We start from the raw sequence: 70,702 nt of genomic DNA, 5'->3' as shown, positions 1-70,702 counted from the left end.
ATCAGCCGAGTGCCTTGTTTTTATAATCTCGGGCAGCTGGACTACAGGAGTCCAGTAATCGTATGTACCAGTGGTGTGGCTGTTCAGTAGTGCAGTTGTTCAGTGGTGAGGCGTCAGCCCTGAAGCATTCTGAAAATGCCACAGCACTCGTCCGATGTTTATGGCCTAGCGCCAGCGTGTGAAACACGCTGAGATCCAGGCTTCTGTTTCCAGAGCATGTGATGAGCACGGTGTTGAATGCTTGTTCTTTGAGCAAATAAAGTTGATTTCTACTATGAATTTAATAAAGGACCACCATGTTAATGTAGTTCACAGAGTTGGATACGAACACATTTATTTACATGTTTGTGGATTTCTGTTTGTACCTCCTTCCACTGTTAGCAGCAGTGTAAATGTCGGCTCATGCATGAAACAACAGAGTTGTCAAATAACACGTGTGATGAGTTTGACAGACTGGTGATAATGAAAACAGCAGGAATTTCAAATTAGTCATACTGTAGAATGCCTTAAATTTCAAGGCATGTGATTTTAGCTAAAGTCCTCCAGTCAATGATGCTTAAAGCAAGTGCTTCACCAGTCACGTTCACTCTCATTTTAAAGAAGTTCAGTCACTCCATTGACACACAGTTGTGCAATTCATTTCAGTGAAGTTCAGTCAGTCACTGTATTAATGAAGTTCAGTCACTTTATTCATAAAGTTCAGTTACTGCATTAATGAAGTTCAGTCAGTCACTGTATTCATGAAGTTCATACAGCCACTGTATTAATGAAGTGCAGTCACTGTATTAATGAAGTTCAGTCATTATTAATGAAGTTCGTACAGTCACTGTATTGAAGTTTAGACACTGTATTCATGAAATTCATACAGTCACTGTATTCATGAAGTTCAGTCACTGTATTAATGAAGTTCAGTCATTATTAATGAAGTTTGTACAGTCACTGTATTGAAGTTTAGACACTGTATTCATGAAATTCATACAGTCACTGTATTCATGAAGTTCAGTCACTGTATTAATGAAGTTCAGTCACTGTATTAATGAAGTTCTTGCAGTCACTGTATTAATGAAGTTCAGTCACTGTATTAATGAAGTTCATACAGTCACTGTATTAATGAAGTTCAGTCACTATTACTGAAGTTCAGTCAGTCACTGTATTAATGAAGTTCAGTCACTGTATTAATGAAGTTCATACAGTCACTGTATTAATGAAGTTCAGTCACTATTAATGAAGTTCAGTCACTGTATTACTGAAGTTCAGTCAGTCACTGTATTAATGAAGTTTAGTCACTGTATTAATGAAGTTCAGTTACTGTATTAATGAAGTTCAGTCAGTCACTGTATTAATAAAGCTCAGACAGTCACTGTATTAATGAAGTTCAGTCACTGTATTTATTTTTTGTATGTTCAATCGGTCCATTATCAAGGTGCAGTGGATTTTTCACTTGTTTCTGCCTTTTTTATTCATCTTACAGTTGATTCATAAAGGCTCTGTATGAATTTGACTAATAATAATAACATTGATAATAATAATACTGTCATACCAGTGTTATTAAACACAACTACTCATCACTTAGTCCTAGTTATCACTGTCATTACTAAACACAATTACTTTTGTTGACGTGTCTCTCAGTTTAAATATAACACAAAGTCTACAAAGATGATCTCTGTTGTGCAGTAGCGTGAGGTGTCAGAATGATGATGAGAGAGAGAGTCATTGACCATGTCATTCACACTGCTAAATTTACCCTGTGAGAGATTATGGATGTATGAAAGTTGTCATGGAGACAGTGGAGCGATGTTCTTCTCTCTGGTGTGTGTTACTGCAGGGCCTTGTCCAGGTTCTGTATCAGACACCAGGAAAACAAGGCTGCATCTGTGACTTGGATGTACTGGTCATCCGGCCGCCAGGTCAGATGAGCTCTGAAATGGGACTCCAACATGAGGTACTAGGTCATTAATTAAATAAAGCAAAATGAGAAAATAAGGCCATTGTTTTACTGGAAAAACATAATTGCTTTGTAAGGTACGTTTTCTTTCAACATCGGAAGGAGTCACACTCAAAATGAACAGAAACAATTACAAGTTTGTCATAAGGACGGTTCCTCTGTGAAATGGGGAGGAGTTTAACAGAGGAGGAGGAGCATAACAAAGAAGGTGGAGCTTAACCGAGCTTTGACCTTGCATCTCCCCTACCGTCTCTCTTATCTTACCACATTTCACTTCAGGCTCTTTTCAGATGGTGACGTCTGTCCTTAAATCATAAATGACTGTTACTGGTGTGAGGAGCATCGGTTACACACCCCTGTCATAAAGTCACATAAACAAGCAGCATTTACATTAACCATCAAATGCCAGTAGAAATGTCACACACACACACAGAGAATCAAAAATGGCTACAAAATTTTGTCTCAGAATTACATGCATGAAGAGTTATAGTACTGTGGTGTTTAGAGTTCACTACGCTGCTGCAGAGTTTAGGGTTCACTACACTACTGTGTTGTATGGGTTTATCCTGCTGTCAAAGTGGGTGGAGACATCTTCATACATGGACTTTGTGTGAGTGTGTGTGTGTGTGTGTGTGTGTGTGTGTGTGTGTACGTGTGTGTATGCCTCCATGGTTGTTTAGTGTATGTGTAGTGTGTAGTGCATATGTGTACTGATATTTGTGCATAAGTGAGAGTCAGACAGTCAGAGATGCAAATCAAGGTGAGTTATTTACATATGGTAATGTTTTTTTACATATAGTAATTTTACATTCAAGACAACTGACCCTGCAGAACATGTTTTCAGTAGTTTTTTTCTCATGCTTTATCATCTGTGCTCTCTGACCACACCTATGCTCTGTGACTGGGTGTTAGTGTGGAAAACTCATCTATTCACTGAGTCAATAAGCACTTATACACTGATGAATTTTAAAAAGTCAAAACATTTGACATTTTTTGGTGTTTTCTTGCCACGCTGGCCAGGGCTTTAGTCTGTCTGTGGTCACAGTAAGTTGTGTATCTGTCACTCTAGACAATGATAATGACTTCATAATAATAGCACAAGCCCTTCAAACCTCTGTGGTGCTAGGGTTGGCAGAAGGGTTAGTTATTTATGCACTTATTAAGGATTCATTTTCATATCCATTGGGCTCTTGGGAAGCAATAAAGGTGTGTAGCAGAAGAGGAAAGTGTGTGTTAACACTACAGAAAGTTGAAGCGTGGGCTGGTGAGAGGTCAAGACCTCTGCTGAGGAGATCAGAGGTCTTGAGGAAGATGAGGAAGAAGAAGGGGTACGTGCTAGCCTTCTTTAGGAATCCTTTCAATTATGTGAAGACCTTATTTAGGAAGGAGACATCTGGCATCTTAAAAGTTGGCAAAAAGGATTTAGAAGAATATTTTGTGGGTGTTCATACAGATAAGGACACAGAGATGGAGTTGCCACTAGAGACTCCACCAGTGGGTGTCGTAGATTGTCAGATGGATGTCAGCCCACCAGGGTGGAGTTAGGTAAGGAATGTGGTGTACAGGGGCAGCTTCTGCACCAGGGCTTAATGGAGTGATGTATCATTTAAAAACGTACCTGAGGTTTTGAAGTTTTTTTGGAAAGATGGTGGTTGTAATCTGGAAGAAAAGGATTATTCCTTAAGAAAGGGATTATTCCTAAAGAGAAAAGCAAGGGGTGCAGAACAGGTTCGGCCCGTATGTCGTCTTAATGCAGAGGGGAAGAGCTTTTTTCTTTTTTAGCGCAGCATACTTCAAAGCGTGTAGACTAGCTGAGAGGTCAGTAGAACAGGCATCAGGTTCACACAGCAAAGAAAGAGGGTCGCTACCTACGCATGGGTTTCTTAGATTTAGCTAACCAATAACCTCTTCTGGGAAGCATCTGGAGTCTTCCAGGTACCAGCTAAGATTAGTAGGCTGATTGAAGCTTATTTTCAGGACGTTCAGCTCTGGAATAACAGTTTGTTACGTGCTGGCAGAGACTGGCAGTGGCTATAATGGTGATGATGGAGGTAATGACTAAGGCCTGGACATGGGTTGTAGGTCAGGAGAGACTACAGGTTGGTCTCCAGCATGACGACATAACGATACAACTATGGTGGCCCGGCGGTTGTTAGGGAAGATAAATGATCATCTTGGGTATGCAGGAATGAAGGATAAACCTCGCAGGTTAGGACATCTGTCCACCGTTAAAGGAAAACTTGAGCAGAAAAATTCAGAATGGAAGCCAAAGTGATTCTGTTCATACTGGAGAAGCCAGCTAGTGTTTAGTACAGTGGTGCAGTGCAGCATTAAATGATTAATAGTATTTATCCAGGACCAGGAAAACTGAAATCTCCAATTTGGTTTACTACCTCATAGATGGACATTAGACATTGGTGGTGTATGAGGCCCTGTTACAGACGTACAGAGGCTGGAGAGGATTGTACATGTATAAGGACGTGATTGTGCTGCCGCTGTGTTTGAATAGTACAGCGTGATACAGGAGGGGACTGCTGCACTTACCGCTGACAAGCTTAGTTGAGGAATTTAAATCTGCTAAGGTGAGACACCAGATGATTTTATTAGGACCAAAGGATGTGGTGATAAAACAGTGACAAAATCAGGGAGGACAGGAAGTCCCGAACGGCCATGCAGGCACAGCATCGGACAGGTGCAATGTGGGTAGTCAGGTCTGGGGGTCAGGTGATTCTTGAAAACCATGTAATAAAACCACGCTGCCAGAGAAAGAGTGAATGATGGTGAGATTTATCTGTGAGCAGGACCCTCATGTGCCTCGTGCAGCAGTAGCATCGCGAGACAAGCTGTGCAGGTCGCATCGTGTTTTTACTCAGAGTAACTGACATTGTCCTTCCAACTCCACAAAACCCTGGATTGAAATTATGTGCATATCTTGATTTTATCTCACGCTGTTGTTGCTAATGTGTGTGTGTGTGTGTGTGTGTGTGTGTATGTGTATACAGTGGTGTGAAAAAGTGATTGCCCCCTTCTGATCTTTTTTTGCATGTTTGTCACACTTAATGTTTCCGATCATCAAACAAATTTAAATATTAGACAAAGATAACACAAGTAAACACAAAATGCAGTTTTTAAATGAAGGTTTTTATTATTAAGGGAAAAAAATCCAAACCTACATGGCCCTGTGTGAAAAACTGATTGCCCCCCAAACTAATAACTTGTTGGGCCACCCTTAGCAGCAACAACTGCAATCAAGCGTTTGCGATAACTGGCAATGAGTCTTTTACAGCACTGTAGAGGAATTTTGGCACACTCATCTTTACAGAATTGTTGTAATTTGGCCACATTGGAGGGTTTACGAGCATGAACCGCCTTTTTTAAGGTCACGCCACAGCATCTCAGTCGGATTCAGGTCAGAACTTTGACTAGGCCACTCCAAAGTCTTCATTTTGTTTTTCTTAAGCCATTCAGAGGTGGACTTGCTGGTGTGTTTTGGTTCATTGTCCTGCTGCAGAACCCAAGAGCGCTTCAGCTTGAGGTCACGAACAGATAGCCGGACATTCTCCTTCAGGATTTTTTGGTAGACAGCAGAATTCATAGTTCCATTTACCTCAGCAAGTCTTCCAGGTCCTGAAGTAGCAAAATGTCATTGCCAGTTATCGCAAACGCTTGATTGCAGTTGTTGCTGCTAAGGGTGGCCCAACAAGTTATTAGTTTGGGGGGCAATCAGTTTTTCACACAGGGCCATGTAGGTTTGGATTTTTTTCCCTTAATAATAAAAACCTTCATTTAAAAACTGCATTTTGTGTTTACTTGTGTTATCTTTGTCTAATATTTAAATTTGTTTGATGATCTGAAACATTAAGTGTGACAAACATGCAAAAAAAAAGATATCAGGAAGGGAGCAATCACTTTTTCACACCACTGTGTGTGTGTGTGTGTGTGTGTGTGTGTGTGTGTGTGTGTGTGTGTGTGTGTGTGTGTGTGTATATAATCAGTAAAGACTTTATTGAAAGACATGAAGGTTCTTGTTCCTTGCCAAAAAACCGAGAACACATCATTTAATACCACACTACGCCACGAGAGGGTGCCATTGTCTTTTGCTTTTTTTCTTTTCTTTTCTTTTTTGCTTTTTTTTTTTTGCTTTTTTTTTTGGCAAATGGAACGGTGTAAATGTAAAATGGCTTTTTTGCGCCATCGGTGTTCACTGAGGATGTGACGTAGTTTACACCATGCTCCATATCCTCATTTAGATGTATGTATGTACTCAAAATTAACTACAGCTACACTACTAACTACACTCCACTGACTTTGTGTAGTCCTTTCCAAATGCATTAAAACAGTGGATTAAAAAATAACCACGTTCCAGTTTTTTAGTGTTATCTTACAGACACCTCTGAGGTTTGTAGAGTCATTATGTTGACATGTGTATCACCTCCTGAGCTGAGTCCAGAGACTCCACATGACTCAGAACTGCACAATCTTGGGGGGGGGGGGGGGGGGGGGGGGGGGTGCAGTGTGATCATTTTACTGCGTGTGCAAGCTTTCTCTGGGTCAGTAATGCTGACACACTCCCTGTGGTAAAGAGCAGGACAGGTAGCTTGGAGTGTCCCGCTTCTGAATGTGAGGATGTGGGTCTGATGTTTTTATAGGTGCTGGTCACATTCAGCACCTCAGAGCTGACGCGGTGGATAATTCCCTCTCTGGACAAGAGCCTTGTGGGTTCATGCTGAGGTTTAGTTAAGTTGAGTGAGTAATAGCGGGGGTTGCATCTCACCTTTCATCAGCACTTTAAGTAGAAGAGAGTAAAAGTTGAGAGCAGCAGAGACAGAGAGACACAGAGACACTGGGACACAAACACAGAGACACAGAGACACAGGGACAGAGACACAGAGACACAGAGACACGGGGACACAGACACAGAGACACAGGGACACAGGGACAGAGACACAGGGACACAGAGACACAGAGACACGGGGACACAGGGACAGAGGCACAGGGACACAGAGACACAGAGACACGGGGACACAGGGACAGAGGCACAGGGACACAGAGACACAGAGACACGGGGACACAGGGACAGAGACACAGAGACACGGGGACACGGGGACACAGACGCAGAGACACAGGGACACAGAGACACGGAGACACGGGGACACGGGGACACAGACACAGAGACACAGGGACACAGGGACAGAGACACAGGGACACAGAGACACAGAGACACGGGGACACGGGGACACAGACACAGAGACACGGGGACACAGAGACAGAGAGACACAGAGACACGGGGACACAAGGACACGCAACATTCTATGGACAGATGAGAGCACGTTTGTTCTTATTGGGTCTAAAGGCCATAGACAGTTTGTGAGACGACCCATAAACACTGAATTCAAGCCACAGTACACTGTGAAGACTGTAAAACATGGAGCTGCAAGCATAATGGTTTGGGGATGTTTCTCATACTTTGGAGTCAGACCCATTTAGCGCATACCAGGCACCAAAGACCAGTTTGAATATATCAAAATACTGGAAGAGGTCATGTTGCTTTATGCTGAAGAAGAAATGCCCTTGAAATGGATGTTTCAGCAGGACAACGACCCCAACACACCAGCAAGCAGGCAACATCCTGGTTCCAGACCAACAAGATTGATGTTATGAAGTGGCCAGCCCAATCCCCAGACCTCAAGCCAATTGAGAATTTGTGGAGTGACATCAAAAATGCTGTTTTTGATGCAAAACCCAAGAATGCAGAAGAACTGTGGAATGTAGTCCAGTCATCTTGGGCTGGAATATCTGTTCGCAGGTGTTGGATGTTGGTTGACTCCATGCCACACAGATGTAAAGCAGTTATCAGAAATAAAGGTTATACAACTAAATATTAGTTCGGTGATCAACAGAAAAGCTAAATCTTTAAACAACTTTCATCTTATACTGTAAATATTCGAGTTTGTGAATTAAAATGAAGACACTGCTGTTATGTTGAACAACCCATTATTCCTTTTTCTTCATTTTCAGTTTAAAAATTAATATTTTGTTCATGTTTCCATTTGGAATTGAATGTGCAGTGCCCCCAGTGCCTTTGTGTATATGGAAATAAATGCTATTATGAGGATTGAGCTTTTTCTCAGTTGTTTTACACAAGGCCACAGGGACAGGGACATGGGGACACAGGGACACAGGGACACAGAGACACAGGGACACAGGGACAGAGACACAGGGACACAGGGACACAGAGACAGAGACAGAGACAGAGACACAGGGACACAGAGACACAGAGACACAGGGACACAGGGACACAAGGACACAGGGACACAGGGACACAGGGACACAGAGACAGAGACAGAGACAGAGACACAGAGACACAGAGACACAGGGACACAGAGACACAGAGACACAGGGACACAGAGACACAGGGACACAGGGACACAGGGACACAGAGACATGCGGAGAGAGACACGGGGACACAGGGACACAGAGACACAGGGATGGGTGGAGTTGATCTGAATACATTATTGAGCACTAGCAATCTATTAGGCACCAGCTAGATGGTCAGGGTCTGTCACCAGCATAGAGTCTCCACACACACACACCAGCAAGGAGTCTCTGCACACACACACACACACACACACACACACACACACAAACACACACACACACACACACACACTAGCAGTGAGTCTCCACACAAACTCCACACACACACACACACCATCACCAGCAGTGAGTCTCCACACACACCAGCAGGAAGTTTCCACACAGCAACAACCGCGGAGGAATTCCTACAGGTGTGTAACAGCAGCCATAAGGAACAAGTGACCAAATGTGTGTGTATGCAAATGAGCCAGAGACTTATCAGCCAGGCTGATCTGATCTGGGTGGGGGGACATGAAGAAAGTCCAACATACCCCGAGTGCAGAGGAGAGAGGGCAGCTCTGATTGGACAGAAAGCAGTCATGGAGGCGGAGCTTCTGCAGCTCAACACACTTCCTTCGGGAAGGAGTGGTCTTGAAAACCCAAGTGTAAACAGGTGTACACAGCTAGTGTACATACACTTCAACGTAGCACAAATGTTTCCACATAGCATGTTAAAATATAAGACAACATCATTTACATCATTTATGTTGAGTGCATGCTTATATCTTTATGACACAAGGCCCCAGAGTAAAAGATTGTGGCCTAATCTAAGTATAGATCTGTTTTTCATGTCATAACTCCATTTGTCAGACTCATATCACACAGTTGGCACTCTACTCTACAAGAAGCGTAAGATGATGAGATGACAAGTCCCCTTTCTCTGAACATTCTTGTCTTGACATGTTTAGCTGTTTCTTAATCACACACCTAATCGCACGCGCTCGCGCGCGCGTTCGCTCACCTGGCAGGTTCTTCTGGTTTTCGCGTCACAGTTCCGTCGTGAACGCCAGGTGCAGACGGGCTTGTTTTTCAGGTGCCATTGAGAAACACGCTCCGTCATACCTCACACCTCCTATACATTTTTTGCATTTCTATATAGCTTAGAAGAATTCAGTTGCACAACATGACATCATGATGAAAGTATTCGTATTCATATACATTATTCTGGAGGCATCATAAAGAGTTTATTTTATCCATGAAGAAGTATCAGAGTTCACCTCTGGCGTGTCGGTCTGCCTGATTTATTGGAGCTATAATCCCCCTTAAATGTTCTTCATTCCCTTCAAATAAGAATGCCTTATAAGCTCAAATCGCCAGTTTCTTAGTAAACTGTGCCATCCTGTCCCCAAATTGACAATGTATTGCGAAAAGGCGGCACTAGGACCTGGGCGGGGGGTCTGGCGTACAGCAGCGCTGAAATCATGAATCACATTTAGACTGAAATACTCGATGACTGGGCGATGTGTGACAGTACCAGTGGCTCTGCACATCTTTACTAGAGCCTGCACCATTGTCTGCGTCGCTGTGTGTGTGCGTCAGACAGTGTTGCTGAAGACTGTGTAACTTCAACATAAAAGTAAGGGCAGGTGTTAAGGGGGGGGAACTCCCGTTCATATATTTCTAGTGTCGGCCCTGGTATACCGTGCCCTGCTACAGTCGTTGACTTTGGTGTACAAAGTTCATTTTTAAATTAGTGGGAATTTGTTTTTTGGAGTTTCTATTTGTATTAGAGATGCACTACGTTAGTATACATCAGCGACGTCTTAATAACTCGGGATATCCTAAACACTGCTGTAGATTGTAATGAGTTATGATATCAAATACCATACAGGCCGGATGGTTGCGGATTAAAGGCAGAACGGCGCTTTACTGCATCTGAAACCTTGCACTTAAGTCACTGACACGTCGTGCATTCTCTCCATAGTCTCCTAATTGGGCGCTTCTGTGCCTCCCTCTCTCTCTCCGCCCTCTCTTCCGTTTGATTGACAGCAGCTCGCCCACCCATTCCCAACTTCACCGACTCCTCCCAAACCCGCGCGGACTCCGTGCAGCAAGCGCATTTCTTCCACAAACCCCACCGCGTGTGAATGACCAAGTCCGCGCGCGTCTTTATTCCCAACCTATCCCAAGTCCAGGGCTGAACCGGTCGAGATCGCGCGAAGGTAATTACGAGCAGAACCAGCGATCATTCCACTGTCATGCGCAATGCTCGCGCTTTGCGCCTGCCATGTTGGCTCGGGACGTGTGTGGACGGAGTTTGGAGGAGTTTAGAGTCCTGAAGCACGCGTGGGCCTGTCGCAGCGCTCCCGAGCAACCCTGCAGCGTCGGGACGCGAGCCCGGAAGACTAGCGAGCTTTCACCCGTCCTTGGCCGAACCAGTTTTCAGCATGATTGGCGACTTCGGGCTGCGGTGATCGGAGGTCAATGATCGCACATTTTCCGACTGCTGTTCCCGTTCGTGATTCCGGAGCGTCCTGTCCCCGCAGTGCCGGGAGATGAGTGGCCAGGCGCCGCAGAGGAGGCCAAACGTGGGCTCGATGCTTCTCTCCCAGCACGAGAACGACGTCCTCTCCACGCAGCTGGGGAGAAAATGCAGCGTAAGTGTCTCCCGCGTTATAGCGCGTTATGAGCCATCCGTGCCCGTGGCGCGGGGAGGTCCCGAGGCCTAGGAAGATCGCGACTTTCCTGGACTGATTTATCAAACTGTTGAAACGTTAGGGGGGGCTAGGTGGCTAACACTCGCGCACTCTTGCGTTGCATTTATCTCTGATGTGTTCCTCAACATTCCCCGTGTTGTAATTCCTCTGGATTTGGGAGAGTTTGTGCTTTCACGTTTACGTTCCTCGCGCACGCACGCACGGTACCCAGAGCCGCTGGAGTGCGTCCCTCCGAGCAGGTCGCTGTCCTGGCGTGAGACGGGCGGCGTTTTCTGGGACACGGTGCTGCTTGTGGACGTTCCTGGGACAGGCGTTATGGACAAGCGGAACCAGGTGCTAGTAGAAGACCGGTCCGTGTGAAATGGGCCGTGTGTCAGTCGGCAGCAGTTGTTGCCAAGATTGTTGGCGTCTGTAGCGAATTTTCAGTTAAAGTGGATTTTCCGCAGTTGTCCGGGAAAACCTATCACCTGACCTATCAACTGACGTCACCGAGCGCTTCCCTAACTGTCCGGTTAGCTGCCACAGGCGCAGCTCACGGCGGTGGCGCGATTCTCGTCTTCCGTAGTGTTTGATAGAGAAACGCAGGTGAGGGTGCGCGGTATCAAGTGTCGCGTACATTGTGTCAGGAGTCACGACGAAGCTCGCGCAGTTTTGCGTGTCTTGATTAAGATCATAGCAGGTGATTAAAATGAAGCTCCTCGAGGAATGAATTATTACAACAGACACAAACAGAAAGATGTGTGTTTCTTAAAGCCAGATAGTTTAGGCTGTGCAAAACGACTCTGTTTTGCTTTTGAACATTTTGTTTGTAATCTTTAACCCAAATGCAAAGGTACGTCACCTGTCTTAGACCTGTGTCAGACTGCACTGCACCTGTGGGCCATGCACCTTCTAGTATTCTAGCATGTGCATTCTCACACGATTCTGTCTTTAGCGTTTTTTATCATATTTCCCCTTACGTGAAGCAGGGGTGGGGTGGGGTGGGGTCGCGTCTCTGGCGTCCTCCCCCACAGCAGTGACCTGTAGCTCATGTTTGATTAGAAATGGTCCAGATCAGGTTGTACTTCCTCATTCCACACAACTACCTGCGTTTCAGCAAAGAAGGTTTGCCACACTCGAGAACGTCCTCCCTGTTTAAGGGTGGAACTGAGTGGCTCCGGGGGCCGTTTCTGAGCATGTGCAGAAGCCTGGCCTGTACTCATGAAGATCTCCAGCAGCAGACAGTACACGACCCTGTCAGATTATACAGTCAAGACGCGAGCAGCCACTTGTTGAAACGCCATGACTGAGGAGTTGTGCTCCCTGTCTGTGCTCCTGCAGCTAGTGAGGCACTGATGTGGCGTCTCTCCATCACCACCGATACAAACAACTAGAAATCCTGTTTTTGTCCTTTGTCTTTCAGTGTGTCTCTCTCACGCTTCTCACTCTTCTCACACACGCTTGTCTTCCTGAACTAACCCCTTATTGCTTGTTGCTACACGATCCAGAAGGGCGTGTCGAGAGCCGCGTGCTCGGTTAGGGGGCCCGGTTGGGCCCGTTCGACGCGGGACCGGCTGATCAGCAAAGTAAGTGGCTTCTAGGCAGAGCCCCGCCCACAGTCCCACCCCCGCCCCGCCCACCGGTCCCCACTGGGCATGCTCACTGAAATGTCCTGCCATGCGCTCACAAATGCACCCACATTAAGTATGAATACAAGAACTGATGATTTAAAAACTAAAACAAACAAAGTGTGGAGATTTGAGTGTAATGTTCCTAAATGATACAAGATCCAAAATGAGGGAATTTCAAATTATTGCTTGACATTATTAGTAGTAGTAGTAGTAGTATTTTTATTGCTATTAGAGTATTAGTGTGCTTGTTCTAAATATGAATGTGTTCATGTAAGGATTAGTACTAGAGAAGTTGAGGTCTAGTCTGGTGTGTGCTTGTGTCCAGAGTGTGTGTGTCAGCTCTGTTCGCGGTGGTATTCCCATAATGACCCAGAGAGAGGCCTATGACTGGCCAGCCTTCCTGTCTCCGCGTCCAGCCCAGGACCTGCTGACATCTGGGGCTAGAGAGGTTTTAGGAATGGATATGAGGGCAGTGTTTTTAGCATTGTGAGTGAGGAGTGATGAACTGGGGGGGGTAAAGGTCACCATGGAGTTCTGAAAACAGTGCGGTGAGCCACCTTTAACCAGGAGGTAGCGCTTCGTAATGAAACGCATCTGATTGGATATTGTAGTGTTGTAGTGCAATATAAGTAATGTGTGATATTATGACTGTCTGTCTGTTGGTACGTATTGATGGTGTACTGACGCAAACCGCCTAATGTTTTATCTTTGTTCAGTTTTAGATGTTGATTATGAAGCAAAGATCATGTCTCAAAGATAAAGTGAAGATAATGGGAAGTAGTTTCTCTTTCTCTTCTAACCTGCTGTGGTACATGACACTCGTTGCTGGCTTGGAAGAGAATTACAGACTTGAGGCTGTTTCTGAGCGCAGATCAGTGGGGGAGGAACCTAACCGGCTCTCCTGGGTGGACATTACTGAGTAGCAGGCAGATGTGGAAGGAGAGCCAGAGACCCTGTCTCATGCTCTCTCCCTCTACCTGTCTGTCTCACTCTGTGCTTCCAGACGGTCATCTGTGAGCCTCTTATCTTCACGCTGGTAGGGGCTTTGGCAGAGTAGCTCTTTTGGGGCCCCATCCCATGCTCTCAGCATGCCAGCCTACCCCATGAGCTCTGGTGCTCAGAGGTACTGAGTCCAACCCCAAGGCCTCTCCTGACATTAGACGTTCTCAAGTGTGGGTTAAAGCTTGATCACAGTTGGGTGTTTTGGCAGGCCAGGTTTGTGAGTGTTGGATAAAGGCGTGTTTATGCTAAGCACCTTAGTAGCCAAAAGGCATGACATAGCACATCAAACCCTGCCCCCTCGTTCTGTCCATGGCCTCCTCTCCTTGTGCTTGGTCAGAGAGTGTCTGTGAGCGGACAGGCTGCATTCTGGAGTAATGACTTGTTTTGATTTCTCCTGTACGACACTGACGCTGCACCGTGGACCACTGGTCAGTGTTCACCCTCTAAACTCCATTCCATTATTTTGCAGATAGAAAAACTAGTAATGGCAGTAGTAATAATAATACATTTAGTGTTAGTTATAATGCTGCACCAAGGATCTCTTGGATGAGTGTTTGTAAACTCTCACTCTTCGTGTGTAACTTGCTCTCTCTCTCGCTCTCCCTCCCTCTCTCTCTCTCTCTCTCTCTCTCTCTCTCTCTCTCTCTCTCTCTCTCTCTCTCCCCCCCCCCCAGGCCCTGTGTTCAGCAGTGGTCCAGGTCTATGCTGCAGACAGAGCCCTGTCCTGGGTGAAGCGCTGCTGTGGTGTGGCCTGTTTGGTGAAAGACAACCCCCTGCGTTCCTACTTCATCAGGGTGTTTGACATCAAAGTGCGCAGACACCACCTCTCTCACACACACACACACACACACACACACACACTCACTCAATCACTCTCCTACCTCACATAGTTTCCAATATACTCTTTACCAGTGGCAGAGTCAAAGCTTTCCTGGGGCCAGGGGGCCACGTTTTCCTTTTTATTGTACATCGTGGAGTTTCCCCCCCCCCCCAAGATCAACAAACGTTTGTGTCTGTCTCTCTTATCTGCCCTTTAGCTATTAGTAGTTTAAATGCAAATGTCAGTGCGGTGTGTCAGTTTTGAGGCAGTGCAGCACTGCTGAGCTCAGTTGTTTTCTGTAATGTGTTTTAATGTGAAGTGTGTTGTCTGTGTTTTAGTCTGTGCTGTGTATTTGCACTGTTTTATTCTGTGTTGTCTGTGTATTAGTCTGTGCTGTGAAATGCTCTGTGACTGTCCTGTTCTGTACTGGGAGCGTGTCTGTTGTGTTTACTAACAGCTTTATTGGACAGTAAATCCCGTCCTCTCTCCTTGACTGTTCTTTGATTTATTTACCTTTGCTGTTTTCCGCAGGAGGGCCGAATGTTGTTCGAGCAGGAGTTGTACAACAACATTCCCATCACCTACCCCAGGTCATACTTCATGACGTTTGCTGGAGACGTAAGTACAGTTGCTCCGGCCTGTGGAAGTCGTGTGTCCACATGGGTGCGATTCAGACTGGGGTCCGGGTCTGCGGTAGAGAACAGTACATACTGGCTGGGATATGTTCTGTCACAAACCAGTTTTATCAGTCGCTCTGGATAAGAGCGTCTGCCAAATGCCATAGATGTAGGTGAAGATGTAGATGGGTGTAGATAACGACTGCAGATCACTTCACTTCTGCTGCTGGTTTAAGTATTGCCCTCTGCAGAAGGTTTGAGATTTCTTCTGAGCGAGGGTTTGAGTGGCGTGCAGGTCTTTGCGTGGGGACAGGCGGCGTGGCCCTGCCCTGTTTCTTCCCTTTGTTACTGCGCCAGACACCAGCGGGTTTACCGGAGCGTGTTGGTCTGTTTCTCTATTCAGACGTGTCAGATCGGCCTCAACTTTGCAAACGAGGAAGAGGCCAAGCACTTCCGCGCTGCTGTCAGCGACCTGCTCAGCAAGCGGCCAAGGAAAACTGGTAAGCTCTGCCCATTTCCCACCCACACTCCGCCCGCTGTCTCCTGTGTTTGTTACTCAGCTCTGTTCTCTGAATCAGAGCCATGTTCTGAGGAAGAGGTTTGCTGTGTAAACATCATCTCCGCCACCCTGCACACTTGCCCTGATGGAACTGCTTGGACGTTGGTGTTATTCTTTCAGTATGGCGTGTCTAATTTGGAATAACCTCTACAACGGGTTTAGTGTGTGCTACGGCTGCCTCGCTTAAAGAAGATTAAATAAACCAGATTTTATTTCCCTTAAGTCTTAGACCTGTTTCTTGAGCCGCCTTTAGCAGTCTTGGGCAGCCCTTACTGACCCTGCTCTGACCCCAGTGCTGTTTTAACACATTATTTACACACTATGCATTCGTCTCCAGATTAATGCTTCTGCTTAACTGACTACTGTGTTGCCATTTGTAACCGGTGTAAACATTATCAGTGTAAACTGGTATTGGCATGTTGTCCATATTCTGCGTGTCATGCATAAACGCAGGTCTCTCTCTCTTCTGCTGTTCAGTGGAATGGGTCTCTCTCTCTCTCTGGAAGCTTTTGAAGTTGTGCCACTCCCTCAAGATCTCCTGACTCAGGCCGGGGGGGGGGGTGTCTGTAGGGGTCGGAGGGTTTCCTGTCCTCACCCTTTCTAACTCCTCACCACCTCCCTCTGTTCTCCTCACCTCTCTGTCGTTCAGATGTGTGCTGTTGTCTTGCCAGTCTGACTGATTCCCGATACCTTCATTTTGTTTTCCAGAAAAAAGACGTGAGCCAACAAATGGTAGGTTTGTCCTCAGTCACGCAGTCACGTTTACACATCTCTTTAAAAGATTGAGGAGGGCACCTCTCTCTCTCATACACACACTTGCTCACACTCTCGCTCTCTCACTCACTCAATCACACACTCTGTCTCTCACACACACACACACAGGATTCATTCACAAAGTCCGCCTTTCCTCAGATGTTTTTTTTCCACACTGTCTCATTAGTCAACGGAAGTCTTGCCACCACATCTAACCTGCATGAAGTGTCCCAAGGCTGTGCTGTTTGAAGCAGCCATCTTATTGTGTGGAGCAGTTCCCACAGGGACAGGGGGAGTTTCCAGACATAACGCCCTGCTGTGTGTTGTGCCCGTGGCTGTACCTGCTGTGTAGGGCGGAGCATCTGTAACCATAAACATTAGGACTCCTGGGTTTTCTGGAACTTTGCTGTTGGTCTGAATGGCCTGTTGTGGAGCTGAAGGGTGGAGAGGCTTCCCCATCTCCTCCACATCTGAGTTCCTCCCCAGACCTCTGTGGGGAGTGTTCATTGCTGAAGATGGAGGCTTAACCTTACTCTCACCTGGTCTGTTCCTGTCTGTGGCTATGTTTAGCCAGCGTTTCCGTGAAGTCGTGGATAATTTGATCAAATTAGAAAATAAAATCCACAAATAAAATAAAATCCACAAACATTTGCATTAATTAGTACTCAGCAGTGTTGATTTACACTGATAGTCAACATTACATTACGTCTCTTGAAGACAAAAGCTTGTGATAAATGTTAGAGGATTTGAGGGGTTTGTGTGTTTTTGTTTAGCAAGCTTGGAAACAGGCTGCGTGAATCCTTTATCGAACAGTTTGACTGTTAACTTCATTTGGATTATTGTGGATTCCCTTTTAAAAAGCAGTGTTTAGCTGTGCAACAGAACATGATCTCACTTTACCTCTCGTTATGTCATCCGGGAGGTTTGGTGTTTGGGAAGCAGGAAGGTGGCTTTTTTGCCGACTTGATCTGAAGTGTTCACTCGGCTGGAGAACTGGGTCAGGGTACCGAGCGCTGGCGAGACCGCAGACATGTCTGGAGGACGAGTGTGTTTGTGGGACAAAGTAAAGAGGAGGCACGCTTCTCTGTGACAGGACATCCATTTAAAAATGAGCCTCCTTCCTTATTTACTCCCCTACGCCCTTTACACAGCGTGTGTGGGTGGAGGTGAGGGTGGGGTTTAGCCTTAGATGGGCGGTTCGGTGCCCTGTGTTCAGCCCTCTCTCGCTCACACACCTCCCGAGGAAGAGATTTGGCCTGCGATTCCACGTAGATTTGGTCCACTTATTCTGGTGGGACTAGACAAACCAGGATTATTTGAGGCGCCGGGCTTGCGGGCATCGCGGAAATGATGACGGGTGGATCGTCTGAAATTGGTTTCAGTCTGTGTTTGTTTTTACAGGACCTACGTTACCAATGGCGACGGTGGACATCAAGAACCCAGAGATTCATAACGTTCGATATAGTAACAGTTCTCAAATCAACAGCAGCTTCCCGAGTCACAGCAATCTCCGAAAGGACAAAGGAAAAGGCAAAAACAAGAAGAAGAAAATATCCAAGGCTGAAATCGGCACGCCAAGCAACTTCCGGTGAGTCTGTTCTGCAGAGTCTGTGATGTGAAGGGAGGATGTTGAACAGTCGAGTTTCTAATGCCGGTTTTATGTTGATGGTTCGCCTCCTGGGGTTTGTCAAACCTGAATATTTATTATTATTTCCTCCTAATTCCACAGAATATGTTTATCACATGAGTGCCTGCTGTGCTTAATCTGGAATAATCATTTAGTTATCATAATTTATAAGGTTTTTACTGTCTGGAGCTTGCACCGTAATGCCACAGTCTGATCTCTGTTTCCCCGGTAGGCACATTGGGCACGTTGGCTGGGATCCAAACACGGGCTTTGATGTGAGCGTGCACACACACACACACACACACACACACACACACACACACACACACAAACAGCCTCATACATCCACATGCACATTACATATGCCTGGATCCACATATGTGCGTATTGCCTGTCTTGTAATACATATATATACTTAGACCTGGATATACACGCCTGTATCGGCATAAATGCGACATGTGCCTGGATCTTAATTTACATACCGCTCACATGTCATGTAAAACCAAAGTCCTTGTTCCTCCACAAGATGGCAGTAGTGAAACTGCAGTGGTCATGAAAGCCCAGACAAACTGTGACACGGAGGGGACGGAGACCAGCCACACCCAAAATCACACAAACTTGTGGTTGCTATAACAACCAGTTCAGAAGAGGAGGAGGATGCAAACCGCGTTATTCTGAATGTTTGTTTTGGTTTGCTTGCCTGCATGACTGATCTGGCACCGTGCGTGCGTGTGTGTGAACAGCTCAATAACTTGGACCCCGACCTGAAGAGTCTGTTCGACATGTGCGGGATTTCGGAAGCCCAGCTGAAGGACAAGGAGACATCGAAGGTCATCTATGAGTTCATCGAGGGGAAGGGAGGTGTGGAGGCTGTGAAGAATGAGTTCCGCAGACAAGGTGAGAAGTGTGTGTGTGTGTGTGTGTGTGTAGATGAGCGTGCCTCTCTGTACTTTTGCTTCTATGTGTTGCTGTACAGAGGATCGTTTGCATGTTTTATCGTATTTTTTCTTTTGTTTTTCTTACTTCGTGCTGTTTCTTTTTCTAGCTCCTCCCCCTCCCCCTCCACCCTCCAGAGGAGGGCCGCCTCCTCCACCACCTCCACCACATAGCTCAGGGCCCCCTCCACCACCTCCAGCCCGGGGCAGAGGAGCTCCACCCCCACCGCCCCCCTCGAGAGTGCCAACCTCTGCCCCACCGCCTCCTCCGCCCTCCAGGCCAGGAATGGGAGTGCCTCCACCCCCACCCAACAGAGGCCCCCTGCCAGCCCCTCCCACACCTGTGCCCTCCTCCATCACCCCACCAGCTCCACCTCCTCCACCTCCGCTGCCCTTTGCTGGGGGGGTTCCTCCAACTCCTCCTCCACCCCCACCCCCAGGGCCTCCACCCCCTGGTCCTCCTCTCCCGGGTATGGAGACAGGGGAGCCCCTGCCCCCACCCTCTGGGAAGTCTGCTCTCCTGGAGCAGATCCGTGAAGGGGCGATGCTGAAGAAGGTGGAGCAAGGCGGCAAACTAACAGCAGGGGGTGGTAGTGGGCGGGACTCCCTGCTGGACCAAATCCGCCAAGGCATCCAGCTGAAAACTGTAAGTGTTGGAAACTGGTGCTTTTATTCTTCTGAAGTTTGTAGTCTGTAAAATGTCTGCATGCGTGACTCGTAGACTTAGCCAGTCCTCGAGGCAGATCAGCGCAACCCCAGCCCTCCACTACCTGCCGGAGGTGTTCTGGGCACTGGACCCGAGGCTGCTTTCCCAAGGTCAACCCTATTCGCTGACCGCATCCTGGTTTTGTAGGTTTCCGAAGGGTCGGACTTGGCCCCGCCCACCCAGGTGCCGTCAGCAGGTATCGTGGGAGCTTTAATGGAGGTGATGCAGAAGAGAAGCAAAGCCATCCACTCATCAGGTAACGTCTGCTTCACCTCGTTTTACACGAAGGGCGTGAGGTCAGTCCACATTTAGGTTGTTGCACGTGACACTGTTACATTTCAGTCCCTCGGTTTTCTGATTGTGTTAAAACTTTGTTCATGTTTTGGTTTTTTTTGTTTGTTTGTTTTTTTCAATAGATAAAATGAACCGTGTAACCGAACCTCACCTGATTTTAGTTTTAGTGTGAAACCATGAATATCTTCACTCTGATTGGACCACTCTCATCTCTCGCCTCTCTCTGATTGGACCTCTCTTGTCTCTCTGTAGATGATGATGATGATGATGATGAGGCCGAAGACTTTGAGGAAGAGGATGAATGGGATGACTAGTGAACCATCCTCTTCCTCTGTGACCACAGTGGTCCAAATTAAGACACTAACATAATTCCTCTATAAATCTTCCCTGGATTATGATGTAAATGGTAATCTGATTTGCTGTATATTTTTGTTGCCTTCAAGCTTTTTTTATTAATCTGTGCAATACCTCATTTCATCTGATATAAAGGTTTTTGTTTTTTGTTTTCCTGTGTTTTTTTCTTTTGGATTAATGTGCAATTGTATGTGAAGTATTCTTACTCTGTCAAGTCAAGGGTTTGTTTTTTTTTTTCCCCAACATTCATTGAAGGGAGGATTTAAGGAAGAGTTCAGTTTGTGATAATAGTTATTAAAAATGACAAACACTATTTTCATACCCCACTGTTCAGTCTTACAGTCCTAGCTTAGTCGTTTATTTTCTTAAAGAAGATGCTTTTTTTGGACATATTTACTCAGAATTTGAGTATGTTTATATTTTTGCTCAAATGAGACTAGAACTCTGGCATTTGCACGTGCTCAGAAGTGCTTGAGGACTCGCCACAGAAGCACTGAGCTGTTCAGTGATTGGCTGCCCTGGTTCAGCTTCCTGGATCCTGCTACTTACCCGGAAGAGACCCGGGAGAATCTGGCGTGCAGATGGGGTTTTCTCTTCTGATCAGGTCGATATGCATGCAGGACAGAAATGCCTTTCACTCTACTAATGACACTTGCTGTTAATGGACATGCTTTGTTGATCTCTGAGAGACGCCAGTCTAACACCGTGATTCTAGTAATTACAGGGTAATTGGTAAGACCAGGGAATGTTTAGCTTTAACGAGATTTAACCGGAATGCTGTTTTAACGGTGCCGTTTCTTTCTGGACAATTCATTCTTTTTCTTTTTCACCACTTGGGAGTTTTAGAAACCACAGAGCATTGGGAATTTGGTTGAAATGAAATTTATGAAAATTAAATAATAAATGTTATTTACCGAATGTGTGTGCACGTGCTTATATAACAGAAGTATTGTGATCGTGAATTATAGCCCAACTCTTCTGCTTTCTGCCATCCTCTTCTGGACTTGGACATTTAACCTGATCTTCCTGTACCGCCCCCCCACTCACACACACACACACACACACACACACACACAAAATTCCTCACTGTCACTGTTGGATAACACACACTGATCATGGAGCTTTCCCTGTCCTTCTGGAGACCTTCCTCTCTTGGGTTCCCACAGCCAATCAGGAATTGAAGCCAACAGACCCGTGTCTCTGTGCCATCCAGTGCTATCTGCAATGCCCCCTGGTGGTTGGGCTGGATTTTCTAGTGACTCACTACATAAGTGTTTTGAGTGATTTACGCTAAAGTGGGAAACTGACCTTTCTGGCTCTGTGCTGGATTAGAGACACACACCAGCTACTGATGGGAGAAATTTCAACACACAACAATCTAAAACACGTACTTCCTTCTTTGAGTGACGGACTGACGGACCTCCTTAAAGAGTCTGTCATTGTGAATGATGGCATGACTCACCTTTACTGGGCTCTGCACTGGTCACTTCACTGCTTAATACCAGTATAAATGTTTAAGCCGAATAGCTACAAACATATTTGTCTCCTGGCGAGAATGGGACTTTGGGATTTTATTGGGATTTATTTTTTGAGCACTGACATATGTAAATTTATTTATATATATATATATATATATATATATATATATATATATATATATAAAATATATATATAAAATATAATTTATTTATTTTTTTTTATTGTGCAGTTGGGACTAGGCTGTGTGGAAGAGAGCTTCAGAGATTTGAAGTGACTTTTATTTCATTCTTGGAATATCAGGCAGTCTTGCATGATTTTTCTTTTGACCTTCATGAGTTATTCCAAGATTTCGAAGCAGACATTTCTTTTAAGTGAGAACCTGCTTTCTTCAAAACCAGTCAGATAGGTTTGTGTTGCCTTCGTAGTGAGAGCCCTCCCTCACTACTCATCACAGGACCAGAAAAAAAGCCCAAATTTCCCTAAACTTCCCAATGGAAGCTTTCACTCCACGTGTTAGTCCTAAGAACCCGGTTTCCATGTGAACGAGCCTTTCCTTCAGTGAGCACGTTCTCTGCTCAAATGCTGAGAACGCCATGTTTGCAGTAACAGCTGCAGGGTGGCTCTGGGCCTTGGGCAGCTCTCCAGGACAGACACAGGACCAGGATTAGGAGAGTCTCGGATATATCTCCAATTAATTCTGTCCCGTTTCGGCTGAGACCTTGGGCCAGTGCTCTGGGTCAGGGCAGCCACTGTGCTGAGCTCAGACGTGTGGCTCAGGTCCAGGGCTAAGACCTGACCCCATATCCAAGGTGAAATCCTGTTTCCTAACATTGGCAGGTATTCATTGTGCATAGCTTCACTGGAGTGGTTTGTTGACCTACACACTAAGAAAACCACAAAAAGATCATAATCAAATGAAAAACGTTTAATTTTCCACATCAAAGCAACTATTTACATTTATACAAACAAAAATATGAAATTTAAATGAATCTCATGACATTACATTGTTCTGATCAGTGTAAAGACCTCAAAAAAACTTCAACTCTATAAAACAATAAGAACCCTTGGTGTCACTAGTGTCAAAATAAGAATAAAGTATATATATCCAGGCCTTTCCATTTCCAGTTGTCTGTCTAGATCCTTTATGCAGTGACGTCCTGTAATGTATCAGGGAAACTCCAGACAGGAGCAAGGAACAGGATAAACAAGACACACTCGGTGCAGGCGATTACCGTCGTGTGACTGAACTGTAAAAATGTAAGATGGTTCTTAACAGCAAGCCAACACATTTACACGGACACCTGTTACTCTTGAACAGGGGCCGTTTGGTGGGATGTCTGGAAATGATATTTGACACACCACCCCTTTGTTCTTGGTCCAGCGTAGTCTGGGCATGTTACCGGAGATGTTGAGGAACCTCCACCTGTCAGACAGAAGACAGCGCACACTCACAACTACTCCCAAGGTTTGGAGAGCGGCTCAAAGTTTACATACGCGCATACGTAATGTCAGTGCACGACAACTTCCTGGCCTTTTTTTGTCTTTTTAATGTGATTAGTGATGATTAATTCTCAAAGATTGATGGGTTTATCTACAATCTCAGTTACTGAGATCTTAAATGTAGGACCACGCCTTGGTGAGTTTGTTTTGCTGTCCTGTTGCCTGGTACAGGGAGGCATGTGTGTTATCAGGCTGGCCCACAGCAGGGTCTATTTATACAGACATTAAGTAGGTGGTATGTGTAGGGTCAGGATGCTATCATCAGACAGGAACAGGGTTTTTTCCATCACAAGACCCCCACACAACCTGTGATTTAGTGTTGTTTTCCAGAAGGGTTCCAGACGCGCCTGACACATTCTAGCATGTCACTACAACTTGCCGCGCCGTAACGGATCCAGTGTACACAAGCATATGGCATGTGTAATAACGCATGCTTACGTCATGTGTAATAATGCATGCCTACATCACGTGTAATGACATGTTTATATCACATGTAATAATGCATGCTTACATCAAATGTAATAAAACATGATTAAGGTACATGGAATAATACATGCTTACATCACACGTAATAACACATGCTTACATCACATGTAATAATGCATGCCTATGTCATGTGTAATAACACATGCTTACATCACTTGTAATAACATGCTTAAGTCATGTGTAATAATGCATGTTTATGTCATGTGTAATAACACATGCTTATGTTATGTGTAATAACACATGCTTGTCACAGGTAATAACGCATGCTTATGTCACGTAATAATACAGGCTTATGTCAAGTGTAATAACAGAATGCTGGACTGCACGGCCGTATTGTTCAGGTAAGCAGATCACCTCTAACTCTCTACTTTGATCATACATCCCCCTGTGGTTCCTTTTACTCTGAACATGATAGTTTAATATTTAGGAAGTTGTTTTATTTTGGGACATTACTAGACATTCTCATTCTTACAGAATACTCTTTAACCCTGGATAGATTTGTCTTACTGTGTATGTTGTGTGTGTGTGTGTGTGTGTGTGTGTGTGTGTGCATATACTTGCATGTGCGTGTGTGTGTATGTGTGTGATACTCACCCGTCTCAGAGATTTGATGCTGCTTGCTTGGATATCAGCCATGAGTTGATCGTGTGCCGATCGTTGTGGCGTGGACGGTCTGGGGAAGTCCCGCTCAGCGATGGGCCTTAGCGCCGTCTTCAGCTCCTTCAGGACACCGTCCTTCTCTTTCTCCTTTGGACGCTTCCGCGATTTCTTGCCCGTGACCGGAGCCGCTCGTATCTTCGTGGATCCGGCCTCGTGGAGTCTGATCACCTCCGCAATCGTTCTGGTGGGGGTTTTCTTCTCAGGGATGCTTTGGGCTTTGGGTGGAGGTGGAGGTGGAGGAGGGGGCGGCGGGGGCGGCGGAGGGGCCGGAGGCAAGTTCTTTTTGCCCGCATCGTGGCGTGGTAGCCGCGGAGAGCACCAGGGCGAGGTGAAAGGTGACGACACGGGCGTGCTCTTCTGCAGCGCGCCCGCGCGGCCATCCAGGGGCGTGGTGGCACCGCCCTGCCGGCGGAGCTCCTGCATGCGCCTCTGCCTGTGCCGGTCCTGGTTCCGCGTGAGAATGCCCGTCATGGTCATGCGTGGGCCCGGCAGGTCGAACTGGTAGCCCAGCTTGAGCAGGGTGGTGTTGTCTCGGAGGAGCTTCACCATCTCCATCTCCACCTGGCCTCCGCACATGTGCCGCTGGTTGTGGAAGCGGAGCTCGGTGAGCGTGCTGTTGTGCATGAGTGCCTGCACCAGGGCCAGCACGCCCTTCCCCGTCACGAAGTTGGACTCGATGTTGAGGTTGGTCACGTGACAGTTCGCACGCAGCATCTTGGCGATGGCAAAGGCCACGTGGTCATCGGCGTGCGTGTTCGCTAGGCTGAAGACGCGCACGTGCGTGTTGGACTCAAGTGCCTGTGCGAACTGGGTCAACGTTTCCTGTGAGATGTTGTCGATGTTGTTCAGGTTGACCTCCATGGTGTCAGGGTCGTCGGTGAGGATCTTCTCCAGAGCCTCATCCACAATGGTGGGGTTCCCCGAGAGCTGGGTGCTTTGCTGGGCTCTGACGGTTGGTTCCACTGGTGAACTCCTTCTCACGGGCTCCAGTGTTTTGAGGACTGAGTGGCCATTACATAGGTGATGTGAAGGAGGATGCTGCTCTGGAACATTCTCCTTTATGTCTTTCTGTCCTTTATCCTCTGCATCTTCATCTCCATCTCTGTCTGCCTCATCTTCACTACTAGTCTCCTCTGATTCACTCTCTTCTTCTTCTTCTTCTTCTTCTTCTTCTTCTTCTTCTTCTTCATGATTCTGTTCTCCTCTGTCCTTTTCACTCTCTTCTGCACTTTCTCTCTCGTCCTCTGAATCGGAGCTATTTCTTCCCCTCACACGTTCCTCTGTCTCATGACTTTGACCATCCTGGAACAGTTAGTTATAGGAATGTTTATAGGAGTGATAACACCATGACCAAGCACTAATGTTGAATACTGCCATGACTCAGCAGTAATGCTGAACAACACCATTAATGCGCACGTGCGCGCGCGCGCACACACACACAGACACACACAGCAGTAATGCTGAATTTGGACACTGGTAGGGACATTTGCTCTGTGTGTTAGAATAAATATGCTGTACATTTAATTATCATCATAGTGATTTTACACAGCATTTCACTAAGGAATGTGGATATGGTAGCAAAGGAATATATTATTTTAGAACAAATGAACTTATCAGAAATATAACTTATTGATACAGTGATCATTACTATGCACTCTGTACTCTGGTAAGGGTTGATGACCTTTTCATAGATGGTCAGGGTTTATAGACGCGTCACTGACCTGGGGGCTGGAGGAGTTCCTTCTCTCGTTCTCCATCAGCTTCTGCGTCTCCTTCTCCCAATACTTCATAAGAGCCTCCCGGCTGAAGGTGCCAGTGGGGGTTTTAGCCGTCTGGTCCCTCTGCCTCAGTCCGACGGGGACGTAGCCGTCTGGGTCGATGTCGGCCAGCTCCTTCTCCAGCTCCCGGAGCTCCTCGGCCGTGAGCGAGGCCAGGAGCTCGTCCTCGTCCATGTCCTCATACTTGCTGAGCTCTCGGCGATAGCCAAAGGTGCTCATGACCTCCAGCTGGGCGTGAGTAGAGTGAGGGCGTTGGGAGTGTGGCAGCAACAAGCACCAGGGTCCTTACTAACCCTGTCTGCTGTGAGCTTTAAGAGCGCACTGGGGCCACCTCACAAAGCCTGGCTCTGATGATGCTGCTTTTTTGGGCAGTGGGAGTCAACCACACAGAGTTACAAAAAGAACGTGAGCTCACCCCTCGGTCGCGGAGAAGGCCGTCAGCCGTGCCGTGCTGCATGCCCAAAATAATCCCAGCGACGCAATGAGGGAAGACTTTAGAAACTAACGCATCAAGCCATCTACTAGGCTTAGAATGACACCGTGAAACAGACAGCACTTCTAAGTTGAACCTGCTACTGAGGATTTGATTATGTACAGTTAGTAGCACATTGGTGACCAGTCAAGTAAACGACTAAAATTTTAATTATGTCAGTCAGCACTGAATTTTTATAACATATTTCTATTTCTAATTACTTTCTGACTTCACAACAGACCACACATTAAATATTATATATATTATCGTAGTGATTGGGTTCTGCTGGTTCTGTTATCCACTGCTGTGCTTCCTTCGTTTATCTATAAGAGACATTATACTTATCTCTTTAAAAGTTTCCAGTGTGTGACCCCCACTGACCTCAGGCCACTGATTTTGGTATAAATGGTGATGGTCAAAGGTCAAAAGGTTGTTGACAGTTGTGACAGTTTTCCAGGGAGTGACTGCAGTGTGTTGTAGTTAAAGAGACAGAGGCAGTCAAAATAACAGTGAACTTTGCGAGGTTTCCATAGCAACAAGATGCTTCGACCAGAGGTCCGTTATCAGCTGTGTAAGCAAAATGCTTTTGAGATACAGAGCACTATTGGACTGGGCTTGTAACTCATTCATTCACTCACTCATTCATATTTAACATAATTCACAATCGGGGGGGGGTGTTACACACTGAAATAGCTCTGATGCATTAATAACAGTGGTGGTGTCTGACAGTGGCATGTCTCAGTGTTGGTGTGTGACAGTGATGTGTCTTGCCCACTGCACACTCTGCTCAACCTCCAGTTAAATAATGAGGTTTGTCCCACAAACTGCTGTGAAATACTCAACTGTAAATCCCATGATACCCCAAACCAAGAATACTCTCAGGTTTCATTTCAGACAGGAGCTGCTTCGGTCCAGTGTCTTCGGTGTGATAATCCACACCTTCTCTCCTTTATGTGAATATGACAGGGTTATAAGAAAATCTGTAATACCAAGCTGTTTGACACCCAGTTTAAATGGTTTATTTAACACTGTACATAAATAAAATAACACAAGTCTATCAGTCCAACTGGCCCTTGAAACTCCACTAATATTCTCATCAAATTTTTAAATCAATAGCAACTTATATTACATAACATCTGTCCTGCTAGAAAATACAACAGTTTCAGTTAAATAAGATAACGTGAAAACAAGTGTTAACTATACAGTAGTAAACCCACATGTTCTGTCCCTATCACGCCTCTGTCACACTGTCGTACATGTCCAGCTCCTTGTAGGTGAGGTAATTCTTCAGGGCGGGTGGAAAGGGAACCGTGTTCATGACCTGAGGGCTGTTGAGTCTCTGCAGGGTCATCTTCTCCCTGATGACCAGCCTGCACAGGTGCTGCAGCGATCGTGGGTTACCTGTGGCCACACCAGCACATGCTTACACAATGGAGTGGACTGTGTGTGTGTGTGTGTGGGGGGGGGGGGGGGGCTTACAGAGGATGTGACAGATCTCAGGCCACTCTTTCTGCCTTTCTAAGATCTTGGTGAGTTTGGAGCAGATGGGCACATGTCTGACGTAGTCCATGATGGTGCGCACCACGGGTCCCGCCATGTGTCTCAGCCAGAACACGCAGATGAAATCGCAAAACTAACAAACACAGAGCCGTACAATCACAAAACAACACACACTAATCCACGTCACATTACACAATACAGTGCATTACAATATTTGATAATAGAGCCTGTACCTACAGTATACTTGACTGTACCTACAGTGTACCTGTCTGTAGCTACAGTATACCTGTCTGTATCTACAGTGTACCTGACTGTACCTACAGTGTACCTGACTGTATCTACAGTACAGTACCTTCTGTCCTTCTTAGCAGTTCTTGAATTGTCCACTCACCATCACCTTACTGGAGCAGTTGTCTGTGTCCTGTATTGAGAAGTTCTGTCCCCAGACATGTCCCGTGTAATGCTGGTCATGATAGCACTGGAAGCAGCTGTCTCCATGGTAACCATTGCTAAGGAGCATCCGCAGCATGGACTGATCTTTCAGGCAGTACTGCAGTGCTGTGGGGAACATTGTGTCACTGACCACAGTGAAGAAACAGTTAACGTTGGCACCATATGCCAGCAGCAGCCGAACAAGCTCGTAGTGCCCCGCCCGCACGGCCACCAGGAGGCAGCGCAGTGGGTCCAGGTCAGGCCCAGCGCCGGCCTCCAGGAGCTGCTGGGTGCAGGTCACGTCGCCGTTGGAAACGGTGAAGAACAGCGCGGTCTTCCTCATGTCATCATAGTTGTCAGAGATGTGTGCGCCAAGGGGTGAGTTGACGTCAAATCCCTTCTGGATGAGCAGCTCCAGACAGGATGCGTGACCCCCGTCTGCTGCGGAGTGGACTGGACTCATCCCAGACAAGCGGATGGCCCGCTTAGTGGTGAGGGGGATGAGTGTCTTCAGAACCCTGTGCAGTAAAAAAACAATTGACCACAAAATAAACACACGAGGCAGAATACATTATTAATCTGCTGTGTAACTCTAATTTCTGTGCAGCACTTTGAAAAACTTTATGCTATATAAATAAAATGTATTATTATTGCTAATATTTTATTATTATTAAAACTATTTTAAAACCAAACAACCACAGAGGTATGCTGAGGTCTACTCAACAATAACAGTCTTTATTTGTGTAGTACGTCTGGCTTTAACAGAACTCCAACAGCTTCAGCAGGTCAGGTGGCTCACAGGTAGTGGCCTTGGTACGCAGCCCGGTGGATGGGCAGCTGGAAGGCCAGACTGGCCACGTTAGGACTGGCGCCGCGCTGGAGGAGCAGCTCAACGCAGTCCAGGTTTCCCGAACCTGCGGCGTCATACAACACAGTGTCTCCGTTGGTGGCCTGCGCGTTGACGTCGCCCCCTAGTGGAGACAGAGAACACGACAGTAAAATCTGAAGACAGATCTCTTATTCCCGTGTAACTGGGTTGTTCAAGCGCGTTTGCAGCACGTCTGTTTTTAATCTCCGTGGTTTCTGATTTTTCTACACAGCGCGCTCTGCTCTGGGCCCCACACGTGCGCAGCCGTCTCTTTCTCGTGTTAGCTGTGGCACGAGCCTCGGTTCCAGCTCACCGTGCTCAATGAGGATCTCCAGGACGTCCGCGTGGCCGAACTCGGCAGCGATGCCGAGCGGCGTGACGCCGTGCACGTCTCGAGCCTCCACCTTCCCGCCGTGACGTAGGAGTAGCATCATGATGTCGGCGCAGCCCGCCCGGGCGGCCTCGTGAGTGGCCGTCCACTTAGCTCTGCACACCTGTTCGACGAAGGCTCCGCCCAGGATCAGCGCGAGCACCGTGTCATAGGAGCCCGCCCTGACCGCTGCGCACGACATACAGGCCAAGGCTCGTGAGTGCAAAGCAGAGCAAGAGTGCTGATCTAATCATTTTTAATGTTTCATATCATAAAGGATAAAGGTGCATGGACAGGGGGCTACTGATCTGAGGTCAGTGCTCTTGGTGAGTGGTTTACCATACGCATTCGAACCCAAAGAATAGATTTCTACTTCATTCCAATGTTCATGTTCATTATTTCTTCTGAATATTCCTTCTCTTGTCAGAGCAGTCCTAGACTTAAATTAAAATATTCTCAGGGAGCTTCCTGTTGTCATGTAGTCTACATGTGTACTTCAGTGTCAAACAGTAACGTAACGTATGTGATGATGGTCAGCACGCGCGCTGTGCGTTACCTAGCAGCAAAGGAGACTCGCTCATTCTGTTCGTGTTGTACGGAGAAGCTCCGTGACGCACGAGCACTTCCACATTCCTCGCGCAGCCCGCGTGAGCGGCCAGGGTGAGCGCGGTTTCACCCTCCCCCGTCACCTCCTCCATGCTCAGCTCGTGGGAAGCTGACCAAGAAAACAAACAAACATGTTTGTTTTAGATGTCCTTTGGTGCCTGACGTTTTCATAAACCATTTTCGCGCTAAGGTGCGTAACACAGGATAATGATCCGCGAGCTTGTCATCACGTGCCCTCACCCAAAAGCACCGCGTCCAGGAGTCGTGCGTCCGGTTGCACGGCGGCTCGGTGAAACGGGAACCGTCCCGCGGGGTCAGCCACCTCAAACGCGCTGGCGTGTGCACACAGTGCTCGCAGAGCAGACACGTCACCTGGAAGACAGTCTGCACGTGTAAAGTGGTGGCTTTTTAAATCACGTTTGGAGGGTTCTACCCTGGTGCGCCACGCAGGCTTCGTGGAAACCTGATCTTAGGACAGTCCTTCAGCGCGAGCAGCTGAAGGGTAACAGAACACTAGATATAGGCCGTAAGATTACCTCGGTCGATCGCAGCTAAAATCTGTAGATTTTCGTCACTGGCTGTTCCAGAGGTGCTTGACAAAGATAACAGAAACACACATTTACAGAAGGATTTTGAAACATGACGCAGGTGCAGGTCTGGGGACGAAGCTTTACTCACTCTGCTCTCTGATGCCCAGACGCGCAGACCTCCTGAAGACTTTGTCGGACCGCAAACTCCATCATGCGCTCTTCGTCCAGCTGTCCGGTGTCCGTCACGTCACCGTGTTTAGCTCCGAGTTTACAAACAATCGCGCATGTAAACAGACTTCAAACTAAACAAACAAGACGTCAGCTTGCGAAGATAGCAGAATTGAACGTCGCTTTGAAAACTGATATCACGAATAAGTCTTTCATTTAAAGCGAAATAAATGGAAATGTCTGATAGGCTGACAAATGCAGTGTGTGCTGTCACAGAGGCAGCAGTGAGTGAGCTTCACGAGACATCTTTCCTCAGCAGAACTAATGTTATATTTAGTCTTGACCCCTTTTCTCGGAACAGCTCAGTGGATCTGTGAGCAGGTCGGGTTCCTGTTTACCAGAACATCACGTGAAGGTGCTGGACAGAAGATGACGCTTATTATCTGTCTCGTGCGCTGACTTCTGAAAGCAGACTCACCCACTGGCTGTAAAAGAGGTTTATTTACCATTTGAATAGAACACAGTAATATTGCAAAATGTGTTTCGCGAAATTTGATTACACCAACAGAGACTCCGAAAACTTCACTGTAGGTCCAGCATGTTGACGTTTCAGCCCGTTTACTGAATCTTTTCTGGAGCAAACAGGCGACCGGGATAAAGTGAAGAGCGACGTGGTGACGTAACAGCGCAGACACGTGAGCGACCACGCGGGGGCAGTGTGGGGCGGGGTGACGTCATAGGCCTGCGACGGAAGAGTCCCACCATTATAGTAGACATGGCTGGAGTGGTGAAGAAGGTAAGTGTGGAGGTCGTTCATGTTTTCACGGGTTTATTATCACTACGCCACAGATGGTGCCTTTCAGAAACGTTTACCTCTTTGCCGAATTATTATTAGGTTCGCGTAGAGGACGGGATTGATCAGTCAGCTAGATAACCTAGCTAGCCTAGCTAATTAAGGCTAATTATGGAGCAGTCGCGTCTGGGTGAACTGGTATATGAATTAAGCAGCTAGATATATGAATTAAGCAGATAGATATAGGAATTAAGCTGATAGATATAGGAATGTAACATAGCTGTTTGTTTTCTGAAGAAGAGCCTGTTTAGGATGCAAACAGGAGCTCTGTCCTCGGGCTCCGTGCTTGGGTCTGCAGTGCGTTAGGTGCTAGGCCACTAATAACGTTATACAGTAGATATCAGCAGTAACAATACAGTAGATATCAACGTTCAGCAGCGTTTGTGAGTATTTATGGCTACTGTAAATTAATAGAAACGGGTTGTACTTGCAAGATTGAAAGTCCTGGTCTTTGGAATGTAGAGAGTTAATCCCACCGATAAAAGCATTTAATCATGTACAAGAAAATTAGCCAATTAACTAACAGTTTAATCTTCTGGTTTACTAGATGTTAATACTCTTTGGTTGAATAACAGTAATAATCTTGACTGATATAGGTTCGCTTTGATTTCATATTGTTTCATATCTGTTGTGTGATTCATTCCCATGAATTGGCCTTCCTTTCAGACCACAGGCTTGGTGGGTCTTGCCGTTTCACAGAGCCCACATGAGGTAACTGATACATCACCAACAACAGGCGCTAAAACGACTCCATCCCTTCACCCAATGGCATGTGGAAATCCGTGTGAAGAGACTGTGTCCAGTACAAGTGAGAGTTGAACTGCATTGTTGTTGTTTTTTCTTTTTCCTTCCTGTAGCGTCTTAGGATGCTGTACACCAAGATTTTGGGGTCCTTGCAGATGGTGCCCCAGGATGCAGCGTACAGGAAGTACACCGAGCAGCTGATCACAGAGAAGTTCAACCACGTCAAAGCCGTAAGAAACACAGCCTCTCGCTGGCACGTGGATGTGTGTGTGTTGGTTACCAAATACATTTGTTCTTCATTTGCTTTCATTTGATTGGTTCATGCACTGTTAGCAAATCCAGTCATTGTATGAAATGTCTTGTGAATCTGGACCAAACTTTAGAGGGGCTGTTATTGAGTCTGGCATGAGCCTTAGAGAATGTTTGCGTAACGGCAGAACCTGTGCAGCCTGTCAGTTATGCATGAGCCGTGTTGTGAAGGTGCTGTAATGTTAGTGAACACCATGGCAGTGGCCTGAGGTTTCTAATTTTAAAATGTCCTGTGAAGGAACCTGATGTGCAGAAGCTGGAAGAGAAAATCAACTGTGGTCAGATTGAGGAGGTCATTGCGCAAGTAAGTAGAAGTCACGATGACCAAAAAACAATTCGTGTTAACTTTCACACTGAAAAACTCAGCGTTTTACCAAGATCAGATGAAGCATTAGCCTGCAGTAGCCACTCGGACATCAGTTAAAGGTGTAAAGACTCATTGAGTTTTATCATGAACGATCCCAGTAGTTTAAAGGTTAATAATCAGTCATTTGTAGACGTATTTCTTCCCTTCTGTGAAGTCTGCTATAGTTGGCGCCTGCTGATGGAATTGCCATAGTTTCGAATGTTTGTTTTTCGTTTCAGTGTTGTGTTGAGCTGTGGGTGTAATTTAAAAAATAAATGTATAGACATCATGTTGCACTAGCGCGTTTACATGGAGGTCTTCTGTCATCGGTGCGGGTCTTTAGTGTGCTGGTTATGCCTGAATTGTTTTATGTAGGCGGAGTCAGAGCTGTCCTTGTCCAGGAAGATGGTGGAGTGGAAACCATGGGAACCGCTGGTTGAAGAAGCCCCAGCTAACCAGTGGAAGTGGCCAATCTGAAGAGTGGACCTGATCTGTAATGCGCACCAGATCATGTATGCTGTCTTTTTGGGGGAGTTTTGCTGATGTAAATTTTATTTATGTTAAAAAATGAAGAATAAATCTTGTATATACAAATGGCTTTTGAGGATGTCTGATAATGGTACAACTGTCCACGTTTTCCTCTTTGTGTGGGTGTAAGTATTTTAGACCCAATGTTAAGTTAAAACATGCAGTTTGACAGCTACAAACAGAGTTAGTAATGCAAAAATACTAACACCTCCAGTGCCAGTCTCCAAACAGGCATTAAAGTTCTCTGCTGGTGTCAGTAATGTTGATGACCGTTCTGATGGTGTAGTTTTATCTCTGGCAGTGTTGTGAAATAGGATCTTTTGCCACTAGGAGACCAATCATTCGCAGATGTGTAGTTAATCCAGATGGACAAGACAAAGTACAACACTGCATGATGACGATAAAAAAGTTTGGGATTTTATACTTTAGAGTTAGCGTATGTACAGTTAAAAATCTTTGCATTTATAATTTTGTCTCAGTACAATCATCACATTACACAGTTATGTAACTTTTACATAAAATCAACTACAAGCAGAAATGAAACCATCAAACAAAGAAGAGGTTTGCTCTATTTTACGTAAAGGGAAAATAGAATGTTAATGGATTATTTCTACATATCTGTTTTGTCTATCCCTTAACAATGGTCTAAGTCTCGTTCAAGAACGTATAGTTCTCTCAAGGAACTAAATTACTGTGTAGATTTTAAAAAGTTATGTAGATATGAAATACATATTCCACATGACAATGAGCAGTTTATGGGTGGGTGGTCTTCCTTCATGTTCCTTCATGGTTTACTGAATGAAACAAAATGACCCTAAACGAAGTTCATGGACAGCAATAGGAACAGAAACAGACCTACAAGTACCGAGTACTGAGACTCATGGTTGCTTTACATCTGCAGGAAGTAAATGCTAAGAACTGACAGACTTGTCTCAGTGCTTTAAAAAAAAAACAGGACTGTCAGTTACTTTAAACATATAAATTATAAAGCTGTTAAATGATGACTTTAAAATAAAAGTACTAAAACAGAAAATGTATCCCAACAGCTGGGGTTTGGTCTGTTGATGTGGTCAGTGATCAGTCGTACATTCTAGAGAGGTCTTTGTGTAACAGTATGTCAGCTACGCTTGCTTAGAGAAACGTTTTTCAAATCTAGAGCTTCCTCAGAAAATGGATACAGAATTGGATTTTAAACACTTCACCAATTACGTATAAATATTACCTTTTAACAAGCTAAACTAAAAAAAAAGAAGACATCAATATCAATAGAGCAGTCAACTTTTCAAAAGAGTAAAAATTTTGGCATTAGTTCCAACAATAACATATCAAAGCACTGTAAATTATAAGTTATACAGAAAGGCACAATTTAAGATCGAATCACACTCTGCCCTCAAGCGGCCCATGCTGGAGACTTTAGGAAGGTGTGAATGCAGAAGCCATCACTCTTGATGTAAACAATGGCAATTTACAGCATTACAAGTGTTACCCTCCAGACGTGGGCATTACGTAGTCACATAAAAAGCTCCAAACATGGGCATTATATGGTCACATAAGGGACTCCAGGCTTTCTGTGATTTTGGCTGAGCCGCCTGAGATGGTGCCGTTGTTCTCTGTGGAGCGAAGAACCTTCTCATCCTCCCTGGTGCTTACCAAGCTCAGTATAGCTGTGTAAAGGAACCGGAACTGCTCCTGAAAACACAAATTCATTTCAGTCTATTGCTAACGCTAACACTGGGTTAGATGGTGAAAGTGAGCTAATACTAACACAGCTAGATGGAGAAAGCAATTTAGCACTAATGAGTAGATGGTGAAAGGTATTGTGCTAGTAACTCATTTTGATCTTAGCAAAACAGAATAACAGCTAAAGTGCTGCAGTGGCCTCTGTCTTCCTCTTAGCTCTGTCACTGTCCACGAATGTCTTTGATGCATGAAGTTAGACGGATATCAGGGTGTCGGTTCTCTTACAATATCACCGAAGACTCCGGGCCTCAGTAGGTTGGTCATCCTCGCGGTCTGATAGACGTCTATACTGTTCTCCTCCTCAAGCTGGTTAACCAGGGTGATCAGGGAACACAGGATCCCAGCACTGGATCCTCCATACCTGCATGTCCATACAACAAATACCAAGATCTGGATGAATTACAAGAAATGACAGGTTCAGTTCCAGTGAGTCCAGTTTAGATCTGGCTGATATTATATAACTAGTTCTTATTTTGGAGTAGACCGGCTCACGAGGTGGTGTATTAGTTCTGTGATTAAAGCCATGCAAAGTACATAGCTTGACTAGGTTTAGTTAAAAAAGAATGCTAAGATAAATGTGCATGCACAATAGTTCTCATCAGGACACTGGCAGTAAGGAGACCCGTTACCTGTCGTGAACTATGATGGTTCCCTCTCGGTGGTCACTCTCTTCTCTGATGATGTGGACCAGCTCGAAGGTTTTGCTGACGGGGCTGTCTGGGTTTAGCCAATGAGGAGCCTGGAAGCAGCGTACCTCCAGCATGTGGTCGTCCTGTCACACAGGAGAGTTGCACGATATAAATGCCAGCTGTTTTGCATTCTTTTTTGCTTCCAGTGTAATTTACTGGTAAACCAGCAAGCAGAATTGGTACGCTTATAGACAGTATAGCCTCTTGTCCACCAAGGAGCCAAATGGTTCTGAAGACAGACAGTAACCATTCCGATCACAACTCCACATGTAGACAGTTTGGCACAGAAGACTTACAGACTGTGTTCATTGCCACAGACAAAGGTAGGCCTCTTCTTATCTTCGCTAGTGTTTGTCATAATATCCTGTGATGTTTTACACTACACAGGATATTACACATAAACACTAAAAATAGTCAAATGACTTTAAATTATCAATCTCATCAGACTACTGTCACATGATTACATTTATCTGACACTTTTATCCAAAGTGACTTACAATTATGACTGAGTACAACTTGAGCACATGAGGGTTAAGGGTCTTGCTCAGGTGCCCAACAGTGGCAACTTGGCAGTGTTGGGATTTGAACAAGCAACCTGCCAATTACAAGGCAAGCAACTTAACCACTGATCTAGCACTGTGCTACCACTGAGGTCCCACATGATTATGACGTGAACCCGTCATTGCTATAAATACTTCCTGGCCCTGATTTTCAGCACAGTGGTTGTGCAAAAAGAAACCGTAACCAGACTCAGAAATCCGCAATGGCCCAGACTTGGCCTGGACACAGCCCAGACACAGTCATAGATACAGCTCAGACGTAGCTCAGACATAGCCTTAGTAACCGTTTAGCCGTACAGTGGAAAAGTTGCTTCTGTTTTCCTTACTTTTAAGGCCTCCAAAATGAAGTCATGCACCACCAGTGGCTCATCATAAGACAGACACACTCGATCCTCCCCTCGGAACGTCACCGTAAAGTTCTCATAGGTGATGGGCTGTTCTTTGTTGGGCCAGTACACACAGTCCCCCTCCTTAAAACCACAGATAAGGCAGTTCTGTTAATCTAATACTGTCAGGCAGTATAAATGTGCTTGCTTATGCATAGAACATGACCCCACCTGGGTCTGTGGGTCTGGCAGAGCGATGACGATCTGAGTGTTGTGGTCCCACACCATCTTCCAGAAGTCTTGCACAGTGTTGAGCAAAGGGCTCTGAGTAATGATGAATTCACAGCTTTGAGAGTAGCCCTGGGAAACAAAACCCCACACGCATGAAGACCTGGTTCTTGAGCTCTAGACGCTCAACTATGCTGCAACACGCATCTCGAATGGTTCTCACCATGATGTATGAGGCGTTGATGTAGTCTGAAGAGTCTCCTACCGTACTGGGCAGGTGCACTCTGGACCGCTCCACTAGACAGACACAGATCAGTAAAACCCATGTTGCACTGTTCACGGCCAACGTTCGTAAAGCATGTTAGTGTAGCAGGGTTCATCTTCAGTGCTCCAGAGATGTCTTTTCAATACCAGTCGAAATACTGTCGAAATCACTGCAGTGTCTGTCTATGTGGTTGAGAGCCACTTTACCATGCATGCAGTCTCAGTGTGATGAATGCTAACAGGTGTGTGACATAACATGACGTGATTACCCAGCAGCACTCACCAGGCAGCAGAGCAGAACTCCTGTTCTTTGGTATGTTGCTGTCCTTCAGAGCGGTTGCGTAGTCACTCTGTTTCACACAGTTCTGACTGACTAGCTACAAAAAAACAAACAAAGTTTAACCTGGTTAACCTTCGTTGTGACCGTAAAGGACTGATGGTTGAGTGAGCTCGCCATACCTCGAACTGTTTCTCCAAACAAGTCTTGCCGGTTGGTCCAGGGGTCAGAAGGTCGGAAACGTAGGCATGAATGTGGCTGGATGACACCTGTGTCTCTTTATTCTTAATGGCCTCTACTAGGACATCGTGGATAAAAATGTATTGTTCCTGCACACAAAAAGGAATAGTGAGTGTTAAATCAGGAATGGGTTTCTGACTGGTTTCCTTCATTATTGATAGAATTCAATAGTTATGATAAGCCAGGTTGTTTGCCAGTGCTAAGATTACCACTGCATTTCTGTTTCTAGCCCTGGGTATACTGGCACTGACAGTCCTAGCCCTGGGTATACTAGCACTGACAGTCCTAGCCCTGTGTATACTGGCACTAACAGTCCTAGCCCTGTGTATACTAGCACTAACAGTTCTAACCCTGGGTATACTAGCACTGGCAATCCTTCTAGCCTTGGGTATACTGGCACTGACAAACCTAGCCCTGGGTATACTGGCACTAAGAGTCCTAGCCCTGGGTATACTAGCACTGACAGTCCTTCTAGCCCTGGGTATACTGGCACTGACAGTCCTTCTATTCCTGGATATACTGGCACTGATGTTCCTAGCCCTGGGTATACTGGCACTAACAGTTTTTTGGCCTTGTGGTTAAGGAACAACAATGGAGTCCATATTCAAATGGCACATCCTGAGTTACTGCTAAACAAGTATTTAGCCTTCATGCACACAGATTAACAAAGCAGCAGACATGGAATATGTACAGCCAGATCAATAAAAACTGTGTGCTAGTCAGTATCTTATGGACTGCCCTGGTATCTGTTCCTTTGGTATTGTTTAAAATCGGATCCATTTGGTAAGGTTCAATTCAGTTAAAATGTATTTCTATGGTACTTTTTACAACAGGTGTTGCGACAAAGCAGCTCTGCAGACATCAGCTTCCCAGAGAATCCATGCCCCTAATGGTCAAGCCAAGGTGACAGTGGCATGGAAAACCCCTCTAAGGGCTAAGGTGTTGCTATGGTAACGGTTTGATATAATGTAGTTCAGTACTGCAGTATGAGGAGAAGCCGGTTACCTCTGTCTGCACCAGGTAGTTCCTCTGGGTTCGAATGTGCTTGAGAAAGCCCATGATGTTCACTGTTCCTTCAGCCTTCATCTGTTTGAGCATGCTGTCTATGACAATATAGGTTCCTGTCCGTCCTACACCAGCACTAAACACACCAACACATACACACTCAGGTTAGCAGCACACACATATAACTGGGAGTTATTTGACCAGTGTCCCTGCAGCACAATAACAACGGTGATGCATGATACAATCCCTGGTTGGAGCTGCAAGCCCAGTTCAGTCTCTCTCCATCACCTTACCTGCAGTGCACCACCACGGGGCCTGAGTCAGGAGTCCGAGCCTGGGACGACTTCTGGATGAAGGACAATACTGGCAGTGTGTACTCTGGGACACCCATGTCTGGCCACTGAGTGTAATGGTACTGAACCACTGTCCTCTCCAGACTGCGCATCTTCTGAGAGCTCTGCACATGGAAACACAGAACTTTAGAAGATGAACTCAGACTCTACTCTTCATAACACTGCTTATTTTGAAGTGTTCTCTCTGAGACTTTTGGGAATTGGGCCATGTGTTGTGTCGGTGTCTTCTAGGATGTTGACTGTTATTGTGATGATTTCAGACCTTTTTCATGTTGATGTTTCTCAAGGTGAAGGTCCTCCTGGTAAAGTAGGCCAAGGTTTTTATACTTTTCAGTGTGACCAGGAAGCTTCCATACTCTTCCTGGTTCTCCACAGGCCAGTACTGGTCACATTTCCTCTGTGGACCAGAGTCATCGAGCACACACCACGTCACCATAGTCACCCAACACACACCACATCACCATAGTTACCCAACAAACCACATCACCATAGTCGCCCAACACACCTTACATCACCATAGTCACCCAGCATACACCACATCACCATAATCACACAACACACCACGTCACCATAATTACTCAGCACGCACCACATCACCATAGTCACCCAACACACACCACGTCACCATAGTTAACCAGCACACACCATGTCTTACAGTAGCTTTATAATTTACTGATGATCGGTTTGCATATTCACCAAGGTGCATTTTAAATGTATGAAAGTTACTAAACAAATAACGCTCACTGTGGAGCACTCAGACTGGCTACTGGAGTTTATCTGCAGAGTCCCAGCCTGTGGTTACAGCTGTAATATAATACACTTCACCTGCCTCTCAGAGTCATGTGGACATGCTCCATGACACACATAAACCACCCCTATCAGTGAGACTGACCCAGTTCCCTCACACTCACCCGGCCTTTCTCCACTAGGTTGGTGATCATAACGATGATGCCAACGTTTTGCTCCCACACCATCCTCCAGAAGTCCTCCAGGCTTGCCTTCACCGGACCCTGGGCTGCTATGTACGCCTTCGGGTGTTTGTAGCCCTAGTGCAATACATTGTCATAGTTATGTTCCATGGTAACCAGTGTACACTGTCAATCATGTATCTATTGGTGACATAAGAGAGCTCTTGTGAGGGTAACTACATCTATAGTGCAGGCATTGTTTTACTGTGTCAGGATCACCACAAAGCTCTGAACTGTTTTTAAGAACAAACTACAGTGATTACTCTGCATATACATTTGCTTAAAATACTTACGTCCACGTAATTGGCATTTATGTAGTCTCCGGTATTTCCATCTTTCTCTAGATCATGGGAAAGCTTAACTCGACTATGATCATCTGGGGGAAAAAAGAAAGATATTACGCATGTGTGTGTGTGTGTGTGTGTGTGTGTGTACAGTGCAGTCCAAATGTAAATGGGATCCTTTGTCTTCCTACAGTAGGAGACTGTAATAAATGGGTAATTGGTTCCTTTGTTCCTTAACAAACTTTATAACTGCATCATTACACGATGGTCTAGAACTGATTCTAGCTGCAGCATTTACATCTCAAGATGAAGAGCAGCGATATGTCAGTATAGTAAAGCAGGCCATGAGGAGTTTGGAGAATGTGAGTAAACTGAGCCGAAATGTGTCAAGGTCGACCATAAGGAGAAGAATACATCAGTACCACCTCAGAGGGCTTACAGTATGCAAACTATGCAAACCACCAGTCAGCATCAAGAACAGAACGGATACAGCAAACTAGAGTTATAAGACAAACCAATTTAGACCATCTTAACCCTCACTGAGCATCCGGTCCTTTACAAACTTTACTGAAGACTGAAAACAAAACCAAACAAAAAAACAAGCAGGAAGTGAAAATTCCTCCAGTTCAACTAGTTAGACAGTAATCTCCTGGGAACAACCAGAACCCTAACCCTAACCCTAACCCTAAATCTAATCCTAATCCTAAATCTAACCCTAACCCTAATCCTAATCCTAACCCTAATACTAAATCTAACCCTAACCCTAATATTAAACCTAACCCTAACCCTAACCCATCTACTTGGGATTTGCATGCCAGTACAGATCTCTGGTTCCTATATAGTAATTACAGCCAATGTAGATATAAAAGTCTTTTAATTCAATCTTAAATTCTGAATTTATGCCAAATCTAATGTATTGGAATACGATGCCAAACAACAAAAGTCATGTGACTGCTGAAATTAGCAGCATACAATAGGTGTGTGTGTGTGTGTGTGGGGGGGGGGGGTGTAAGAAGACAGAAAGTGCTCTTACAGGCCAGGATGTTGATGTATCTGTTCTTGTTTTTGTTGTCGGGGTGGGTTGAACTGTCCGTTGTAATGCCCACGTCCACGATGCAGGACTGAATCTCCTGTAAATCATCAATGGTCCCTGTCACTCAAAGCCCGTAAGGTTTGGTCCAGTGTTAAGGCTGTCATAGTGTTAAAGCTACACACTCTGTACACAGCACTCACGCAGCAAGCCCAGGGTGCTACTCTCAGTACGGATAGTCAGGCCAGATGAGCGAGAACCATGACAAGGCATTTAAAGAGGCAAGAAAATTCACAGGCAGACCTGTCTTACCTCGTACGACTCTTTCAAGATCTAATGGGGGATAACAATGCAGAAAAAAACACAACAGTGAAAGTCCAGGACAAACAGGGCAGACGCAGGGCAGATGCAGAAGGCCTACTGATACTGGCTCAGACTAGCTCAGAGCAGATCATACTGCATTAGACTGGCTAAGACTGGCTCAGACCAGATCAGACTGCATTAGACTGGATCAGACTGGCTCAGATTGGCTCAGACCAAATCAAAGCACATTAGACTGGCTCAGACTGGCTCAGACCAGATCAGACTATCTCATACTGGCTTAGACCAGATCAGACTGGCTCAGACGGGCTCAGACTGGCCTAATTAGCGTGAACAGTCATGCAGACAGTGCCGCTAAAGTCATCACAGTACTAAAATGGAGCTCCTTACACAGAGCATACTAATGTGCCACATGCCCAGTTGCAGTGCCACGTCACACGCAATAGTGTCATCATTCCTGCATTTTGCAGTTCTTCCTAACACACTTAACAATGATTTGATTTAAGTAACATTTTGAAACAGATAAATTACCTCAAACTCCTTGGAGAAGGTGTTGCTGGAGTGGAGGTCTACAACATGCCTCACAAAGTCTTTCACTGGAAGGGAGCCGTGTTCCTCTAAAAAACCCGGCGTGATCAGTGATCATGTGTGTATTGCTCTGTGTATGTGTATGTGTGTGTGTGTGTGTGTGTGTGTGTGTGTGTGTTTACCTGTAGCAAGTAGCAGAGGTGTTGATGGAGCTCTTATGACTTTGGGAGATACATTGTCCTCCACATAAAAATGTGCTGCCTGAAAGCACCTTCTACACACACACACACACACACACACACACACACACACACACACACAGATAAACACACACACACACACACACACACACACACAGATAAACACACACACACACACAGATAAACACACACACAATGCAGACAAAATATTCAGTCCCAGTTTTATCCCCAGTCCCATGTGTCATCGTTTTCTATTTAAGTTAAATTGTGTGTGTCCATGAGTATGTGTTGCCAGTACCTCCAATAGATGAGAATTCCCACCAGTACCAGCAGACAGATGGCAGTAAGGGTGGACACCACAGCCAGTGGTACCACTGTCTTCTGTTCCCTCTCCACACCTCCTACCATTCCCACCCGGGACTGGGGACTGCTGTTACTCGCCTCTGTCCAGGGAAAGACACGTTACACAGTCAGCCATTCAGCAAGCACCGCGTTCCCTTACAGCTCTACACTAGGTCTGCTCAAGCTCTCGGGTGTGTGCCTTTGTCTCCATATTCTCCCTGTTTGTGTCTTTAATAAAGACTAGGAACGTGTTTGAGTCTTTGATTTTTTCAGTATTTCCACACAGCTAGACTGCTCGGTTAGATTTAGTCTAACAAAGGTCCACAAATTTCCATCTATACAAAAATGCGCTATTGAACTATTTTGGCATGTGTCTGGAGCAACGTGACGAATATGAGAATCTGTGATGAAGCCGTCGGGACTCGCCCAGGTGGCCCAGGTGATCAGAGGGCGGGACAGGGAGACTGTGGAAGCTGGCATGATTTTTACCTGGACTCTGCTCTCCTGCGGCCTCTGGGTTCGAGGAGTCAGAGGTCAGTAGGTGTGTGGGTTTGGCAGCGTTGTGGTGAATCTCTGAGCCTCCCCACCCAGAACCACTGCCCCCCTCAGACAGCCCCGCGCTCCACCCTAGAAGCTCTGCACTCCCTGGCCGTGGGGCGCCCTGGTCCGCCTCCACCTTCCTCTCTAAGTAAAAAGCGGAAGGCAGCCCCTCGCTGTCCCCGCTGCTGTCCCCGCTGCTGTCTCTCTCGCTGCTGTCTCTCTCGCTGGTGTCTCTCTCGCTGGTGTCCAGCTCTGTGATCACGCCAGGGGGCATGTCTCTGAGGCCTGGCCCCCACCACGTTCTGTCCCAGTGCCTCTCTAACTGCTCCAGGAAGATGGCAGAGGACCCTGAGCCGCTGCCCTGCTCGTCCACAGACAGCGGGGGAGTGGAACCCTCTTCTGAGGAGACAGGGGGTACTGTGGAGCGGTAGGGAGCCGTAGACGCCAGGCGAGTGGCGGGCGCGGGCGCTGAAACACATGGCTCGGCAGGATTAAGGTTTGTCTTCTGAACACAATGGCCTGGATCAGAGCAGAACCGCAAGCCAAGCAGCCAGTGACTCTATCACCCTTAGAAGCTCACTGAAACTAGGTGTTAAATAAAACAACCACCAGGGGGTGCCCTCAGCCCAGCAACACGCTAGCCAAAGAGCCAAACGTGTGACTCAGTGTGTATACATAGGAGCAACAGGAAGAGCATGGTAGAGAAGGAGAGAGAACAGTAAAGACATATGCCACCATTTTGGAAGCAGGAGTTAGTCATTCAGATAACTTCAAGGAGAGAACCCGATTCCACCAGAAACACGGCAAAAGACGACGACGTGGAAGAAACAGAAGACAGGTGGTGGTTTCTGTCTTTACCTACCAGCTCCACCAGCATCTTCAGCTGAGTAAACTAACAAGCAAAGCAACCAGCATGGTCACCCTGTGATGTTCTCAACCAATATGGTGACCCTCTGATGTGCTCAACCAGCATGGTCACCTTGTGATGTATGTTCTCAACCAGTGTGGTGACCCTCTGATGTTCCCCTGCATCAATTTGTGAGCAGCAAGGACAATAGCAAAGCAATAGAGCCACCCTTTATGCAAATTAATCTAATCTAATCTTCTGAACTAAAAATGCAGAGCACCATCGCCATTTGGAAGCCAGGAGGCGGAGCAGCTCAACGTTCCCCAACAAACCCCCGTGAAACAACAACATTTAATTGGAGTGCTGAATCTGTTGTGATTGATTTTTTTGGAATTATGTTGGGGTTTGTTCGGGAATACTGCACTTGTCTGTTTACCGTTAAACAGTGGCTGAGTGGTTTGGTGGATGGTCTCCTCTGATGTTGATGCCGTGGTCTGCAGGTTGCTGATGCTGTGTTGAATGCCATGGGTGGTGTTGAGAGCTGGAGTTGAGGAGGTGGTGCTCGTGCGTCGCCCAGCTCCAGAGGGACTGGAGGTGGAGGAGGCAGGCATTGCAGACAGATTGCTTGTTGTCTTCTGCTTTGGGACTGTGGTTGTGATCTCGTTCCGAACATGGATGAGAGTTAAGACCCTGTGGAGCTTGCTGTCTGAGGTGGGCGTGGCTTCCATAGTGCTCACGTTCAGGAAGTTCTCATAGCGGCTGTCAGTCGTGAGGATGCCGTCCTGTGAAGTGGCCTCGGCCTCCTCCGGCACAAGGCGGTTGATTGATTGCTTGGTGTGGCTTCCTGCCATCCTCTGATCAGGTGACCAGGATGATGAAGTCTCCTCTGTGAGCCTCAGCTGTACGGGCGCAGTGGTCGCCTTTTTAGCTTGAACCAGAAAGCCTGGAGATTCGGTCACCATGGTGACATGTACGGAGCTCTTTACAGAGGAGGAGAACCCTGGAGAACCCTGGGGCTTCTTTGGCGTCCTGACCTTAATGGTCGGGGATGGGAAAGTCTCCTGAAAGGACATCAAGTGTTTAGTCTCGTCATGCATAAAAAACTTATTCATGAAGACGCCAAATCCAGTCCGCGTGAGGCACACCTAGTGAGCGATTTTACCTCAATGTATTCTTCCGATTCTGTTGAGTCAGGGTCAGGATCAGGGTCATTTTCTGTAGAGGGAAAGAAAAATGTAAAAAGATTCCCACTCATATTTAAAAGATCATAACTGAGATTATGAAATTGCATGCTAGTAAAAGGTTTGAAAAAAACCTGAATGGATGTATGTTTTTCATAGTCTAAAAGGCATTTAAATCTAATGGTTTATGTTTAAATTAATATTTAAGACAAATAGTTCAAGTTTATAGCCTATATATGAATTGATTTCCAAAACAAACAAACAAACAAAAATGATATATATATATATACACACACACACACACACACACACACACACACACACACACACACGCACACACACACACACACACACACACACAGACGCACACACACACACACACACACAGTACTGTGCAAAGGTTTAAGGCATCTAAAACTGTAAACTAAGAATCCTTTCAAACACAAATAATAATTGTTTATTTTTATCAATTTACAAAATGCAAAGTGAGCGAACAAAAGAAAAATCTAAATCAAATCAATATTTGGTGTTATTACCCTTTGCCTTCAAACCAGCATCAATTCTTATAGGTACACTTGCACAAAGTCAGGGGTATTGTAGGATTATAGTCAGGTATATGATCAAACAATTATACCATTATACAAATTATAACAGGTGCTAATCAATTTCACATGCCAGTTGAAACACAGTAAGTAACTGAAACAGAAACAGCTGTGTAGGAAGCCTAAAACTGGGTGAGGAACAGGCAACGTTAAGGATGGTAGATGCAGTGGTCGGCCAAGGAAACCTAATGCATCAGATGAAAAACACATCAAGTTTATTTCCCTTCGAAATCAGAAGATGTCCAGCAGTGCCATCAGCTCAGAACTGGCAGAATCCAGTGGGAACTAGGTACTGTCCAGAGAAGTCTGGCCAGAAGTGGTCTTCATGGAAGAGTTGTAGCCAAAAAGCTATACCTCTGACAGGGAAACAAGGTCAAGCGACTCAACTATGCACGAAAACATAGGATCTGGGGTGCAGAAAAATGGCAGCAGGTGCTCCAGTCTGATGAGTCAAAATTTGAAATATTTGGCTGTAGCAGAAGGCAGTTTGTTCGCCGAAGGGCTGCAGAGCAGTACAATAATGAATGTCTGCAGGCAACAGTGAAGCATGGTGGAGGTTTCCTGCAAGTTTGGGGCTACATTTCTGCAAATGGAATTGGAGATTTTGCCAGGATTAATGGTGTCCTCAATGCTGAGAAATACAGGCAGATACTTATCCATCATGCAATACCATCAGGGAGGCGTATCATTGGCCCCAAATTTATTCTGCAGCAGGACAACAACCCAAAACATACAGCCAATGTCATTAAGAACTATCTTCAGCATAAAAAAGGACAAGAAGTCCTTGAAGTGATGGTATGGCCCCCACAGAGCCCTGATCTCAACATCATCTGTCTGGGATTACATAAAGAGACAGAAGGATTTGAGAAAACCTACATCCACAGAAGATCTGTGGTTAGTTCTCCAACAACCTTCCAGCTGAGTTCCTTCAATAACTGTGTACAAGTGTACCTAGAACAATTGATGCTGTTTTGAAGGTAAAGGGTGGTCACACCAAATATTCTCTTCTGTTTATTCACTGCATTTTGTTTATTGATGAAAATAAACTATTAAACACTTCCATTTTTGAAATGATTCTTAATTTACAGCATTTTTTCACGCCTGCCTAAAACTATTGCACAGTACTGTATACATAAATTAAATAATACTTGTTTTTGGCCTGAACTTGTGCAGATATTACCAGGGTCTTCCAGTGGCATGTCCACTATGACCTGGTCACTCATTCGGCCAGTCAGGCCATTGGTACACAGCGCCACCACCTGGACAACGTAGCTGCTGTTGGACAGCAGGTTGTGGATGATGGCTCCCTGTTACACAAATCCAAACCTCAGTTCTCCAAGCTCATTAAGACCACACATCACCTGTGTCAGCATTCCCTGTGCCAACACCGGCCTGTTTACGTGAAGTGAGGAACATCTGACGATACGATAAACCAAAGCGCCACTCGGTGAGCCACAGACAGGGAAGCAGTTGTCTTACCACGTCCTGGTCTCCATCAGTCAGGTACTGCTGTTTGGGTGGGTCTGTGCCCTGCAGTCTCTGGTAGGTGACGGAGTATTTCTCAATGCTGGTGTCGGAGACGACACGCGGCCTCTCCCACATCACCATGATGCTGGTGTAGTTCTGCGGGTCGGCTTGGACGTTTTCAGGTTCTGAGCTGCACACTAAACACAACAGTACAGTTGCTATTTCACAATTGGGGCCAAGGACACTTCAGAATCTAAACATTGAGAAGTGCGCAGTATTTTAATAGGAGCCAGACAGAGAAGCAGACCAGAATAGCACCATGGGTGGAATTTTGCTTAAAGGTTGTTTATGTGACAAAGTCAGCTCCAGAAATACAGCCATATTGGAGGGGTAAAGCGCCAAAGTGAGGTTACCTAGCAACCAACATGCACCAAGAGAAAGACATGAGAGTTTGGGTGGGTAAAGATGAGTGACCTTGAGAGAAACAGCAAGATGCCATGAATGTCTCTCTGGTTGGATCTTTGTGGGTGTATCTCTGGAGTTTCACCTCTGATCTTTCTCTGGGGTTGTCTGTGGTGTATTCACTAATTTACATTTACATTTATCACATATAGATGACCAGAAATTATCCAAAGCAACTTACAATTATATCTGAGTACAACTTGAGTAATTGAGGGATATGTGTGTGTGTGTGTGGGTGTGCGTGCGCGCACGTGTGTGTGTGGTGTACCTACTGGGTGTGTGGACGTCCTCTGTGCCCGTGTAGGAGGAGAACACCTGGCCCACAAACTGCTGCTGTTCCCTGTAGTTGTTCTGCAGGTAGTCTGTCAGCATGACATAGCCAGTCTGCTGTGTGGTCATCACATCACAGAACACCTCCAGCTACGCACGCACACACACACATACGTACACGCACACACAAACACACACGCACACGCACACGCACGCACATCCACACATGCGCACACACACATGTGCACACACACACACACACACACACACACACACACACACACACACATACATCCATACACATGGCAAAAAAGTCAGACAAACATTCCATAACTTTACTCTAGCAGTATAATCTGGTCCATACTTTATTCTGAGAACTGGCTGACACTCCACTGTTTGATCTGGTAAGCAGTTAATAAAATGCTGAATTCGATCATGTTTAAAGTGATCGCATTAAGCTCCATAAATGCATCACATATGTGCTGTTCCATTGCGTGATGAACACAGAGTTATGGGTCACTGTGTGATGAATACAGAGTTATGGGTCACTGTGTGATGAACACAGAGTTATGGGTCACTGTCTGATGGCTCACTACCCAGTCCTCGCTCTCTCTCTCTCTCTCTTTCTCTCCCTCTTTCTCACTACTATGTTTCACTCAGTAACCTCTATCACTCTCTCACTCTGTCTTACTCATTCTGTCATTCTCTCACTTCTACTCTCTCCCTCCTTCCCTCACCCTTTTTTTCCAGATGTCCAGTAGTAAGTTTGATATTCTGCATGTAGCTCTGTCTTTATTCAATTAAATGTTAACAGACATGGTATCAGCCTACAGAACGTCTACCCTATATAGTCAAAAGCCATCTGTACCCTAAATCTGTCTGGCATATTTCAGGAGTGTGTGTGTGTGTGTGTATGTGTGTGTGTCAGTGTGTCTGGGTGTGTGTATGTATGTGTGTGTGTCGGTGTGTCTGGGTGTGTGTATGTGTGTGTGTGTGTGTATGTGTGTGTGTGTGTGTGTGTGTGTGTGTGTGTGTGTGTGTGTGTGTGTGTAATCTGAGACTCAGCAGTGAAAGAGGAAGGCAGCTCTGACCTGTGTTTCTGAGATGGGCACTGTGTTTTTGAACACGATCCACTCCACCGTCTCTGTGCAGGGGGGAATGCTGAGAGACCCGTTGTAGATGAAGTATTTGTCTGTAGACTGTGGTAACAGATGGAGCAGAGAGAAGGCACCCAAAGTGCTACTCTTACCTAAAAATGAAAGAATAATATAATGGATATTTAGAACACAATTCTTACGTCTTACTCTTTTACTCTTACTGTGGGCTCTAAGCAGCACTGTACAGCCTCTGTTAACTGTAATTATCAGTGACTCAGCTTGTCAGGACAAAGGTGTTGAGCTTTTAGACAGTGTCTTTCCTTAAAAACACTACGAACGCAAACAAATATAACATAATGATAAAAAAAGACATACCACAAAGCGATTACGCTGCTGACCCCTTCAATTATGGCAGCGTAGTTCTCGTTGTCTTCAATGCTGGCCTGTGAAACATATGTTTCCATATGTTTAGAGATGTTTTGTATGGGGCAGATTGTAGGGCACATGAAGGTCAGAAGGCAGCAGGTTGTGCTTGGCCTGCGAAGTTTGCCGCTCACCTCGAAGAGAACAGCCAGTGCCGTGATCCGTCCACCGGCGTCCAGGGCCTCGTCCTAAGGTCGCGAACCTGGACTCCTCATAGCCGTAGATCTGCATCTGTGGGTGACAGCGCGTGTTCCAGTGAGCAGGTGGGAACAGGGGGGAGCATCCACATTTGAAAGCATCGTAGCATCCGATATCTGTCCATTTGGACTAATCCATCTGCAGATTAGTGTAGGATACAGATTATACAGCAAAGGAGATTTGTTTACAGTCACTTTGATAAGCCACTATGTGTGTCATTGGCAAAAGTTCAGACCGTGTGTGTGTGTGTGTGTGTGTGTGTGTGTGTGTGTATGGTTCTACCTCCAGGGGGAACTTGTTTCCACTGAGACTGTGCTCGGAGCCATCAGACGTGGCGTTACAGCGCCCCCAGTGGAAGGTGATGCGAGCCACTCTAACGCGAGAGTGTATCCCTCCACCACTGATGTAGTACTGACCCTTCATCTCCACAATCACTGAGAAAGGGAACCACACACAAACATTAATGCATAGACACACACACGCGTGTGCCGCGCACGCACAGAGTGCCTGCCTGGACAACATCCCAGCCAGGCCGTGGTTCTGTATTACTCAGCTGTTCTGGAGACCCTCTATAGGCCTGTAGAAACACTGTGGTTATTAGTGGAGAAACCACGCTGCCAACAGCCCCATTCAGTCTCTCCTGTCTTTATGCAGGCCTGAGAAGGACAACATGCTGCTTCCATTCACAAGTGCCACAAAACAGTCATGACTGCCATTCAGCAAATATTACTCAACAACGGGAACAAGAAACTAGGGAAGAACAGATGACATCCTTGACAAACTTTAATTTTGGCAAGCATACAATTATGACTCTGGACAATAACAGGAAATGGTAACGATATGACAACACATTTAAATTTGATTTTGATTTACATTTCTGGGACAATGATGAATAGATCTAGGGAACCGTAATCCCACCTGTTTTCCCGTTGTTTGTGATGGTGGAGTCGGATGTGAGCTGCTCCCAGTTCTGGAGATGTAGGTTCTGGTACTGGACCTGGGTCTGGGTGAAGTCCTCGTCGATATCGATGGGCGACTGCTTGGCACCACTACAGGATGGGAACTTCCGCACCCAGTGGCCTTGGTTCAGGGCCCCTGTGGAGATTTAGCGCATGTTTGTCCAGCCTTGTGTTCAGTGTTGCTCTGCACGTCTAACCACAGGTGTAGCTGTACTGAGCACGTTCTGATTCACTGAACGTGGGTTACAGTGTAATCATTGTTTCTTACATTCCTGAGCTAACCTGAGTGGCACAGAGCTTAATCCAGATGAATGACAGAACTGGGTTATATGGATCACATTATGGATACCATTCACTAAAAGAATTAGCCAGCTAATCAGTGAATGCAACCTCACAGAACAGCCCACAACCCTAGAACAGCAACCTCACAGAACAGCCCATAAACCCCAGAACAGCACCTCACCGAACAGCCCACAAACCCAAAACAGCAACCTCACAGAATAGACCACAAAAACCCAGAACAGCAGCCTCACAGAACATCCACAAAACCCAGAACAGCACACCTCATAGAACATCCCACAAACCCGAACAGAGCAAACCCAGAACAGCCCCTTTTTTGATTTAGGGTGCATGTTTTCCAGGTAGGAGGTAAAATACGTCATTCACCATCAGACAGCTAAAATCTTTCAGTGAACTCCTAAAACACCTGTCAAAATCTCTTACTTCAGGATATACAGTGTATATCATTAATGATATTCATGATAATAATGGTATTACAGTGTATATCATTAATGATATTCATAATAAAAATGATATTACAGTGTATATCATTAATAAAATTCATGATAATAATGATATTACAGTGTATATCATTAATGATATTCATGACAATAATGATATTAGTGTATATCATAATATCATTAATGATATTAATGATATACTCTGTTAATGTGTAACGTACAAACTTTTCTTCTTTCCAGTGATACTTGTCATCAGATGAAAGAACAGACTTATGAAATATGACGTTTATATGAACTATTAGAATACTGCAAATGCCTTCCTAATTGGCAGCTTTTTACAATCGTTTTAACATTAGTCTCAATACCATGTCCACTTCAAAACTCTTCACACATTCACCATATCAACAGTCGATGGGAACTAAACTGTACGTTGGCTTTGACATACAAGGCCTTCAGTCACCACTTCTTTAAAGATTCATGAATCTCCCAGTCAGTGTTCACATTTACATTTACAGTTACGGCATTTAGCAGACACTCTTATCCAGAGCGACTTACAAAAGTGCTTTGTCAATATATCCTAGTACAGTACAATAGGATAGAATCCAACATACCAATGAACTAGAATACTATAGAATACAGGGATGAATGCTGATACCTAGAAGTGCAAAATACATAAGGTCTATCTTAAACAATGATAAGTGCTATAAACAATAAGTGCTTAAACAACATAAACAATACCCTACAATAAGTACTAAATTAGTCAATCAATATGGGAGCAGTGTCAGTTGTCCTTTAAATATTCTGCAAATAGATGGGTCTTCAGTCTGCGTTTGAAGACTGCAAGGGACTCTACTGTCCAGACATCAAGTGGAAGTTCATTCCACCATCTTGGAGCCAGGACAGAAAATAGTCTCGATGCTTGTCGTCCATGAGACCTGAAGCAAGGTATTTCAAACTGAGCCGTACTTGAGGTTCGAAGTACTCAAGGTGCGGATTGGGCTTTGACCATTGACCTAGGTATGAAGGAGCTGGTTCACCAGCAGCAAAAGTATGAACAACTACAGCACATTTTGGCATCACTTAGACACTCTGTTCAAAACAATTAACTTTTAGTTCAAAACCCAACAAAACTCTGATCACTGTGGGTGGAAATATGTTGCATATTGACAGACAAATGAAAATATGTAATACATAAAACAGATTATTCTGATTTTAGCAGAAAATTTATTCCGTTTTTTTGTTTGCACCCAAACAGTGAAATGTGCGTTTATATTAGAAAATATAGATGTAGTCAGTGGAGAGATTTTTCCACTAGCACTGTGGTACATGTACTGCTGAAACACCTGTCTGTCTTCTCAGCTAGCAATCGACCCAGGGGTTTTGCGTTTGTTTCCATATGTCACCATATATGCCAGGCATACATATTGTTTTTCAGCAAAAGAGAGCTAGAGGCGGGATGCACCAGTATATGTGATTGTAGGAGACAATGTGGCCTCTCACCACTCTTCCCAGTTCAGAGTGGTTTTACGACCCGTCACTGGATGATGTCATTATTCTGCTACCATACTCTCAGCCCACAAAAGATTCTTTTCTGCATGGTTTAGTACCACCACCCATGTGACCAGATGTCACTTCTGGACACAATGGCAGCTGGGTGTATGGACATAACAGTGGAACAAATCCAGGGCTGGATAAGGCACTCAAAGGAGATTTTTCCCTCTGTGTATGGAAAGAGACAACATTCAGTGTTGATGAAATCTGTGACCAAATACAGTGGACAGAATGGATGGACCAGGCAGACAGTAGATGTCTGATACTGAGAGGCAGACAAATATGTGTAAATTACTGTATATAGTGAAAGTCTGATTTGGCATTACTGTATTTGTTTGATTTTATATATGTGTATTTTGCAATGTTACAAGTTGTTTGCATTTTGAAGTTAATTTTACATTGAGTGAAGCAGTCTTGTTGGAGAAAGAATGTTATAGTTGTGTTATACTTGTGTTATTGTTGTGTTATAGTTATGTTATAGTTGTGTTATAGTTGTTATAGTTATGTTATAGTTGTGTTATTGTGTTATAGTTGTTATTGTGTTATATTTATGTTGTAGTTGTCTTATAGTTGTGTTATAGTTGTGTTATAGTTATGTTATAGTTGTGTTATAGTTGTTATTGTTATAGTTGTTATTGTGTTAAATTTATGTTGTAGTTATGTTGTAGTTGTCTTATAGTTGTGTTATAGTTGTGTTATAGTTATGTTATAGTTGTGTTATAGTTGTTATAGTTGTGTTATAGTTGTGTTATTGTGTTATAGTTGTTATTGTGTTATATTTATGTTGTAGTTATGTTGTAGTTGTCTATAGTTGTTATATTTTTGTATTTATGTTGTTTATTTGTTATTTTTTTTTGTGTTATTTTTTAGGTTTTTTTGTTTTTTGTTGTTAGTTCGTAGTTTTATAGTTGTGTTATAGTTTGTTATAGTTGTAGCAGCCTGAGTCACATTTGGATGAAATATCCTGACTTGTTTTGGTGGTTGAAGTGCATTTTGTACCAAAGGTTAACAGATGTGCTGAGGTGTGTGTTACAAATGCATAGTGAAGTGTTTTGCAGAAGTGGACATGGTATTGGAACAAGTGTGAAAATGATTGTAAAAAACTGTAACACTCCTCATAAGACAAGAAGCAGACTGAGGAAAATTGTCCAGTATGGTTATGATGCAGTTACAGAAAACACTTACAATAGATACAGTAGATCATGGAAGATGAAGGCAATGGGTTTTTACTAGGCTGGCCCTAAAATTAATTCAGTCATATTTAACTAATTGTATTCAGGTTGGCTGGAACTTTGGTTCTGTCTCACTTTGTTGATTCAGTCACTTCTTGTCATACTGGTACTGTCTCACTTTGATGATGTGGTCACTTGCTGGCATACTGGTCCTGTGTCACTTTGATGATGTGGTCATTTTCCTGGCATACTAGTTTATCACAGAAATGAAAAACAAATGCCAAGAGACTCAAAACAAAACTACTAAATGTTGTTTTCAAACTTGATCCACTTATACATAAATCTAAGACAGTGTATACTAATATGCTGCTTATTGATAAACTTATTATAAATACTATTCAAAAGTATTTACATTTATCGGACACTTTTATCCAAAGCGACTTATAATTCTGACTGAACAAAACTTGAGGGTTAAGGGTCTTGCTCAGGGGCCCAACAGTGGCAACTTAGCAGAGGTGGGACTTAAAATGGCAACCTTCTGATTACTAGTCAAGTACCTTAACCACTGAGCTAGTATAATCTATCAAAAAGGACATTTAAACTTGGTTAAAAAGGGTAACTGCCAACATATTAACAAATGTAGTTTTTAAACAGTTTTTTAAGAGTACTAGATACAATTAAATAGAAAAGCCACCATGTTGTCTGCCTGTTATGGATTGTATTATTAGTGTGTCCTCCTTTCTGTCTTTGTGATTTATATAACGAGGACTCACAATGGAAATAAATTTTAGGGCTTTATTGTGTTTTCATCCTTGATGATTTTTAAGGTGTGGAATGGCTGTGTGCTTTAAATTATTCAGTCAGTATCTCACTAGGAATCTTGCCAAATGCGGGTGTCCCTGAAGGAGGGTTTGACATATTACCAGCTCTGCTTCATTAGCATCCCACCAACTTGCACATAATTGACTCATATTAACACCTGATTCACATGTCTCTGAATGACTCTAAAGTAGACGGTTGCATCCACATATGCTGCGCAAAAACCCAGCGAGGGTATGTATCATTGCTATTAGTGAGACTGATGTGGTCAAGTGGCACCAGTGCCCAAATTTACTATACCATACACTGTCTGGTCAAGCAGGGGAGTGACGAGGTGATGTCAAGAGATGAAGTGATGTCGCATGACGAGCCTATTAGATACCTCAACTGGCTCTACTGTGACACACCACACCAATGGCATGCCGTAATCAAACACAATCAGCGCTGCTGTGGCAATAAATACCCCAAATTCTGAAGGTAAGTGGTGTCTGGAGGTGGCTTGAGTATATTCATGAAGTGGTCTGAAGGCCACTAATTAACTCTGATGGCAGAGAAGCCTGAACAAGTCCAAATAATAGAACAACCCTGTTACTGTTACCCTGCCTGCTAGTCTGAAGCAGAACAGCATTTAGCCTGAGCACACTGGCAGCACGAGGATAAAACTACTCCCCTGCTCCATCACCAAACCGTGGATACAGCAGACGTCCTGTCCGTAAGGTCTACTCCATAAGGTACACTTCGTAAGGTACATTCGTAAGGTACTTTAGGTAAGGTACTCTTGGTAAGGTCTACTCCGTAAGGTACATTTCATAGGGTACACTCCATAAGGTACTCTCGGTAAGGTCTACTCCGTAAGGTACACTCCATAAGGTACACTTCATAAGGTACTTTAGGTAAGGTACTCTTGGTAAGGTCTACTCCGTAAGGTACATTTCATAGGGTACACTCCATTAGGTACTCTCAGTAAGGTCTACTCCCTCCTTAAGGTCTACTCCGTAAGGTACTCTAGGTAAGGTACTCTCAGTAAGGTATACTTTGGTAGGTCTACTCTGTAAGGTACGCTTGGTAAGGTCTACTCTGTAAGGTACTCTTGGTAAGGACTACTCTGTAAGGTACTCTCTGTCAGATACTCACGGTAAGGTCTACTGTGTAAGTTCTACTCCCGTGAGGCTATTAGTACTTTCACTATTGGGACTGAAAGTAGCAGCCTCCTAATCGACTGTGAGTAGTGCAAGCTGTATCAGCATCTACAGAGCGTGTGTCCTTAAGAGCCTCTGTAAGCTGTGACACAGCGGAGTATGTGCTAACAGAGGATGGGCTACACTCCGGGTCCCACTGAGTCCTTGCCCAAGCTCATCAGAGCATGGAGATTACAGACGGGCTACAGCTCTCATAGCAGATGGGGTGGGACTGGTGCCAAGGAGAAGGCTACACAACTCTGCCATGGCTTGGCTCTGGAGCAACCTAGTCCACGGGGTAGCAAGCTTTGGGACACGCTTGTTCAGAAGACATTAGGACATCCACACAGAAGAGTTTTGTCTTTAAGGACCAGTGGGAGACATTTAGGCAAATGTAAACCTCTTTAGCACTGAACTGAACTGAATAATCAAAAATGTAGCTTCAGTTTGTGATGTCCAAATATTTTTTAATGTATGTAAAGAAAAGCATTTTCATAAGATGATACTGACCCCACTTGGGCCCAAACAAATTAGCATTCAGACCCAAGAACTCACTGAGAAACAGAGGCAAGCACTTTCCATGCGATGGAGTAGCATGTACTGTCCTCCTCTGTGGGGCTGCACTTGTGCTGGGCCCACTCTTTCTCATGGTAATGAATTTACTCACAGCTCAGTGCACACACACACACACACACACACACACAGACACACACAGACACACACACACACACACACACACACACACACACTTTCCTGGACCTGAGTCTCCAGTGCTATAAATCCCTTTACTTGTTTCAAGAGTTTAGGATCTGGAATGAGCTCTCTAAAAGTTGGAGAAACCATGGACCGTGAGTTGTCTAATTTATGTTTGGAGTCAGTAACTGCCAACATGCAGGCGTTAGTTGTCTACAAAAGCAGGTAGTTAGCATGCTATGAGAACAGAATTCGAAACAGAAAAATTAGCATAGAACTGATAGCATAATAATTACAAGGGGTGAAATGTCAAAAGACACTGTACACGACAGTCATGACTAAGTCTGTGGTCTGTACAAACTGATCCAGATTAATACTGATCCAGATTAATACTGATCTTGTTTAGATGTCCTTTAGCGCTCATTCACCTTCAGTCTTGTGTTTTGTCAAGTCACATAAATCCATTAGTTCAGTCATTTTCCATTTAGTTCAGTTACATTCCTAGTTTTGCTTTAGATTCTGGATTTTTCTATCAAAGATGGTGTCTTATGTAGCATTATATGGCACTGTGTTCATTATAAACCTGGATCAATGGCCATTTCAGACTGATGCCACATTTTCAGCAACAGCCATGTATTTTAGTAGAAACCACTGAAGGCCTTTTACTATATAACACTTATCAACTCCGTTTAAAAGACTTTAATCAACTCACAGAAGCTGATCCTCTGTTCTAACCTCAGTGTGGAAGCTGAACGGGTTTGGTGAGGATTCAGAAGTCTCAGGCACAGCTGAGCTCTCCTCACTACCTCCCTGCAGCTCCCATTCGGGAGTGGGGTGTCTGAAACTGATGGGTGTATACAGAGAGGTAGGAGATGGCATAGACCCCAGTGGCGTTTGTTCTCCCAGTCTCACCTGTGTAAGACCAGTCCACATCCTCTGTCAGCCTGCGCTGTTCCCTCTGGTAGCCGCTGGTCATGTCCACTGGAAGGGCAGAGACACACACACAGGGAATAATAGAAAAGTTACATCCTAATCTGAACTTTTCTTAAAGAATAATGGAATAAGAATAACCTTTATTTTCCCAAAATTTAGTATAAGATAGTATAAGATATATAAATAAAAAGAAAAAAGGATTCAAAAATGTAAAAAGATTTTTTAAATGATCTTTAAAGGGTCTTCCACCAAGTGAGGGATTTGAAGGGAGCCCAGGGATTCTGGGTAAGCCTGCGTCAGCTGGACAGAGTGCTCATGACTCACCCACAGCATGTGCTGGAATTGAGCCATTTAGCAAAGAGAACAGGATTTTTGTCTGCAATGGAATAAAGTTACTCAAAGCAACTAGATATTAATGTATCAAAGTATTTCCAACAACATTACAGATGGGATGTGTCTTCTAAAAGATGGCAACTCAGGGTGGAAGTGGATTTGTACAGGATTTCTGTTCCAGGGTGATAGAGGTTCAGGCATAATAAAGAGATGGAACACACTGTTTATCTTACTAATGAGCTTTTTAATTAGAGTGACAGCATTACTTCATTACTAACGAGCTTTTTAATTAGAGTGACAGCATTAATTATTTCAGTGTCTTGGGTAAATAAAGGTCTTAGGATCTTAATAACTCTGTGATGAGTAATTATCACTGTAGCAGGTCCAGCACTCTATGAGACTCTTCTTCAAGGACGCAGAGACAACATAGTTATGTAAACTTGCACAAACACAAAACACAGGCAGGGAGTTACAGTACATCTGTGGATTACAGTACAACTGTGGAGTTACAGTACGTTTGTGGAGTTACAGTACGTTTGTGGAGTTACAATACGTCTATGGAGTTACAGTACAACTGTGGAGTTACGGTACATCTGTGGAGTTAGAATACGTTTGTGTAGTCACCGTACGTCTGTGGAGTTAGAGTACGTCTGTGGAGTTAGAGTACGTTTGTGTAGTTACTGTACGTCTGTGGAGTTACTGTACGTCTGTGGAGTTACAAAGTATTGGCTACAAGACTCCATCCCATCTTACCTCTTTCAGAGAGGAATGAAACCCCTTTACTCCTTTGCAGAACCTGGACAAATACAGTCTTCCACAACACGCCATCTACACAATGTCCATTAGCTTGGGATGCTTCATTGATGTAAAACTACGGTGTTGAGCATTCAGCTGAGTCAGAGGTCTTTAGGGCAGTCATACAGACACCTCAATGTGGGGGGAAGTCTTACGTCAGCCAAAGGTCAGCATGCTCGTGACCCTGTGAGCAGACAATCCTTTTTGTTCACCCTCCCCCTCTCAAACATCTCAGTGTGTGTGTGTGAGTGTGTGTGTGTGTGTCTGTCTGTATTGTCATGCCCTCTCGTGTCGTTCACCTGATCCTTGTTGTGTGTAATTGTCATGCGTGTATATAAGTCTCATGTCTTATTGTTGAGGTTGTTGGTGTTTGACCCAATTAGTCTGTATGTTAAAACGTGTAAGTTACATGTGCAATAAAATACATGTGTGTTTATGTTCAACGTGCCTCATCCGCACACCCTGCTAAACCCTCCAACGTTACATCTAAAAAACACATTACATTTCATACTCAAACATTCATAGTGACACAGCCAGGAGTTCCTACACGCTGAGGTCGCACACTATTCTCACTATCGCCATCTCATATCTGTCATCTCACCATTACACTGCTAGTGAAGAGAGTCCCATAGTGACAGTTAGCATTTAACTCCCCTTTCGGCCCAAACTAACCAAATGTTAAAAGTTACTATGCAGTCATTACTAGGACAGACTGAGCAAAACCTTCCATTAACATTTACATTTATATTTACAGCGTTTAGCAGATGTCCTCGTCCAGAGTGCCTTACAGAAGCTTTGCAGTCTTATCAAATACATGTCTGTATGTGAGAATAGACAGTTTGGTGTTAATGCTATCAGACTAAAGTGGAAAAGAAGACAGGAAAAGGTTATTTAAGTGTTTAGTGACTCAGGGAGGAGGTGAGTCTTCAGTCTTCGTTTGAAGACAGCCAGTGTCTCAGCTGTAGGGACAGACAGGTGAAGTTCATTCCACCGCCTGGGTGCAGGACAGAGAAGAATCCAGATGCAGGTCTTCTGTGTGTCCTGAGGGATGGAGGTTCAAGTCGAGTAGCACTACAGGCTCAAAGGCAACGTGGTGCAGAATGGAGTTTGATGAATGCATTTAGGTGTGTGTTAGCTGGTCCAGTTACGGCGTCGTAGGTGAGCATCAGCGTTTTAACTCTGATGTGAACCGCTACAGAGAGGCAGTGGAGGGAACACAGCAATGTGGGGTGATACGGGGGAACTGCATTCTGGATGAGGTGCAGGGGTGTGAGCAGAGAGCTGCACTGGTCCAGCCTCAAGCTGACGAGGGACTGATCCAGCACACTCCAGCCGACACACCAGCGCAATTAATGTGTGGAGCTGTGTTGTGGCAAGCTGTCAGCGAGCTGATGTTTAGCTGGCCTGAAGTCACAACACACACACACACACACACACACACACACACACACACACACACACACACACACACACATACATACTCTTTCTCTCTCCCCCACTCTCACTCTCTCCCCTCTCTCTCTCTCTCTCTCTCTCTCACACACACACACACACACACACACAGTGAGTCAAAGCCATCTCTAAGCACAGCACAGAGGACCATGGCTGTAGCAGCTTTTCTTTGCTACAGCCATGGTATAGAATGCAGCAATGAAGCAGGTGTCCAGGATGATACAACTAAAAAAAAAAGAAGGTTTTTTTAACAGTACAGAGGACCATGGCTGTAGCAGCTTTTCTTTGCTGTGAAATTCTGTGAAACAATTTTAATAAATAAAGAGGATTAGAGAGGACTTTGGCCAAAGAAGGGATATTACAGCCTTTGTCTAATTTTAGAAGCAGATGTTAAGCCTTGCATGTAAAAGTGCTTCCTCGGTTCTTCTTACTGTGTCGCTGTAGTCGTTCCTGTTTTTATGCAATATAGGCCATATATCTGACAGTCAGTGTGTTGATGATACTGTGGAAACTGATCCTAGATCAGAGATTCCACTGCTCTGTACTTGATATGCTGTATGTAGTATGTACCTAAACTAATAACTTCACACTGGAGAAATCTCAGAGCTCGGGTGTGGATAGGCGATACTGATCCTGGGTCAGAACTTTCCATGCATGATGCCTTGTATGTAGTGTGTGCCTGAACTAGTAGCTTCCCACCATTAAAGAGGATCCTCACAGTTCGAGTGTGCGTAGAAAAAACTGATCCTAGATCAGTGCTTCCATTGTTTCATGCTTGATGTGATATATGAAGTGCCTGGACTAATAATTTCTCAGCCGGAAAGTGGTGTCTGCTAGTGCACTTCATCATGGTAAACGCTTCCATGCTACAGGTGCTGGCACAGACAGCTATCTGAATTATTACCATCATCTAAAAACAGAGAATACCCAAAGGCTCCAGGGCCAGAGCTTAGCGAATCTGCAGTTAGGTTGTAATTAAACACCAGAGAGAGTGATTAGCCTCAGAACTGGAAACAAAATATAGATCTAGAAATGTGTGTATGTGTTGGGGAGCAATGAGAGAGTGAATGTGTGGCAAAGTGACTGAGTGAATACACAGATGACTGAGTGAATGAGTGGGGAAGTGACTGAGTGAATACACAGATGACTGAGTGAATGAGTGGGGAAGTGATTGAGTGAATACACAGATGACTGAGTGAATGAGTGGGGAAGTGATTGAGTGAATACACAGATGACTGAGTGAATGAGTGGGGAAGTGACTGAGTGAATACACAGATGACTGAGTGAATGAGTGGGGAAGTGACTGAGTGAATACACAGATGACTGAGTGAATGAGTGGGGAAGTGACTGAGTGAATACACAGATGACTGAGTGAATGAGTGGGGAAGTGACTGAGTGAATACACAGATGACTGAGTGAATGAGTGGGGAAGTGATTGAGTGAATACACAGATGACTGAGTGAATGAGTGGAGAAGTGATTGAGTGAATACACAGATGACTGAGTGAATGAGTGGAGAAGTGATTGAGTGAATACACAGATGACTGAGTGAATGAGTGGGGAAGTGACTGAGTGAATACACAGATGACTGAGTGAATGAGTGGGGAAGTGATTGAGTGAATACACAGATGACTGAGTGAATGAGTGGGGAAGTGACTGAGTGAATACACAGATGACTGAGTGAATGAGTGGGGAAGTGACTGAGTGAATACACAGATGACTGAGTGAATGAGTGGAGAAGTGACTGAGTGAATACACAGATGACTGAGTGAATGAGTGGGGAAGTGACTGAGTGAATACACAGATGACTGAGTGAATGAGTGGGGAAGTGACTGAGTGAATACACAGATGACTGAGTGAATGAGTGGGGAAGTGACTGAGTGAATACACAGATGACTGAGTGAATGAGTGGGGAAGTGACTGAGTGAATACACAGATGACTGAGTGAATGAGTGGGGAAGTGACTGAGTGAATACACAGATGACTGAGTGAATGAGTGGGGAAGTGACTGAGTGAATACACAGATGACTGAGTGAATGAGTGGGGAAGTGACTGAGTGAATACACAGATGACTGAGTGAATGAGTGGGGAAGTGACTGAGTGAATACACAGATGACTGAGTGAATACACACATAAGCATGTACACATGCATCCAGCCCAGCTGTACGAGCAGTGCGTGAGAACACCCTGCCGCTCTGGCTGGTGCTAATTCTGGGCAACAGGTGGGAAGGTCTCTCTCTCTCCAGAGAGCTGCCCAGCTCCCACACAGCGGTCCGTGCCCACCACTCCCACGGCAGGACTTTCTCTCCTTGCTGCACACTGGGATGGGTCCTGTTAGCAGGTGCGTTTATTTGGAATTCTGTATGTTGGACTCAACCTACAGGCAGGCAGTCCTGAGGTGCAGAAATCTCCAGGGGAAAAAAAACAAAGCTGCAGGAAGGAGAAATTCCTCATCCAAAGCCAACGGAAACCACGGCAACACTCCCAGCCGAGACTGAAAAGGGGCACGACTTTATCTGCCCGGTTGAATGGGGGGTGTAGTAAACTCAACAGTGTGCACACCTTCAGCTCCCCAAAACATGGATTAACAACCTGCGACCTAGGTTGGCCAGTTGCTGCAGGATAAAATACTAAATGCAGTTCTGCAGCTCAGGTGACTGGAAACACAGAGCATCCCGAGCAAAGGTCGTAAATAAGTCCAGCCGAGAGAGGAGGACCCCTCACCCCTGAGGACAGTGGAGAGTACAGACCGCACAACTGCTTAAACTGACACAGCTAAAAAATGCAATAAATAAATTAACATTCTATGCCACAAAATATCTGGAGGAATATGAACTGAATATGAACACAGCTGACCCAGTGCTTTAAGCTTTCTACAAAGGTGAGTGTGTGTAACTGGGAATGTGGTTTGTGTGTGTGTGTGGTGTGTGTGTGTGTGTGTGTGTGTGTGTGTGTGAGTGTGGTGTGTGTGTGTGTGTGTGTGTGTGTGTGTGCGTGAGTGTGTGTGTGTGCGTGAGTGTGTGTGTGTGTGTGCGTGAGTGTGTGTGTGCGTGAGTGTGAGTGTGTGCGTGTGTGTGAGTGTGTGTGTGTGTGTGTGTGTGTGTGTGAGTGTGTCTTGGAGTGCTTGCTGGTGCTGGCAGTGCTGATGACGCACAACGTCTAACATCTTCATGGCTCACGAGAGCCGTGCTTTAGCCAGCACACAGGACATGCCAACGGGACCTCCTAGACAACCCGCAAAGCCCCCAGCAGCGCCCAGCAACCGCAACTTCCTCCGCCGCCTCATCCATCGCTATGGTGACTGGTCGGATTTCCTTTGTGACCTCTCTTTAGAGAGGCCCCCGCTATTCCAACTGGGTTTTGAAGAGGAAGAACCTGGTCTGAAAAGCGGAGATCCTTCCTAACCTTCCCCGAGCCAGCTCATCCTGCCAAGGCTGAGACACAACACTTCTCTTTGTGACTGCAGGACAAACCTGTTCATTTACACGTTGACTTTCTTCAATCGAGAGAGAGAGAGAGAGAGAGAGAGAGAGAGAGAGAGAGAGAGAGAGAGAGAGAGAGAGAGAGAGAGAGAGAGAGAGAGAGAGAGAGAGAGAGAGAGGGAGAGAGAGAGAGAGCGGGAGGGAGAGAGGGAGAGGGAGAGAGAGAGAGAGAGAGAGCAAGAGAGAGAGGATGAGAGAGAGGGAGAGAGAGCGAGAGCGAGAGAGAGAGAGAGAGAGAGAGAGAGAGAACGCATTATGTTTCCCTGATGCTGTAGCTCTAGTTTCTCAGTGTCGCTCCTTGTCTTCCGAACATTCTCACCAAGTCTGAAGACCAAGCATACGGTCACTGGAGGACTAGACATGCAAATTTAAGATAACACAAAGGACAAAATGATGGATTTGTGAAGTTTGAAGTCGTGAACTTTTTCAGTAAGATGTGGTTTTTCTTTCATCAAGGTAGTGCAAGTGGTCCATGTTTCAATTTGGCAAATAAATAATTCACTTTCTACTCTCAAGAAATTCCCAGGTCTTGATAAGCATGACTTAACCCAAACACCAGGTTACTGTATTCCAGTCAACTCACCAGGCTCGCGGAGTCTCAGGTGTCAAGAGAAAGGGCAAAGTAATGCTGGCTCACACATAGCGTTTACCAGGACTCTCTCTGCTTTGGTCAGTTCTGTTTCAGGCAGTTTATTTGGTCTTGTTTTGTTTTTTATATTAGTTGAAGTAAACAATTTAAAGGAAAACTCAAACGTTTCTCAAGCTCACCTCTGTTTACCCCATCTGTGTTGTATCAGTCATTTTAATGCATTTCCATTTACTTAGAAAAGATCAAAACACACTTAAAACATGCTTATAATGGAATCCCTAAACACACTTAAAACATGTTTATAATAGAAGCCTGAGCAGAAGAAATGATCTCTTTCTTAACTGCCCTGAGATTTCCAATCATATTTAAAGTCGACAGGTTTTTTCTGCTTTTTTCTAAGCACACAGGAATGTGTTAAAAATAATTGTGCACTGTAATTAACCATATGCTTCAAACAGTGTAGACAGACCATAGACTGACAGGGGCTAATGTGTTCCTGTAATAATTAATGTCATTAAAGGATAACATTAAAATGAGTAATTTCAAATCATGAGTAGTTTATTCTGTGAAAAGCTCCAGTCATGCTTGACAAACCTCTGACTAAAACTGCGGTTTGGAACAAAAGATCCCCCTTGCATTCTGGTAAGAGAAAACAACAATGACCTTTATCTCCACAGGCTTCGAATTCTTAAGCAGATCTTTAAAAATCATTTTCCACGAGGATAAAAACTGCTTCCTCTCTCAGACTCCAGAAGATCTTACTGCATAGTTGTTTACGGTAAAGAAACAATTTATTCTAATGTTCTATCTGATCAGCAGAGGAACAAACACCTCTGTGAGCAAAGCAAAACAAACAAAGCGAGGCCAGTGTGGAACTGGACTCGACCGGGCCAGATCTGTTCCGTCTGAGAGCTCCTGCTCAGAACAGATTGTATTTCTCTGTCCGAATAAGCCTTACCTCAGGGGACCTCTCTGGGCTTTCAGATCACCAGTCAGGGGTCATGTGCACAAGTCTCGGAATAAAGGTTCTAATTTAGGACGAGGATTGTTTATTATCCTAATGAACTGAAAAGGGGTGTTCATCCTCGATCTCTAACTGTGTACAGAGACACTGCACGATACGATCTTGATTCAAGAGCGCATTTCAGAGCTCTGGTTTATCTGTGCTACCATGGCAACAGACATACTGCACTATGTACATTTTCTATCTACATCATAGCTCAGGGATCTTTTGACAGCGCATTAAACCCTCCAGCAGGAACCACGGCATCCAGCTTAACAACAACAACGGCACAGTGTGCCAAGTACAATCAAGCAAGTATATTTATTAAACTTAGCTCTCATCTTGAAGTGGCTGTGAAGTTGTTTTTAGAGTTTATAGTGCAGCTGTTTCCTGTCAGTTAAGCTTAGTGATGTAAAATTGTAAAAACTAAATGGTTGTAAATGTAATTCAGAGAATTATTTAACCAGGGGTTGGCTTTCCTTATTAAGATGGATCTTCAGGGTTCCCTGAAGAGCTGTTAAGGTTTTGAACATACCATGTTTGACACTGAATCCATGCCTGAATCTCCCAACACATACATCTCTCATTGTTATTCACTCTCAGTTCACAGGATGACATCAACCATTCTGGTTAGACACCTCTTCCATATACCAAACCATACAGCTCTAGCCCTGGAGATCTAACCACTAATGTCAGAACTCTGTCTGCAATGAAAACATGACCCTGAAAAGGCCGCACTCCTTACACTCACAGAGCAGACCAGTTCATCTCATACTCATCTCTAATGCTCAATCTGATACATGCAATTTACGTCCACTCGTTTCCAACCAAATCTCTTCCCACTGTAATCCTAATTCCAGCTGGGTTTTTGGAATAACAAAATACAACCCATGCGACTGAACATTAAACTGCTAACGTTAAACGGTGGTTAATAAAGTGTGATAAACCATCTATGAGTCATAACACAGCATTGATCTGATATAAAGCAAAGCAACAAACACTCAAACTGGCAAATGGAACTTCAAGATGACGCAGGATTCAGGTTGCAGGTTGTCACGGTGACATAAAAGAGTTTTTTCCCTCTACACCTGCATCTACCTGTGAAGCAGCACTCAGAAAGTTCTCCTGCCTTCTGACATGGAGCCTGGAGGGTATCAAACGCCTTAGGTGCAGTCAATTTATGGAGAGGAACATCATGGATTATCACCACGGATTATCACCATGGATTATCACCATGTATTATCACCATTCAGATTATACATTGAGACTTTATCTTCCAATAGCAGGTCCATGCTGGGAAGTTAAACTACATGGAAAGAGAATTTCTCCACAGTAAAGAAAAGCACATGGCTTGTTTAATGATTTTTCCAACACTGGAGCCTCAGGTCACACCCACTGTGTTTGTCATGGATGTGTATTCAAAGTGGCTGAAAGGACAGGTGGGTTACTATGGGAAATCAAGCCTGCAATTACCGGTCATTCAGTAAAGGAGAACTAGCCTAAATCCTCATCCCAGCAGGGTCAAAGGTCATATGAGCAGGTTGTTTGGACAAACGACAGGTGAGTCTGCATTTTCTGGAACAGAACAAATATCACTGATCCTCTATGATGTTTCTTATGCGGTCATTAGCCTACAGCTGGACACACACACACACACATGACAGCACAGCTCCCATCACAATCCACACACTGCATGAAGTTTACAAACACAAATCAACAATGCTCCCGGATCTGGGCCCTTGGGACAATATGAACCTTAGGGACAAGGGTATTAGTACAGGGGTATTAGTACAGCACTCGACAGCATTCTTAAGTCGATCCAGAGATTCTCAGGGTATTTGTATTAGTGTTTAAGGGTGAGATGAGGCCATCAGGGAATCTGATGGTTACATCTCTATGGCAACCCACCGCTAGCTAAAAACACACTAGGACCACCACATCAAATAACATTTTAGTTTTTTAAAGACCTGGATGAGCTCTGCATGTATCAGACTATCACATCTGTGTCTCTCCCATGGATCACAGTGAGCTGGATAAAACCCTCCACTCATTCAGATGGAGGAAGGATCACTTTTGGTGAGCTGTAAATTAGAGTTCAATCCAGCCTACTTCAACTCCATGCAGATGAAATAAGCGGTACATTTAGGTGATAAAAAAAAAAAAAAGAAATTAATTGTCTGAAAACAGAAATCTGTAAGGTGCCGACCCAATTGCTGAAGGGCATGGAGCAGGACGCACAGACTCTCTCCACATGGACGAACATTTAATTACATAACGACGCTCACATATAACACGAGCAAGAAACGTGAACACTTGACGATTAACACTGAACAGAACAATGAACACGACTACCTTTAACAATGATGAAAAGTACAAATTAACAATGATGATGCTAACATTTACGTCTACACGCTACACCAACATTAACACGTTACGTCAACAATGACCAACACTCTGCACACTTCGACATGGGGTTATATACATATAGACAAACAAGGTACAGGTGTGTGCAGGTGTGGTTCCAAACAACCCTCCCATTGCATGTGGCGGGCCAAACCACATGGTTGCGAGAGGCGAGTGTTCCGTGACAAAATCAAGAGGTGAAATGAATTCTCTGTTGATCCATTTATGTGCTACAGTTGCTGAAATAATTAATAAAATAAGATTTTTATTCCTATATGATTCATGCAAAACCGAAATCTTAACATTAAAACCTCTAACATCACAGTTATTCCACATGCAATACAATGGGCTGAAGCACAAAGCCAAAAGAATTAAAATTATTTTAAACTTACTTACAAACTACACTATATATGGCCCTTAGACAATTGTAGATGTTGTATATTGTTCTAGATGTGGTATATTGTTCTAGATGTAGCATATTGTTCTAGATTGTAGTATATTAATCTGGTGTCCACTGCTGCTATCTCTCAACATAAGTGCCATTATCAGTACCAGTAAAGACTGAAAATCAGAATAAGTCAATATAGACAAAAATGTCAGTTGTATTAAATTAACCCTTTGGTACATTGGTAAGAAGCAAGAATGCGAGTGATTATAGTAGCATATACTGTACGATGACTAAAGAATCCTCTCAATTATGGAGGAAACTACTGAACAAATGTATAACCAGGAAGGACTTAGGCAGGGATGCATCACAGACTAGAAGGCAGCCAAGAACAAAACAGGATGAGTTCAGATGGTTCACCACATCGCTAAAACATGCATGTGAACATCTGAGATGGGAAGGGCCGTGACCCAGAGCAGTGGACCGCAGAGAGCAGCACACAGGTCTCACTCACTGCTGCTGAAGACGTGATCCTGGCAGCAAGGGAAAGATCTCAGCTGTTCAGAGCTAACCAGACTGCCTAGCAGAAGGTGCGTAACCTTTCAGCAGGGCAGTGACCCTAAAATAACCCACATACCGCACTGTGGAGATCTCCATGGCCAAATGTGCTTAAGAAGCAAAGCCGCGCACCCAAACCAACCTGCACCCTGAGTCATTACTGAAGACAAGACAGACAAGTGGAAATGGAGCAAAGGCACCAGTGTCTGGTCAAGACAGTGAAGTGCAGAGCTCAGTCATCAACTGCAAAGCAGCTGGAACCAAGTACTGGACATAACCGTTTTATTTTCAGTCAAGTGAATTAGTGCAATGATTTTGCGTCTCCTGAAATGTGGGGAGCATGAACACAAGGACTATGACTCCTGCGCTGTTAACTGAACATTCCACCCATACTAGTAAGGGCTTGATTTGAAATTCATGGATTTATTTCTGATGTGGTGGAATACTCCACAGAAGAAAACCAACAGATGTGTGTCACTGCGCGGTCACTTGCGGACAGCAAGAAGTGCGTTTAATCGGGAGAAATATTTATGAGGAAAAAGATATATTAGAAAAAATGCCCCACGCTGTTTCTTTAAAAAGTTACATGTATGTCATTACTATAAAATATTTTAGCTGCAAATGCACGCAATCTTCAATACTGCAAGAAGAAACTCAACCGACTGAAAAACGGCGATATCTCATTCTGCCGTCAAGCCCACGACATGCAAACAGCAAAGCAAGACACTAAACCGTCTCCAGTCCTCTGTTTTTCAGGCGCACACGTTCTTACCGACTGAACAGAAGATCCACAGCTCAGCGATGAACAGGCAGGATTTGGTCACAGACATCCTAGCTGTAATAACAAGCGCGTAGGTCAAGTGTCGAGCAAATGACGATTCCTTAAGTGTACTCGCCGTTTGGTACATGGATGCTACGCTCGGTCCATGGTGACCGTATCCGTCTCAGTATGCCACGGCAGCGCTGTAACGCGCTCGGTCATTACCGTGTAGAGGCGGGGGTGGACCGTGAGTGCGCGCCGCCCACGGCTCATTCCTCCGCGGGGGATCAACAGATTTACGGTATCAGACGCCCGCGGCTCCAGGAGAATGACTCCAGATGTGGCTCTTGGCATGTGCTGCTTATATCAGGCACAAAGATGCCATCGCTGTATGTCCGATCTACAGGCCGACACTACATGTCATAAATATAACAATAAACGCTCCGAGGCTGATTGCTTAACACTCACAGTTTGTCCCAGGAGTTTTTAATCTACACAAATATAGCCTAGAACAATAAATTGGGGGCAAAT

At 44.9% G+C, this 70,702-nt stretch overlaps 6 protein-coding genes across 6 annotated transcripts in view; 3 read left to right on the top strand and 3 right to left on the bottom strand.

The window, feature by feature from the left end:
• LOC113575818 (transmembrane protein 229A) overlaps positions 1-273 on the top strand; it is a 2,706-nt gene extending 2,433 nt beyond the window's left edge. Inside the window, exon 1 of the mRNA XM_027007553.2 lies at positions 1-273. This exon is cut by the window's left edge and continues 2,433 nt beyond it. The gene's annotated coding sequence lies outside the window, so the exon portion shown is untranslated.
• A 10,120-nt stretch (positions 274-10,393) lies between these two features.
• waslb (WASP like actin nucleation promoting factor b) lies at positions 10,394-21,214 on the top strand. The gene is made up of 11 exons (XM_035528512.1): positions 10,394-10,959; positions 14,306-14,440; positions 14,983-15,069; positions 15,472-15,568; positions 16,336-16,359; positions 17,782-17,968; positions 18,240-18,282; positions 18,751-18,904; positions 19,053-19,588; positions 19,796-19,904; positions 20,195-21,214. The coding sequence occupies exons 1-11, from the start codon at positions 10,858-10,860 to the stop codon at positions 20,254-20,256; spliced, it is 1,536 nt and encodes a 511-aa protein (XP_035384405.1). The 5' UTR covers positions 10,394-10,857; the 3' UTR covers positions 20,257-21,214.
• A 1,468-nt stretch (positions 21,215-22,682) lies between these two features.
• On the bottom strand, positions 22,683-26,627 carry lmod2b (leiomodin 2 (cardiac) b). The gene is made up of 3 exons (XM_027007572.2): positions 26,143-26,627; positions 24,356-25,723; positions 22,683-23,198 (listed from the first exon to the last, which is right to left on the bottom strand). The coding sequence occupies exons 1-3, from the start codon at positions 26,416-26,418 to the stop codon at positions 23,172-23,174; spliced, it is 1,671 nt and encodes a 556-aa protein (XP_026863373.2). The 5' UTR covers positions 26,419-26,627; the 3' UTR covers positions 22,683-23,171.
• A 1,038-nt stretch (positions 26,628-27,665) lies between these two features.
• asb15b (ankyrin repeat and SOCS box containing 15b) lies at positions 27,666-31,791 on the bottom strand. Its single transcript, XM_027007500.2, has 9 exons — positions 31,126-31,791; positions 30,984-31,039; positions 30,688-30,819; positions 30,398-30,556; positions 29,785-30,030; positions 29,403-29,574; positions 28,563-29,121; positions 28,151-28,304; positions 27,666-28,072 (listed from the first exon to the last, which is right to left on the bottom strand). Exons 1-9 carry the CDS (start codon positions 31,188-31,190, stop codon positions 27,903-27,905), a joined length of 1,713 nt encoding a protein of 570 aa, XP_026863301.2. The 5' UTR covers positions 31,191-31,791; the 3' UTR covers positions 27,666-27,902.
• A 77-nt stretch (positions 31,792-31,868) lies between these two features.
• ndufa5 (NADH:ubiquinone oxidoreductase subunit A5) lies at positions 31,869-33,995 on the top strand. The gene is made up of 5 exons (XM_027007501.2): positions 31,869-31,941; positions 32,665-32,709; positions 32,856-32,972; positions 33,290-33,355; positions 33,773-33,995. The coding sequence occupies exons 1-5, from the start codon at positions 31,921-31,923 to the stop codon at positions 33,872-33,874; spliced, it is 351 nt and encodes a 116-aa protein (XP_026863302.2). The 5' UTR covers positions 31,869-31,920; the 3' UTR covers positions 33,875-33,995.
• Positions 33,996-34,320: 325 nt separating this feature from the next.
• Positions 34,321-70,391, bottom strand: ptprz1b (protein tyrosine phosphatase receptor type Z1b). The gene is given in 31 exon segments (XM_035528030.1): positions 34,321-35,614; positions 35,891-36,026; positions 36,295-36,437; positions 37,241-37,384; positions 37,472-37,600; positions 37,692-37,765; positions 38,016-38,109; positions 38,192-38,338; positions 39,255-39,390; positions 39,548-39,711; positions 39,870-40,004; positions 40,519-40,653; positions 40,869-40,951; positions 41,893-41,989; positions 42,202-42,222; positions 42,742-42,827; positions 42,921-43,012; positions 43,237-43,381; positions 45,104-45,728; positions 45,830-45,882; positions 47,631-47,757; positions 47,930-48,114; positions 48,652-48,799; positions 49,741-49,910; positions 50,135-50,189; positions 50,304-50,357; positions 50,359-50,400; positions 50,650-50,801; positions 51,286-51,462; positions 58,392-58,460; positions 70,184-70,391. Coding segments are annotated over 31 exon segments (4,098 nt in total). The 5' UTR covers positions 70,320-70,391; the 3' UTR covers positions 34,321-35,470.
• Between the last annotated feature and the right edge of the window lie 311 nt (positions 70,392-70,702).

Source organism: Electrophorus electricus, chromosome 7 (assembly GCF_013358815.1).
Source record: "Electrophorus electricus isolate fEleEle1 chromosome 7, fEleEle1.pri, whole genome shotgun sequence".
NCBI classification, from domain to species: domain Eukaryota; kingdom Metazoa; phylum Chordata; class Actinopteri; order Gymnotiformes; family Gymnotidae; genus Electrophorus; species Electrophorus electricus.
This window is presented reverse-complemented; position numbering and strand designations above follow the sequence as displayed.

Bases quoted from the DNA above. Each gene is read 5' to 3' on its own strand.
- waslb (XM_035528512.1), top strand. From the start codon at position 10,858: ATGAGTGGCCAGGCGCCGCAGAGGAGGCCAAACGTGGGCTCGATGCTT. The intron at 15,070-15,471 runs GTAAGTACAGTT...TTCTCTATTCAG, and splicing joins TCATGACGTTTGCTGGAGAC to ACGTGTCAGATCGGCCTCAA. The intron at 19,905-20,194 runs GTAACGTCTGCT...GTCTCTCTGTAG, and splicing joins CAAAGCCATCCACTCATCAG to ATGATGATGATGATGATGAT.
- lmod2b (XM_027007572.2), bottom strand. From the start codon at position 26,418: ATGAGCACCTTTGGCTATCGCCGAGAGCTCAGCAAGTATGAGGACATG. The intron at 25,724-26,142 runs GTCAGTGACGCG...TAACTGTTCCAG, and splicing joins GGAACTCCTCCAGCCCCCAG to GATGGTCAAAGTCATGAGAC. The intron at 23,199-24,355 runs GTGAGTATCACA...TCTGTCTGACAG, and splicing joins GCATCAAATCTCTGAGACGG to GTGGAGGTTCCTCAACATCT.
- asb15b (XM_027007500.2), bottom strand. From the start codon at position 31,190: ATGATGGAGTTTGCGGTCCGACAAAGTCTTCAGGAGGTCTGCGCGTCT. The intron at 30,820-30,983 runs GTAATCTTACGG...ACTGTCTTCCAG, and splicing joins TTTAGCTGCGATCGACCGAG to GTGACGTGTCTGCTCTGCGA. The intron at 30,557-30,687 runs GTGAGGGCACGT...TTTCTTGGTCAG, and splicing joins CCTGGACGCGGTGCTTTTGG to CTTCCCACGAGCTGAGCATG.
- ndufa5 (XM_027007501.2), top strand. From the start codon at position 31,921: ATGGCTGGAGTGGTGAAGAAG. The intron at 32,710-32,855 runs GTAACTGATACA...TCCTTCCTGTAG, and splicing joins TTTCACAGAGCCCACATGAG to CGTCTTAGGATGCTGTACAC. The intron at 32,973-33,289 runs GTAAGAAACACA...TGTCCTGTGAAG, and splicing joins AGTTCAACCACGTCAAAGCC to GAACCTGATGTGCAGAAGCT.